General features: G+C 45.2%; 6 protein-coding genes across 13 annotated transcripts in view; 5 read left to right on the top strand and 1 right to left on the bottom strand.

The window, feature by feature from the left end:
* The first annotated feature begins 2904 nt into the window (after positions 1–2904).
* LOC114869155 (beta-2 adrenergic receptor-like) lies at positions 2905–10221 on the top strand. Of its 4 annotated transcripts, none has more exons than XM_055514594.1 (4): positions 2905–2973; positions 4795–4957; positions 5032–5323; positions 5698–10221. In XM_055514594.1, the coding sequence occupies exons 2-4, from the start codon at positions 4798–4800 to the stop codon at positions 6677–6679; spliced, it is 1434 nt and encodes a 477-aa protein (XP_055370569.1). In that variant the 5' UTR covers positions 2905–2973; positions 4795–4797; the 3' UTR covers positions 6680–10221. The 4 variants fall into 4 exon arrangements, with proteins under 4 accessions (XP_055370569.1, XP_029028916.1, XP_029028915.1 ...); XM_029173083.3 differs by having other exon boundaries at positions 2961–4541; XM_029173082.3 differs by having other exon boundaries at positions 2961–3157.
* A 7861-nt stretch (positions 10222–18082) lies between these two features.
* ubtd2 (ubiquitin domain containing 2) lies at positions 18083–24900 on the top strand. The gene is made up of 3 exons (XM_029174124.3): positions 18083–18375; positions 19910–20146; positions 23520–24900. The coding sequence occupies exons 1-3, from the start codon at positions 18306–18308 to the stop codon at positions 24014–24016; spliced, it is 804 nt and encodes a 267-aa protein (XP_029029957.1). The 5' UTR covers positions 18083–18305; the 3' UTR covers positions 24017–24900.
* Positions 24901–26748: 1848 nt separating this feature from the next.
* On the top strand, positions 26749–30108 carry il12bb (interleukin 12B, b). Its single transcript, XM_029173555.2, has 9 exons — positions 26749–26884; positions 27696–27789; positions 27878–27979; positions 28093–28275; positions 28833–28938; positions 29024–29193; positions 29368–29528; positions 29611–29729; positions 29872–30108. Exons 1-9 carry the CDS (start codon positions 26756–26758, stop codon positions 29897–29899), a joined length of 1092 nt encoding a protein of 363 aa, XP_029029388.2. The 5' UTR covers positions 26749–26755; the 3' UTR covers positions 29900–30108.
* A 976-nt stretch (positions 30109–31084) lies between these two features.
* Positions 31085–33969, bottom strand: ublcp1 (ubiquitin-like domain containing CTD phosphatase 1). The gene is made up of 11 exons (XM_029173556.3): positions 33810–33969; positions 33234–33509; positions 32836–32927; positions 32607–32692; positions 32416–32531; positions 32166–32264; positions 31983–32020; positions 31759–31857; positions 31484–31600; positions 31276–31403; positions 31085–31153 (listed from the first exon to the last, which is right to left on the bottom strand). Exons 2-11 carry the CDS (start codon positions 33385–33387, stop codon positions 31126–31128), a joined length of 957 nt encoding a protein of 318 aa, XP_029029389.1. The 5' UTR covers positions 33388–33509; positions 33810–33969; the 3' UTR covers positions 31085–31125.
* A 977-nt stretch (positions 33970–34946) lies between these two features.
* On the top strand, positions 34947–46589 carry LOC114869363 (RING finger protein 145-like). Its single transcript, XM_029173554.3, has 12 exons — positions 34947–35132; positions 37966–38217; positions 39572–39680; positions 39911–40002; positions 40368–40603; positions 40760–40935; positions 41075–41215; positions 41295–41477; positions 41742–41889; positions 41995–42117; positions 42254–42487; positions 42646–46589. The coding sequence occupies exons 2-12, from the start codon at positions 38034–38036 to the stop codon at positions 43300–43302; spliced, it is 2283 nt and encodes a 760-aa protein (XP_029029387.1). The 5' UTR covers positions 34947–35132; positions 37966–38033; the 3' UTR covers positions 43303–46589.
* Positions 46590–48959: 2370 nt separating this feature from the next.
* Positions 48960–69852, top strand: part of LOC114869295 (transcription factor COE1-A-like) — a 70405-nt gene continuing 49512 nt past the window's right edge. For 2 of the 5 annotated variants that reach the window (XM_055514593.1, XM_055514591.1), the window contains exons 1-6: positions 48960–49631; positions 50182–50338; positions 50948–51011; positions 51831–51886; positions 55488–55561; positions 57787–57855. In XM_055514593.1, the coding sequence (XP_055370568.1) occupies positions 49501–49631; positions 50182–50338; positions 50948–51011; positions 51831–51886; positions 55488–55561; positions 57787–57855 (551 nt within the window). In that variant the 5' untranslated portion in view covers positions 48960–49500. The remainder of the gene's footprint in view (positions 49632–50181; positions 50339–50947; positions 51012–51830; positions 51887–55487; positions 55562–57786; positions 57856–69852) is intronic. The other 3 variants (XM_029173407.3, XM_029173409.3, XM_055514590.1) reach the window with 2 other exon arrangements.

Genomic DNA, 69852 nt, shown 5'->3' on the forward strand with positions numbered 1-69852 from the left:
TTTTTAACGTCACCTTAAAAACAGAAAATGCAGGGAATCACGTTACAGAGAGACGAGCCTGTTCTCAGCAGGGAGGAATGTTATCAGCTGTGCAGCAGCCCACGCTCCTGGGCTCTGAGGTCTGAATGGGGGACGTGCAGCGTGTGTGATTCAAAGCCTGGGGCTCACGCTGACGTTACAGTGATTCATGTTATGGCGAAAAAAGAGCAAACTTGGGTTTTTTACATTGAGATTTTAAAAAACAGTGATTGATCTTGTTGCAACTTTAAGGCATCGCTAACAGGAAAAGAGGGTTAACGTTAACATAGCGTTGAGGGTTGAGGCTCCTGAGGGCCCTCCCTCCTGCACATAACAACCAGGAAAAGACGCAAAAACAGTGTAAGTGTAAACATGGAAATGCGTGACCATTGCACCATGTGGACCCAGAGACGTGCCCACCCGTCTGGTATGTCAGGGTGGACGGTGCAGTGGGTCAGAGAGCGGCGTCAGCTGTCAGGAAGTGCAGCAGATTCATGACAGGTCGTCTGTAAGACTCGCTCTAATCACAGCTTCTTGTTTGAATTAGTCAGTCGCAACGAGCTGTGCATTAACTGTAGGAGGCGGCGTGCGACCAGGAAGCAGCACAGGGTGGTCCAGTTACACACACAGGATATAGCGAAGACGGCGGCTCATGGAAGAACAAACAGGCTGCACAAAGCGTCCAGCGGAGGCCCGAACGGCGTGTTTCTCACAGTAAATTACTGCCGACTCTCTGCACAGCAAAGTCGCAGTATCGTCAGCGAAAGTGGTGAAAAATTGGTCAGTTAAAGCACCTGGGGCCTTGTGTTCGTGCTGCTGCGCCGTTTGTTTTGCAATATTTCAGTGGTGTGAAACTGCTGCTGCTCTCGTCTGGCTAAATGTTTGTGTTACACACACTAAGACATTGCCATTATTTGTCTGTACTATTTTTCTTGGTGTCACTGTTCAGACATGTGTACTATATAAATAAATAAAGCAGAGTGACTGGTGATGGAGGGAGATGAGGAGGTCCTGACAGAATGAAGGAGCGCGACGCGTTCACTGATCCCAGGGCAGTTAGGAGATGATGTATGGAGCCGAGGATGTGTGTGGGGGGTGGGGGGTGGGGGCAGGGGTCGGACAGGGACAGGAAGAGGTGTGGAGAGGAATGTGTGACAGACAGGAGGACATGTCTTGGTCTTTTTGTTCCCCACGCGTGCAGAAGCTATGACGAGAACAGGAGTAACAGAGGAAAAGGCTGTAAACAGATACAGGTGAACGGGTGTCTCTCGCTAACACGGCTTCGTTAGCGTAGACGACGCGCGGAGATGCAGAACTCAGCACAGTTATCTCCAATCACACATGCTCCTGAAGCACAAACGCTAATCGAGTCGTGGAAAGGAAAGAGGTCATAAAAAAAGGTGTGTGCGTTTGTGTGTGTGTGTGGGGGGGGGGGGGGGGGGCTCAGAGAAAGAGGAAATAGACATGGTGTGAAGTTTTTGCTGCAGCTGACATGTTTCCTGTTTCCACTAACAAAACAAAGAACAAATTATGACTCAGTTGACAAACAAACAAATCCTATTTTTAAAAAATATATAGATAATAATTTATCTAACAGACATGTGTCTTGCATTGTTAAAACCAAAGGTGCCCTTTGATGGTTATGCTGGAGGTTTAGTTGCTGCACATTTGCTGCTCTCATTTAGGTGCTGGTGTTTGAACTGCGGCTGAACTGTAGGTGAAGGAGCAGTATGTCAACGGCTTCTCATGTCGGGTGTCGTCAGCATAACGGCAGAGAACGCTGTGTTCCGCCGGAGAGCCTTCGCTGAGAACGTCGCCTGGTGCATTTTGTGGTTTAACACGTCCCCGCGTGCTTTCGTTGTTTCTGATAACGCCTTTAGGTTATGATCTATGCTGGTTGGTAGACACTGCATGAAATGAGTCATGATGAGTGCAGGGAACCACGTCAGGAAGAAGGTCAGGCCACCACTGGTTCTGTAACATGCTGTAACATGGTGGTCAACTGTCCTGTACAGTGCAATGGCCGGGTGTTGGGTCAAACATTGTCTTGGTGGTAGAGGAGCAATCATTTACTGTCCTCAACACCAGGGACGAGAACTGATGGGTGTCAGCCACTGATCCCTGTGGAACCCCTGCAGCTGCGTCGATCACAGCAGCGGTGAGAGAACACGAGAAAGGAAGTTAAATCTAGCGGTGTCAAAAGCTGCACAAGGGGAGTTTCCATGTACCACTGGGAAGATCACAGTGTTGTTATTATAAATAGAGTAGTAAGCAGTTTTTAGAATATTTAAAGTTGCACCATCCAAATTAGATTAACATGTAATATATATACTGCACACACAATATAAAAATAAAAAAGCTCTTATTAATATTTTCTGCTAATAATGAAAACAGCATATTTTTCAGTGAGAGCATTTACCACGTCAGGATGCAGCAGGTTTTGCAGAACAAAGTGTTCTTGTGTGGTTTCTTTGCTGTGGTTTCCATATAGTCCTCCCTGATGTAACCTCTGCTGAACTGTAGCTCAACATCCCAGTAGAATATAAATAAACAAGCTGAAAAACAGTACACTAGGGTAGGTAACAAATATAATAGGTGCAGTATGGTCAAAGATCCAGCTTAGACTGTTTTTGTTATGACTGGAACAGCAACAGGTAACGGGAAGCCAAGAGCAGGAGTCTGGTTTTTATTTGGCATCTTCAAAATGTACCTGAGGTTGAAAAAAATAAAAAGCTTTAAATAAAAACAGGTTAAAAAATAAAGCGTCCCAGAAAGAACAGGGTGCTGCCGAGCTGTCACTACGCTGCAGACATGCGATATACGCTGAAAAACATTCTTCGTCCTCTGATTGGCTACCGTGCTGTGACGTCACCAGGCGTGCCAATAGAAAGGGTGATGGGCTGAGTCCCTTCAAAAGGACAAGGGTGTCCGACGGCTCCGAGAGCGAGTTTATACGTGAGTGAGTGCGAGGAGAGAGTGAGCGTGTGCGTGTGTGCGCGTGCAGAATCAGACGCGCATGTCTCAGAGAAACTCAGAGAGTCTGCAGACAAGCACATTATAATGATTCTCTGTGTTGTGGATTTAAAAGCTTCTGGATTATCAAAGTACTTGATTTTAGAGCTCATAACGGAGTCCGGAGGTAGGAAAATACACCGTATATGAACATGGTGCCTGCATAGTGTGTTTGAATTAATGCATGTGTGTTATGACTGTAGCTATTCTAAGGCTATATTGGCACAAAACCGTTGTTTTTTTCTGAAAATGTACAGGATTTTGTCCTTTAATTAATCCTTTAAATAAAATAAATCCTAATCCTTTAAATAAAATATCAATAACCTTTTTTAAATATGTTATTGTAATAAAAAAGTGGGAAGAAGTTTTAACTTCTTCAACAAATTAAAACTCTTTTTAAGTTTTTTTTTTATTTCCAAAGAATTAATTACTTTTACATGAACTGCAGTTTGAAGGTTTATCCTAATATAATAGTATAGTATATAACGGCTCAGATGAATCCAAACTTGCATTATTTTCTGAGAAATGTTACTAACATCTTTCTGCTTTTCACCATCTCTCCCAAAGTGTCTTTGTCTCAGTTTTGTCTCCTGTTACTAGTTTATTCTTTGAATCGTGGCTCAGCGAAGCGTCTATTCATAGGTTTACACGTGCACGTCTCTGTGTTTATGTTTGAGCATGTACTATTGTATGTGTTTAAGGAAAACCGGCAGCAGCTTCCTCTGTCCAAATATTAGAGTTTTTACGTGTCAGTCCTTTTTTTTGTGTTTGCTTACTGGTCACACTGAAACGGCCGAGTGTCTTTGTTTGTGTGTACTGTTCAAACAGCTCGGACAAGGAGAAAAGCAGAACCTCTTGCACAATATTGACTGTATATTCGTGCAGACAGACGTCCAGATTACTGATTGATGAGTGTGGCCAAGCCACCGTTAAGGTCCTTTACAGCGAAGGGGCACGTTCAGGCTTTTGGGGGAAAGCAGTGAGTGTAGTCTAGCCATTCATTTATTTATATTAAATCTACTTTCTAAGCATAAAAATTATTGACTGTTTTTTAAAATGAACCCACAGGTGATTTTTCAGGTATAATGAGCTTCTCTAAGAAGGACTGACAGGACACTAAGACGCATTATTTGTGGTTGCCTTCAACACAGAGGCTTGTTGTGAGATGACAGACACTGTGGTCATGGTAAAAACCATGGTGTTTTTTTAAGAGCTTCCCAAATTCAGCCACAGAAGAGCTGGGTAAATAGCACAGAATCAATGCGCCTCTTTACAGCTGGCATCGATTTGGGTGCGAGCACAAGACTCCGAGTGTGTGAGCACAGGAGGTGCAGTTGAGCTGAACAACCTCTGGAGGGAAAAACGCGCCGCTTCCTGGCGAAAGGCCGTCCAGACGTCGCCCGCTGCGTCCTGACGCGCTGCTGAGTTTGCAGGTTTATGCCCTGATTCCACAGGACGGACGCTCAGAGTCAGACAGGAATCGCCAGGCGGCTCCTGCTGTAAAACGCTCCGTGGGTGTTTTTCCAACACACACAGACATATGTGCTGTTGCATGACTTTAAATTAAAGAATACAACTTGTTCATTGTTTAACCTAAACAGGAGCCACAGATATTTAGGATTCCTGCTCTGGCTTCCACATTCATGCATTTATACAATGCAGACGTCTCACACCATAAAGTCTAAAAACTCCCACACCCACTGGTTGTGATGTGTGTGTGTGTGTGTGTGTGTGTGTTTGACGCTGTGTGTGCTGTGAATGCAGATCATGGCCTCGGTCGGCGCTGCGCTAACGCTGGCTAACCTGTCGCCGCCCGTCAACGCCTCGCCGGCCTCCCATCCGCCGCCCAGCCCGTCGGAGTACAGCCCCGCGGAGCTGCTGCTGCTGGGCGTGGCCATGGCCGCCCTGGTGCTGGTCGTCGTCCTCGGTGAGCCCACGGGCGTTTTGCACGCGCCGCTTTGCGCCTCGCGCCCGCCGCTCACTGCCCTGTCGCCCGTCCAGGCAACGTGCTGGTCATCGCCGCCATCCTGCGCTTCCCGCGGCTGCAGACGGTCACCAACCTCTTCATCGCCTCGCTGGCGGCGGCCGACCTCATCATGGGCGTGGTGGTGGTGCCCTTCGGCTCCAGCTACATCCTGCTGGAGCGCTGGCACTTCGGGAGCTTCATGTGCGAGTTGTGGACGGCCACGGACGTGCTGTGCGTGACGGCCAGCATCGAGACGCTGTGCGTGATCGCCCTGGACCGCTACCTGGCCATCACGCTGCCGCTCCGCTACCCGGTGCTGCTCACCAGGTACCACACACTCGCCCGTTCCATCAGATACATGCAGATAGCTCTGCTCTGCTGGATGTGGCAGCAGGCGTCTTCTATCTGCTGTGAGGGCGAACCTCTTCGTCATATCACTTATGGGATGTTGCCAGAGGTGCAACATGCTGGAAAAACCCCATTAAGCAGCGTAACGGCAACAATCTGTCTCCGCTGGAGCAAAGCACCTCACACTGCATTGCTTACACTGACTGTGGCGTCTCAACATATGTGGGGATGTTTCTGGTTCTGCTGCATTAGGAAGGTTGAAGCATTAATTGAAGGTTTTGGAGTTTCACAGGTTTCGTGATTGGTCACTCACGTGTTCCTCATCCTCTCCCCTGTTTCCTGCCGCCGACCAGGACGCGGGCCTTTGTGGTGGTCCTCGGGGTCTGGGCCGTGGCTTCCCTCATCTCCTTCCTGCCCATCCATCTGAAGCTGTGGGTGGCACGCCATGAGGCGGCGCAGCGGTGCTTGGCCGACGCCACGTGCTGCGAGTTCAACACCAACCCGGAGTACGCGGTGTCGTCCTCCATCGTGTCCTTCTACCTGCCGCTGGGGGTCATGGTCTTCCTGTACTCGCGCGTTTTCCAGGAGGCCCAGAAGCAGCTGGAGAAGATCCGCGGACAGGAGCGGCACCTCTGTAACTCGCACTACACCGGACAGCTGGCTTATCCCGACGAAAGCCCCGCCGTGAATAAGACGGAGGTGGGAGGAAAGGCGAAGGAGGAGGAGACGGAAAAGACAGGAGAGAACAGAGCGAGGCTGGAAAAAGCAGGGAAACACTCTGCAACAAAGCGCCTGAAGTTCTGTCTGAAGGAGCACAAGGCTGTGAAGACTCTGGGCATCATCATGGGCACCTTCACACTTTGTTGGCTCCCTTTCTTCATCCTCAACATCATCACCAGCTTCCTGGACTTAGGCGACGATAAACTGCTCTTCAGGCTCCTCAACTGGCTCGGCTACTGCAACTCGGCCTTCAACCCGTTCATCTACTGCCGCAGCCCCGACTTCCGGCACGCCTTCCAGGAGATACTGTGTCTGAGGGGCAGCGGGCGCGGCAGGGAGAGGAGGGGGGCGTGGGGATGGTGCCGGGACAGGGAGCGGTACTCCAAAGCGCCGGGCAGGACGAGCGGCGGCCCGGTTCTGAGCGCCGGCCCGGCTCTGAGCGGCGCCGTGGCGTGGACCTGCAGCGCGGACGTCCAGGACCCGCCGCACCCGGCTCCGCCCCCGGCCTCCTGCTGTGAGCAGGCGTTGGAGGTGGCTCCGGGTTCCCTGGCGCAGTGGGCGGCGAGCGGCGCCGCTAACGGGGGCCGTGAGGAGAGCCTGGCTTCTGTGGCGTGACGTCAGGACTGGAGGCGGCGCCGGGCCGATGGCACCGAGGGGCAGCTGCCGCGCGATGCAGCCGCTGCGCTGCACTGTGCGAACGTTTCACAACATATCACAGCTCAGCAAAGCGCATCCGCAGGCGCGTCGGAGTTCAAAGTGTAGAACCGCAAAAGCGGTGAAAGTCACGCAAACATTACTCGCTTCATCGGACGAGTGCAACAGAGCGAGGTTCACGCTGTCATGTCCATGTTTACACGAACTGTGATGTTATGACTGACTGCACGGGAGTGATGATGCCGTACAGTTCTTACTCATCCATTCCAAGGTGTTTGTTCGTTCAAACCAGAGGCCATTAAATACTCGGTCCCTGTGACACCATTACACCGACTTCTTCAGTGGCAGAAGATACAGAATGTAGCAAAAACAGGTGTAGCTGAAGCAGATGTGAAAGTAGAAGCTGAATAGGATAAAACTCACTCGAGCTGCAACAGTGTGTGTGCGTGTGTGTGTGTGTGTGTGTGTATGTGCGTGTATGCACGCGTGTGTGTGTGCGTGTGTGTGCGTGTGTGTGTGTGTGTGTGCATGCGTGTGTGCGTGTTTGTGTATATGTGTGTGCGTGTGTTCGTGTGTGTATGTGCGTGCGTGCATGCGTGTGTGCGTGCCTGCATGCGTGTGTGTGTGTGTGTGTGTGTGTGTGTGTGTCCATCTCGCCCCTGCTGTAGCATCAGATGGAGAGCTTGCTTCTCAGCTGCCACGTTGCTGCAGTCTGACTGCACTGACGTCTCAGGACCCGCTCGTTTATTACTGTGGAGCCCACGTTGCAGCGCTGAGCACCTCCTGTGGATCAACGACACCCTCAGACGTTGGAACGCTCATTCTTCCTGCCCTGCGGCGGCTTCACAATGGCCTCCTCACATTATGAGAACTGGTGTGTTTCTCATTCCTGATGAAGCTCTCAGCGGTGCATATTTGCATGAATGTGTGCTGAGCCTCCGACTTGTGGTCACGTTCTTTCTGCCTGTGAGCGCACACTTTGTGTCGTCTTTCTACGATCGTTGTCGTCCACCCGCTGCAGCTCAGTGTGCGATCACTGTGATGCGTCACACGGAGATCGTTCTCACGACGTGGGCTCTGCTTTTACAACGAGTGCTTTCCTGTTGCATGACTCACAAACTAAAAGAGACCATGACAGATCTCACTAAGATCAAACATTGGGCTCTAAGTGGACAAACACTCCCCAGCTTTGCTTTTATGTGTATGTGTGTTCAAAGGAATGAATGATGGCTGATAGTGTACTGTAAATATTATCTACATTTCTGTGTGATTATTATGATTTGTGCCTTTTTAAGCTTGAAGAACCTTTGGATATTTGTAATTTACTGTATTGTGAATGAAAGATGAGGCGAGTTTATGTTTTAAATGCCTCCTGTCAGATTTACAGACTGCCTGCTTTGTTTCACACGGTAAATCTACGTGTTTAAATGTATCACGTGTGTTAATACGCTTCAAGCAGCCCTGACACACACTCAAGGTTTGTGATTGTAACGTTGTGCTCATTATGTATGTGTGACCCGAGGCTCACGCTTTGTTGAAACTGAAAGACACTTGTAGCATTTAAGGCGAAAAAAGGTTTCTATTTTCTACCTCCATCAGAGTCATCTCTGTAAATATTTATTCATGGTGCTGGTGCAAATGTGTGTGAGTAAAAGGCTGCAGCCGAAGCCGAATCCTTTGCTTCTCTGGTCCTTTGAGACACAAATGAGATTCTGGTTTCAGCCTCCTTCTTTCTATATTGCATGAAATGCCTTGTTTTGGAATTCACTGCACAAACAAGTGTGACAGGAACTGAACTATTAAGAGAGGAGCTCGCATTGGCGTCTGAGATTTGCTTCCGTCCTGCATCCTGTGACTCCACATTCACAGGGCTTCATTCCCCAGAACGCGCTGTCCATGAGTCACGGTGTCTGTGGTGAAGTTGACTCCACCGTCGCTGATTATCTGCTCCAGAGCAGAGCAGGGTCTCAGAGGTGACGCTCGTCTTACCTTTTTATTCTCATAATGACCGAATAGAGGCTGAATTTGCATTCCAATCTGGCCTCACAAACATTACACCAACAAGCTTGAAGCAGCAAAGTTTTACTGCTGGTGATCATGGGAGACAAGCTGCCAGAAGGAGAAACGAAAACACAGTGATGCGTTTAACAGAGCGATCGCTGGGAAAACGAGCTTTAAGTGCTATTTAAAGCCTGCTTTCCAACAACAACCTGGGGAAATCGAGGTTTATTTGACCAAACAACGAGGCTCATTTAGGTTTTTTATTGCTTTTTTTCCAGTTGAATTTACTTCTGACTGTAGATTTATGTATTTTTCATGTTATTTACCAAAGTCTCTTGTGGAAAACAAGCATTTGTCTGACTGCATTCATTTCAAATGGCTTAAATGGTGCTAGCTCGGTTGTAACACTTAGCGGACATGGTCATTTGTCAAAGATCCAGCTGTCTGAAATCTGACATCTAGTCCACAAAGAAGAAACATTATGCTGTTGTGGAAATAGACGGATCATCAAAACGATCCAATTACGAAACCAGACATAGTTTTTGCATAACACAAAAGGCTCCATGTCGACAAATGAAATGATGGAGACATGTGATTCCTCACTGAGCCTCACCTTTAACCTTCACCCGGCCCAAAGGGACAGAGTGTTGTTGTGTTTATGCACTCATCCAAGTGATTCATGGAGACGGGACTTGTCTCTTCGCATGAAGTGAAGTGTACGTGTGTGTATCAGTGAGTTGGCATAATGCGTCTTCATGGAGTTGTGTTGACACATTTTAGCTCGACACCACACGCAAAGAGCTCGTAGGACTTCACCTCTCACAGGTTTGGACTTTTGCTGCCTAAGGTTGCGTGAAGGAGACGGCATCATGTCAATGACGACGGAGAGTTGAGTGTGTGTGTGTGTGTGTGTGTGTGTGTGTGTGTGTGTGTGTGTGTGTGTGTGTGTGTGTGTGTGTTGTGACGCACAGCGACAGGTGCAGGGGGTCAGTAGCTACAGTATCAGCTGCTGCAGAGGAAATACAATCAGACACACTGCCTTAGCATGCACACACACACACACACACACACACACACACACACACACACACACACACACACACACACACACACACACACACACACAGACTGTGTTGTACGTACATGATACGTCTGTATCTTGGATTCAAAAAGCTGCAGTCATTCAATAAACACTGCACCAAATCTTTCCATTCCCTTCTTCTCACATTATGTTTACATTTTGCCTCCACACACACACACACACACACACACACACACACACACACACACACACACACACACACACACACACACACACATGCATGCGTCTGTGAAGCGTGACCTGTTTCTATAGAACCTGTTTCCACTCCAAGGTTGTTAAGGTCATTGTGCTTAACATGCATGACTTCACGTTGTGTCACACTTTGCATGTATATATTTTTGTCCTGGACCCTGTTGCTGTTTACTCTGTTTACTGTAAGCATTAAAAAATGTGCAATGCCTTTGTTCCCTGGACGTTTCCTTTAGTTAACTCCACACTGTTCAAGCCTCAGTCTGTCCATGCAGTGAAGTGGTCATCAACAAGTCTGCATGTAGAAATGGAAAAGATCTTAGGATCTGCTCAATCTCACTTAAGACAGTGGGTGGATGGGAAACCAACTTTAGAGTGGCATTTAATGTGAGGACTCGTTTCCTCAATAGGATCCTCAGTTTATCATCATCTTATCAGAACCACGCTGTGAATCTCCGCTGTGCCAATGTAGAACTCAGTCAGTCTCCAAAAACTCCACAAAATGTGCACATGTCTGTAAATGCACAGTGTCCAGACTGTGTGTTTCGGCGACGCCGCCTTTAACTGACGGTGGGTTCACAGACGTGAGCTTGTGCTGCTGCCTGAACAAGAGCTGAGCAGACGTCACACATTCACACATAAATTAGGCCTTTTATATGGAACACAGAGTGCATAAAACAACGCATCTGGACTTCACCAAATGGCCTTTAAAGAACCGTGAGAGCGCGGGAAGAGGATTCTCGTGTCTTTGTTCTGGAAACAGTGTAAAACGTGAAAGCGCCTGCGTCGCTGAGCTTGTCCAAATATTAGTTTTCAGTTCTTCAGCTTTCAGGCAGAAACAAACAGGCCGAGGAATCTGATGTTTGGGCTGATGTGACGACGAATCTTCACACAGCACTAGGGTTTCATTGACACTAAATATAGTAAGGTATGAACAATCCTTAGGTGGCTCTGCCTTTTTCTCCGTTTGCAGGAATGTGCGTCTGCCTGAGTGTTTACACGCGCCCGTCCGTACGTGTGTTACTGCTCCATTAGGCACAGACACACAAGTTACATAATGTTTGTCTGTCCTTGGGCGCGTGGGTGAAGGCATCTGAGAGTCATCCGATCGGCAGGCGCACACACACACACACACACACACACACACACACACACACACACACACACACACACACACACACACACACACACACACACACACACACACACACACACACACACACACACAAATGTAAGTAGTTTTGCCTGCAACCTCTGGTTTTATCTGAGGGTTGATCGCTTCCATCATACTTGACACACATATTTGGCAGAGGCTTTGGTATTTAGGTCAAGTGTCTGTTATAAAAATGAATGAAGGGCAGGAGAATGTAACTGTCCTGTAGGTTTAACCAGCCAAACCCCAGAGGATGAGGTGAACAGCCACAGTCCCTCTGAGGGACCCGACCATGAGACGTCACCATAATAATGGATGGATTGGGTTCGTCACTGCCTGGAACTCGCCAACCCATTCTCCATCTAGTCGCTCCTCCTTCACGGCCACCAAGGAGGGACCGACCTTGTTCCAGCATGAATCCCCGAACGCACTCACTGTTAATACGATCACCTACTGCGCGTTCACAGGGGTATTATTTCATTGTTTTTCAGTTACACGCTCAAATCCTGTTTCAGCATCTGTAAATCCATAAACATATTAACCCACTGTAATACAATCCCCACAATGAATTGACTGTCTGTTGATCTCAACAGTGAAACTCATCAAACCCCTCCTCGTTCTGTTGCTCAGCCGTGGGAGGGGAGGTGGTGGGAGCCTCATAACCACACACTCAATAAGGCCGCGACAGGACTGGCTCGACTCTGATCACTCGTGGTGGCGTGGTTCTATAAATACGGCCTCACACACCATTCTGCACAAGCACACACTGACCCCACCATTAACTGTAAATGAGACCGGGAGCAGCTCCGACTCCCAGCCTGGAGCAACCCAGGGTTGGATGACGCTGCCCTGTAGCTGAAGCTGAAGCCTGTTAGTTGATCTAAAGAGAGAGGTTCACATGGGGAGTTTCAACTTTTTAATTTATGTGCAAATTAAACCAACAGGAGATAAGTTTTTAATTAGCGAGCTTGAGAGCTGCTGTGGCTGTGTGTACAGTTCCTTATCTAGTGCCTATAAACAAAGCACACGAGCAGATTACATGTTGCTTTTATTCTGGGAGGACGGGCTCAGTCTTCTTCTCCCTCTGTGCGGATGAAGACGCTGAGTGTAAAATGACGCATAGGTCACATTGCGTCTATCGGTGTTGATCAGGAGCATGAAACACTAGAGGAAACATGACGCGTGTCTGCAGTCGCTGTTGTTGGAACGGGACCAGGGTATTTCCCTCAGCGTGCTGTTGCTTCCAACGGGCCTGCAGCTCCCCAACTACACACTGTGGTGGTGCCAATGCTGCGACATATGGCGACCTGGGTGGGCAGTCCTGGCATCGGGCCCAATGCATGTACCCCACATACATGTGTGTGCGCGTCTGAGTGGCCTGCTAGCCTGTGTGCTAACCCTGCTAGCCCGTTTGGGGCCGGTGCACATCCGTGGTACGGTTCCAGGGAAGCACAGGAAGTTAAATATTGCTGATTGTCCCGCTGCGCGTCCGCATCCCGTTTGGCAGGAGCCGCTGGCCGCGAGTGTCGACCACAGGCCAACAGGGCTCTGACCCGCAACCACAGCGTGCTAACAAACTCTGTGCTCCCAATCACCGCACGGCGTCCGCCGCTTGACTGCGACTTTCACCCGTCTGCCCGGAGGCGAGCCGGCGGTGACGTGTAAAGTATGAGCGCAATGTAAACAGCGAAACCACGAGAAATAAGCCAGATATGAAAGTGAGGAGGACGCGCTCGGATCTGAGTCATTTCCCTGAAAACCTACAGGACAGTGCAGGCGTTTCGCGCACGCTGGTAAAATACCTGTTTGATCCCAGTCCTGTCAAACAGGAGATTCCACTGGTGTTAATTGTCCTTAAGCTCTGCCAAAGGCCGCTGGGTTTTCCACATCCAAACAGTGTCACTTGTGGGAACAGGCTAAAAGCTATACTGAAAATGTTGGACCCAGGGAAAACAACCGCAGCACATTGGCTGCCTCTATCTATCTCTATACCAATTAGAATAAACACTAATAAACATCGTCGTGCTGTTCTCCTCTGTACATCCAGCGTTCCGTCTTTTCAAGCGGTTTATTGCAGAACAGAACATTTACTGCAGCACAGAACATGAATTAGCCGAGGCCCCTTAAAAGCATGCATGCACTCATTTGAATGATAACGAACTGTACAACTCTTGTAGCTGGAGGAGCCTGAGGCCTGGTTGATCATGGGGCCATCTGCGATCAAAGGCTGAACAACCACAAGAAGAAATTACTAAGTAAATGTTGATTAATGGCAGTGAATGCCTAAAACCTTGGTTACCAGAGTCCTTGTACAACCCAAATGACTCACCACAGTGTTTTCATCTCCAACAGGAGCTTCTGGCTCCACTCGTATTGTTTTGTAGTGTTTGTAGTGAATCTTTTTAGACAAAGACCACACTGTAATAAATAAATGTTTTTCATGCTAAAATATGAGGAAAACAGTGGCTTAAAATTCTAGAGTAAGTCAAAAGCACAATTTGTTCCCTATCAATAGCTAAGAAGAAACAGAATCATCTAGATTCTGAACTTATCATCCTTATTTATTGTACTGTGTGTTGAGTAAAGATCTGTGCGTATATTCATTTATAGTGTGTCCTGTTGTGCTCTGTTCTGAGTCTTTTCCTCATGAGTCATTTCAGGGCTTCGGACGTGGGAGTCCCTTGTTTGGTTCTGGATGAAGACATGAATCAAACATGTGTCACAGCTGAGTTCAGCAGGTCTCCTGACACTGGCCGTTGGACCATGATGCTGATGTGACATGTACCATAGTGTAATGTACTGTTTAAAGGTTTACATCAAGCAGGCGGACGAATCTCTGTATGAAACTCTACCATAACAAGTCAGGTATGTGTGTGGGCTTGGACAAAAAAAGCGAGTGAGTGGCTAAATGTAGGAAGCTACGGCTGCACTTATGCCCAAAATTAGTCCTGTATGAGGAAGTCGCTCGAGTCCTGCTGCTCACAACGTCGTTGTTCGTCTGTTGTGAAAATGGGTCAAAAGCAATTCTTTTAACTGCAATTATTGTGCTTTAAAGATGAACTGTTTCCATGTTGAGCAGCTGTTACATTATAAGGCCTGTTGGGTGTGAGATTAGATCAACCACAGACTTGACTGTTATTGACAGTGCTGCACAGATTACTGATCTGTGGTCTATAGGTCATCACTCTCCTCTCGTTAGGGTCATTCCCCTCCACTCAGTCTCAGGTTTTGTTTTTCCTCTGTAATGATCCAAAACATTCTATGTTCTAGCAACAGCTTCTGCTAAAATCAACACTGTGACTTAATGAATCTGTGCACAGATGCTGGAAATTACCCAGAGTCCTTTGCACAGCAGGCGAATTAGGCTCTGTCACTTTCTGCAGTTTTTTCCCGCATCGCACTGCTGTTGAAACACTTCTTGTATATGTGAGAATTCTCTAATGAATCAAATGAATGTGATACATACTGTCATACTGAAATACTTGTTGTTTCTATAGAAACATAATCAATTTTAGGTTTCGCCAGACCTCTAACTCCCTGTGTGGGAGTACCTGGAGCTTTAAAGCGATACTTTACCGCTGAAAAGCAAGTGGTCTTATATATATTTTACATTTTATCAGCAAAAATGTGCAACAATATTTAACGTTTATATTTAACATGGTCCATGTCCAGAGAAAACAGGAAAAACTTAAATAATATGTGTTGTGACAGAAAATGGTCATATCCTAGAACATCTAGAATGCATTGTGCTCTGACTAATCACCTGAGCTGTAGAAATTGGACCTACCTGTCGTTTAGCTCCGCCCCCTCTCAGCCTGATCATTGCTGGGGCAGGTACAGAAAAAAAAAACAGGAAGCACTAGTTGTAGTCTGTGAGCACATTGCAATCAATCCCCTGAGATGTCTCAGGGGAATAAATGATTATTTGTCTGCATAGAAAATATGGAGGAATTTGAGTGTCCCTTCATTCTTAAATACTACCCACCATCGTTTGAGTCAACTCCCATTCCATTGAAAATATGTGAAATTTCCTTTAATAAGACATTTGTGCACCCCATTAAAAGACAAATATACAGTCCATTGCATAATGCTAGATCTAAGTGTCCTAGTATATTAAATTTGTGTGAAATTAAGTTTAAGTATATGCAAACGAGAGCTAAATGCAAATCAATGACAGACAATAAAGTGTGAGCCTGCTTCTCACCCAGCTGGATGTGATTGAATTTAAAAGCTGCCCAGTCTCTTCAGGCATCAAATACATTCTGTGGTTAGAGGTCTGAGCTCCCGGCGAGTACTTGACAGATAACAGAAAATCAATGGATCCACTAGCAGGCCTTGTCTTCAACACAGATGGGACAGTTGAACATCTTCAATGACCAGACAATTGGCCGTTTGGAAGCGGAGCATCACACAGATAATGGGCCGATCTGGGGCTGTAGATTTTGAGCCAGTGCAAAAACGAGGCAGTTAAGAATAAATCAATGACGAAGCTATTAGCCCCTTGTCAGATGTTCTATTGGTTAGATGAAGGAGATAAAGGGAGGCTGCCCGAAAGAACGGTGGACGAAAAGGTGCAGGCAGAAAAAAGCGCTTGATGAAGCAGAGTCTGACGCAAAGCAAAGAGAGCTGGACAAATTCTGAAAAAGTCATTGCTCTTGGTGTACGTTTTTTTATTTGCAGCCTGAAAATGATGCCCTGCCGTCGGCTGTTTGCCTGCGGAGAACATTTGCTGCTTCACTGGCTAAAGTGAACAACCAGCGGGCAATTTTCTACTCTCCCGTTCTCAGACATCCAGTGCTTTTCGCTGCATCCATCATGGCTTTCTGGTGCTGAGATGGAACTGAGTGGTGCAAAATCGGAAGAATGCGTCACATTAGACATGACGAACATCAAACTGTACCTGTGCCGACACAGACTGTGTTGTACGTACATGATACGTCTGTATCTTGGATTCAAAAAGGTGCAGTCATTCAATAAACACTGCACGCCAAATCTTTCCATTCCCTTCGTCTCACATTATGTTTGTTTACATTTCGCCTCCACACACACACACACACACACACACACACACACACACACACACACACACACACACACACACACACACACACACACACACACACACACACACACACACACACACAGAGGCTTTGCATTGTCACCTCACTCTGCACTTCAACCTCTCCAACGCCATCTACTGTCTCTGTGAAGTAAATAAGACTTGAAGGAATAGTTGTATTATTTTGTATGAGGCTAAATTTTAATCAATGAAGGACTTGTCATGTCGAAGATGCATAAACAGAAACTGGTATTAATGGATGATGAATGTTAGAGGGACAAAGACTGTAATGAAAAACAATTAATGACAATTAAACTGTACATGTGACCAATTAGTGTAAAAGTCAAACATTTCATGGAACACACATATTGAGCCTTATAATAAAGATCATTTATATTTCACACTGTCATTTTTCTGTCCGCATAAACTGTTTTACTTATGAAATACAGTCTTGTAGTCTCTACAGTCTCTGGTAGTTGAAGTCTCTCTTTAGACAAAGACACTAGAGGACACCAGAGTTCAAATCTGTCCACACACAACCAATTATTTGTTTAGCCATCACAGTGTGTGTGGGTGATGTCACTTGCCTCAGGCCATGACCCCCCCCCCCCCAAAAGCCAGCATTCAGTTATTTCCATGTTGAAGGTCTCCCTGCTGTGGCCTTCATCACAGTAGCATCATGTTTAAATTATTCTTACACCACATTTCGTCATGTGGCAATCACAACAGGATTTCTGTCTCCTGCATAATAAACATGTGTTGCTGCCAATAGGAAATAACTGTGATCCTGACAGTTTTGTTGTAAAATAACCCTCGCTATCCTATGCCTACAGTGCGTGTCTATGGATACGAATGGCTGTGAGTGAGTGCAAGTGTGTCAAATTACACTGAAGTCTCTTTAGGACAGTCCTAAAGATAGTTGCCAGACAAGATGGTAGATTCATGGTGTAACAGCAGAAAGACTGAGGAACAGACCAGAGCACGGACCATTAGAGAGTTTTCCTTTGCTTCTATAGGTTCTCAGATAGAACATTATTAATAAGATAAATAAAATACTGCATAGAATGAGTTTATAGTATTGTATAGCGCCATCACACCTCCTCATCATAGCAGCAGGAACCACATTTGCACAGCAGCTCCAAGCAGAATTCTCAGATTTTAACTAACCAAACCCAAAAACAGATCGGTCTCACGTCCTCTACTTGGGCTTCTCCTCAAAGGCAGTTATTATGCCTTTACTCGCCTCCATCTGCGGTGGATTATATGTAGCGATTGCTAATTGCAAAGTTAATTAACTGAGGTCTGATTCACACAACCTCCAAATTTTATCTCCTAATTGAACAGTTGGAAAATACTGATGTTGGTTCTAATCTGAGGAGCATTTCACGGGTGATTAATGAGGCTGGAAAGTCTAAGTCCTTGAGAGCCAGGTCAAAGTGCTTGAGATTTTCCACACTGGCTGACTTCACCAAAGTAAAGTTAGGTAGTTTTTTTTATTGACATGAGCTTCAAAATAATAGTAATAATTTAAATATTGCATTAGACGTGTTTCATTGAGCCAATGAACTACTGATATTGTAAAGAGGAACTTTCTGTTTGAATAAAGGAACTATATTTAATTATAGAGAACTTAGAAATATAACATTAATGTATAACAATAGCCATAACAAGTCGGAACAGACCGTAGTTTCTATGAACAACAAAATGAGTAGTCATCATCACAGTGTAAAGTCTGCAGCAACCATTTCCTGCCCAAAGAGAAGATGGCATCCTTTTAATGCGGCGGGCACTTCTCCTTTGTTCTCTCTCCCTCCTTTCTCCCCCTTTCTCCCCTTCTTTCCTCCCCCGTGTCACCTTGTAACGACGCGACGGAGACGCAGCCCGCTGCCGCCCGCCGGCGCTGAGCGCGAGAGGGGCGGGAGCGAGGGCCGAGGAGAGGAGACGAGGAGACAGGGAAGGGAAGGAGGGAAGGGCAGAAGTGAAGGAGGGAAGAGAGCGAAACGAGAGGGGGGCTGTCGGATGTAGCTCTAGCTGTGGGCCGGGGGGAGAGCTACCGAGCCCGGGCTGCTCTGCTGAAACATCCATGGGTGGCTGTGTGGGGAGCCACCACGACTCCTCGGGCAGCTTAAACGAGAACTCGGACGGCACCGGAGGTAACTTGTCGGCGTCTTCGCGCGCCTTCGTCTCGGGGGGTTCGGGGGCTTCTTCTGGGCTTTCTGCCGTGCTGCCCTGGCTGGAGGGCTCCTTCCCCTTCCCCTCACACCCGAGCCAGACAACCGGGGAGCGCCGCGGCGGCCCCCCCGGGTGCCCGCCTGTGCGCGGCGGGCCCGGCGGCGCCAACCGTCGCCTCGTCGCGTGGCCACTTCACAAACTGAGAAACATTTAGTGCGCGACGCTGCCTCCCTTTGTTCTGTGACTGAGCTAGCCGGCTAAAGCGCGGCTAGCCGCGCTAGCTTGCCTCCGCTAGCCTCTCTGCATAACAAATATGGGTCACAGGCGGCGGCGGCGGCGGCGTGCGGCGCGGAGACGCGCTGCTCTCGGCCGTGTGTGTCCCGACTCGCACGCTGCCTCCGAGTTTATCGCCAACTTTGTGGTGACGGTTCGCGCCCGTTGGTGTTTTATTGAGCGTGTTTGCGACGTTCGAGCTGTCGGGAGAAGCGTCGGAGGCGTGAGCGCTGCAGCCTTCGGGGCAGAGGGGAAGGAAGCGGTTCGTGATTCAGCTGCGGTCAAGTTTTGTGAAGCGAGCGAGACATGATTAGAAACATGTTTACTGTCTTTACTGAGCTCTACTGTGATGCACGCAGCGGCACGTCCAACGCGCGTCTGCGGATTCCTCTGTAATAAAGCGTTATTAACAGTCTATCAGTTCTGTACAGGGGGTGACTTGCTGAAGTTTTCCGCTGTTTTGATTTTGATGTCTAATTTACATAATGACTTTTTTGCATCCCAGCAACCTGATTGTTTATACTCCAGTCTTCTATATGTTGGCTTTAGAGACCCGCTGATGTGTGTTGAAGTTGCTGTACTCCCATCTATCTAGTTCACGTGGAATAATTTTCTGCAAAAACATTCTGACCCACATTTATTCCTAATGAGATCTGTGAATAATTGAAAGACAGCCAACTAGGCTAGCGTACAATAGTACATTATACAGTACAAAGAGTAAATAATTAAGCTGTGGAAAGTACGCTGATGTAGAGGTTTTGGAATAGAAATAATAGAAATAAGGGTCTGAGCAGGTGTGTCAGGCAGAGCAGTGTGCCGTTAGTATGTGGGCCTGTCACTGTCCTTATTTACTATCAACAGCCAGTGTGGAGGTTGGTTTCATCAGACCGGTCCACGTGACTGTCAGGGTGCATGTGCATCAGCAGCAGGTGTAACTCAACACCTCCACCCGTCATCCTCTCCTCCGCCTCTGTGTCGCACACACTGTTCTCTACCTGCCGTCCCCTTCGGTGGTGATCCAGATGGTGTTGTTCATCAGCCGCTCGGCTGCAGATGGAGCGCTGCTATGACCCCTCGCCTTTTCGTAACAAAACCCTTCTGTCTTAGGACTTGGTTAAATCTGACCATTTACCCCATCCTACTCCTAAATTGTGTTTTTCTCTCCCCCCCTGCTTCATCTACCCTCCCACCCTCTTGCCTTCCTTGCGCCATCATTTCTTTCCCCTCTCTCTTCTCCTCCAGTGGCTCTAGGGCGTAACCAGCCCCTGAAGAGAGAGAGGCCTAAATGGAAAAGCGACTACCCAATGACTGAAGGCCAGCTGCGTAGCAAGAGAGATGAGTTCTGGGATACGGCGCCAGCATTCGAGGGCCGGAAGGAGATCTGGGATGCGCTGCGGGCTGCGGCCAGTGCATTTGAAAGCAACGACCACCTGCTGGCTCAAGCCATCCTTGACGGGGCCAGCATCACACTGCCGCATGGTAACACACATTTCCACTGTAAAAGACACAAGGCATGTTTGTGTTACTCACCATGAAAAGCAACCCGGGTGGACTTTATACAGAACTTTAACTGACAATCCGTTTTTTTATAGTAGAGGAATAGGCAAGAATGTGCTGTGAGGGAGGGATAGAACCTAAGACATGGGTGTGCTCACGCTGTAAACCCAAATTCAGTATACTCAAAATACTGCCTGCGAACTAAACATTGTTATTCCAAAATACATTCCACAAAAGAACTGAAGGACCAGCTTGCTGCTGGAAAACAAAGCATCCTGTGGTGTGATGGTGACAAAACAGCTCCAGGAACGACTCAAAGCAAAACTTTGTAATGGAATTCTTGGAAAACCATTTTCTGTTCATAAGGAAAGAGTCACAGCCAGAAGCTGAAGTTTTGTACATACAGCTAGACCCACGTTTCTTTTTATATAGTAACATTAGACACAATCCATATATAGTGGGGCACGTTAAGAATGACTATTACTCACATATTCTACAGTTCGGTGTTGCAGCTGGAAAAAGAAGCAAAAGAGAAGTTCATGCTGCAAATTTGGTCACGGGCTGTTTACCTGAGAAGATTCAAAACAACCTACATTTTCATTTAGCGGTAACAGGCCTCCTGATAAAACGACTCAGGCCTTTGAAGGAAGATCTCATTGGTCACAAAAGCATTTATCTCCAGCTAATCCATCCGTGGCCCTAAAAGGTCACGGTGAGAAAAGCAGAAATTCTTTTGTGTTTTTCTCAGGTCATGACATAAATTCCTGCCATCAGATAGCAGCCGTTATCAATGACGTGCACTGAATACGTCTCTCAGTTTCCAGTAGGTCATATGGAGAGTTGAGAGGATACGTGCTGCAGTCAGCCTTCCCCAGGAAGTGTCTTATATGTTCTCTCTAGTATCAAGTGTCATCTGATGTGGAAGTCCCATAACCAGGAAGTAAACGTTGCCACACATTACTATTCATTTTTGTTTGGGTGAGTGGATTCTGTGCTCTCTGAAACGATGGTCACAGGGTTTTAGTTAATGGGCATCTACCATCTTCAGGCTGCTGGAAAAAGAACTAGTAAGTGTAGCAACTGAATTTTGAAGTTTGAAACTTTGGCCATTAAAAGCTATGTAATGGAGGAGTCCTCAATAAAACATGAGGAGGGTTTTGTCCTCGGTGTTCTGAAAGTAGGGTTTACTGAAGTAATCACTCGCTGAAATGTACTAAAGAACGTCTTCAAAGATGCACTTAGGAGCATTAAAATAGAATAAATCAATAATCTGACACCGGTCCATTGCAGGAAGTTCTGCAGCTCAGACCAAGGACTGTCAGGCGCGTACAGTGGCATCTTTTCTTTCTGACATCATCACTGTTATTACATACTGCACTGGCACAGAGGGTTCTGTATCTTCTAGTTACTAGTTAACAGTTATATCCTGGGATTATCACTTTGTAAACACATTTTCATTTTCATGCACGTATGTCGTCCCAGTAGTTGGGCCGGGTCAGATCCGATCCCACTGGGCTGCAGCTGTAGATTCCCCGGACCTGATGTTACTAGTGCTCTGGTCCAGCACAGGGAGCAGCTAGATCACTTTCACATGACACATGACTTTATGCTTAAGAGCAGGGTTAAGGTAATGTGTTTTTCCGCCTTGATTGATTGCTATCATTGTTTTGTACGAAATGTGATTTAATCAGTAGTTGTATTTATAGTATGTGGAGTGAGCATTTTTGGGTCAGAGTCATCATAGTGTGTGTAACATTTATAAGGATGTTTTTAGGGGAAATATCAAAACCTTTGGTGCAGCGATGTCACTTCTGTATTTGTGATTCACTGGTGAACAAACTCTCAGTTCCTGCATTAAGTGAGACAGAAAAGGATGTAGGTGAATGGCTTGGGCGTGACAGAGCAGAGAGGGAAAGGCCTGGGAGCACGAGAGGGGCTGATGTCATCCAGAGGAAGAACAAACAAATGATAACCATCCCACAAATGAAGACATCGTGTTCGCCTTTCGACATGATTACAACACGTCGAGCTTCTTGTGTCGCAACGGCTCTGCAGCAAGAGAGCATTTTTATAGCGACACAAGTTTTGTTGCCTTCTCTTCAGTTCAGTGCAGGGGTGATTTGGTTTCCAATCTCAACTTGTGCTTTTTAATGAAATCCCACAACCCGAAGCGTTACCACCACCTGGAATCCATTAGCATTCTGAAGCTAAAGCCAATCCAGAGAAAAATACAGATGCAGAGTTTCTTCATCTATTTACTTCATGTCTTCTGAATTATGTAACAGAGAATGATGTGGTCGCATTAGTTAGAGAATGTTAAAGCTGTTTTTTCAGAACATGTAATCAGCGGGGGTTACAGCAATTACTGTTCTTTTGATGTGGATCTCCACTAGATGCGGCGCTGTACATGTGTTACCCACATTACTGCACAGTTGAGCTTCAGCTCCGAAGAGAGAGAGACTAAATGACTGTGTTTCCCTGCTTCCCACACTGTCACTCTCAAATTCACTGTGGCAGCATGCGTCCCGAGGCGCGCGGCGCCCTCAATGTTTTCACCTTGACCACAGCATCTGTCATTTGCAACAACATGTGGGCGTTTGCTCGCTCATCTTGGTCGCACTTGCCTTGAAGCTCCTCGTCCCGCCGAAGCAGCCCGAGCCTCGCTATGAAACGGCCATAGGTCTACAGCCATGTATTGACCTTTAATGCACCGCTCCGAAATATGTCTGCGGTGAAGTGGACTTTCTCCCCTGGTCTGAAATTAGTTAATTATAGTTTTAAGAATTTCCAAAGGGAAATGTCACAACTGTTGTGTTATAAAGGGTCAAAAAAGCATCTATTACCACTACCACATGATTTGGTGCTGCTGGGTATTGTGTGTGGGTTCTGGGGGATATGTGTGAAATCCCCTTGAGGACCACTGAGCCCCCCCTGCAATCATAGATGTATGACGCTTCTGTGTGCTGATAATGACCTTTTGCCCAGACCTTATTTCCCCTCTTTCCTCTCTCTTCCAGAGTTTTACTTTCTGTGTGTAATCTGTCTTTGTGTTTTCTACCAAGCCTGAATCTCGTTTCTCCATTTTTACTGAAGTGAAATGAGTTGTGATTTTTTGTTTTTCCCTCTAACCACACTAACATATCCTCACTGGCAGTTAATGGCTTTAAATAAAAGCATTTGAATAATACAGATGTCAATATTTCTACAAAACCAAACTGTGACTGATTGCAGCTGTAGTAACATGTCAGTGTTTCACTTCCTTTTTACTGTCTCACTTTTAAGTTTTTGGGTGATAACATTTTTTTGGTTGATAATTTAATCTATACACGTGCTAAGACTTCTGCTCTGCTTCCAGGGGCTCTGACAGAATGTTACGATGAGCTGGGGAATCGATACCAGCTGCCAGTCTACTGCCTCTCTCCTCCTGTCAACATGATTGAAGAGCGCTCCGATGAGCCCGACGGTTCTGATCCAGACTCCGGCGCGGCAGACCCGTCCACGGGCAGCGCCAGTGACCCCAGCTCAGGAGGGGAGTGCCAGCTACGGCTGCGGCTCTCCACAGGCCGTGACCTGCAGCTGGTGGTTCGCTCCACGGACACAGTGGGCATGATGAAGCGTCGCCTACAAAGCCAGGAGGGTGTGTCAGCCACAAGCCAGCGCTGGTTTTTCTCAGGTCGGCCACTAACAGACAGGCTGCGTTTGGACCAGCTCAACATCTCCAGGGACTATGTAGTGCAGGTCATCCTGAGCCAGCCGCCAGCACCAGAGCCAGTCACCACGGTGGGACACGCACCAGAGGTGGTGGAAGGAGTGGCTGCGCAGCCACAAGAGCCCACGCCGGTGGAGAATTAACCCCCCCAGCTTCAGGTTCAGGTTGGCGCTCCAGTGGGCTGCAGAATAAGGACAGAGAAAGAAAATCAAAGTTCGCTCTTTTGGTTTGCACTCTTCTCTTCTCCTCTACTCTTCTCTGCTTTCACTCGTTTCTACTGAGAAGGGCTTTGATTGGGCAGAAGATGGCTGCTGGTCTGCTGGAGCAAAAGGACTCCTCAATTGAGAAAAGACTCCCCACCTTTGTTATTACACGTTGACATTTTGACCTTTTTTGAAGTCTTTTTAACTGTTCCTATGGAAACCAAACAACTAAAACAGAACTTTGTCAGGTGGAGAAAAAGGTTTCTTAGTAACACTGATGTTAAAATGTTTCTGTGTTCCAGTTTCCATTTAGTATCTGCTCCCTGGCAAAGCTGGGGCATCAGATTCTGTTTATGAGACTACAGGGTTCTACGTACATTTTAATTACAGACATTTTATATTCAGACAATTCAGAAAGAGATAGTTTAACAATCATAACATTTATTCAGGCAACTACTCTTAATTATATATGAAATAAATTGCCTGGGAAATACGTCAGTCTGCTGACAGCTGTAAAGAAAGATATTGTACTTCTAGTTAGCGAATAGCTGCGTCCTGCGTGTTGATGGCAGGGAGCACGACTGGATGTTTTCCAAGCTGCTGCTGGATTAGATGTTTTATTTCACTCTACTTCACAGAGCTTTCCACGTAATCATTACAGTACACAGAAAATAGTCCGCGAGTGCGTTTGAGTGGGCGAATGTTCATATCCGGTCCGAACACAATCACACTTATTCATGTGGGAAAAAGAATGGATCAGAAACACAGTTGCATATTTTGATTAAAAATAGAATGTTTTTAATTAAAATTGATCATTGTTTCTATTCTGCGACCTCTGCTTTTTGCTTTGACTAGTTTAATGTTTGAAATCAAGGTGTTCATTAGATCACAAGATTATATTTAATCTAAAAAGACACTTAAGCCATTGAAACTATTATAGTCTATGGTTTGTTATTTCTCTTTAAAGATTTAATTTAGGGGATTATATTGAATTACACAATAATTGAAATAATAACTGGATATTAGTTATCTTCCAAAACACAGGTGAAAAACACTAAATATAAAGTGAGAAATGACCCTCTACAGATGAGGACTTTCAAACAAACAGACAACCTTGATATAGAGAAACAAGAAAGAAATGGAAACAAGAAAAGTCTAGAGATGAAATAATTGACAACATAAAAGGGAATCATCAACAAAAATCAAATATTTCATGGCCAAAATAAGTGAACTTTGACTTCTGTGACCCCCTTATCTCAAAAGCTTTATTGCTGTAAATAAGAACAGTGTAACTTTGATTTCCCTGTCTTTATTTACACATCCTTTAAATGTCTTTGGCATGGAAAAAACATGATGCAAAGAGGCTTTCTAAAGAAAAGAAGACACTTCAAGCATTGTGTTTGAAGTAGGTGGCGCCAGCTGGCAATCCCAGTTCAATGACAAAGAATTCCATTATGATGGAATGAGGAAGGAACTACGACCAACCTGCCTCGCAGAAACTTCTGTAAACTACACACGTGTACAGTATTAATTCAGAGGAAGGAGGGTTATTGACCCAATTGACTGGTATCACATTAAAAAGGTCACGAGAGAGGGAAGTGAATATGTTCCCTTTGCCATTATGTCTCCAGTCCAATCAGCGTGTAATCTGAGACTGATCATTCCTCTGACTGAGACTTTTATTAGGTTACGTTCTGAACATTCTGACATGCACCTAACACGGAAAAGCACATACGTTTGCAAAGCGGGTGCCACAAGCCCATGAAATACCACTTGCATTCTGAGCAAGGCACTGGTGCAAATATGATTCGCTATATCGCCATGCGCAACCACAAAGCGCTCCTGCCTTGTGCAAGAGTCATCTAGTCACATTTTTTCAAACTACGCAAACCTCCTAACTATAAATAAATTAGAGGTGCACTTACAGGAATTTGTGTACTGGCTCAGTTGACCCATGGACTCGTCATAAAATTATAATAATTTAAAGTTACTTGCTAAATATTTTTGTACACACGGTTCTACATGAACATTGTGTTAACATGTATCTGTAAATACTGGGCAGGTGTTTTAATATCTTGACCACCCAACTTTTAAACGAGTCAACACATTATCACATTATCCAACACATCAAGCAGGACTCCACCACAACTTTAAACTATAATAAATACACATTTATAAATATGAGATATCAGCCAGAGTTTATAACACAGCTAGTTGTGGTTTTTCATTCATGAAACCAAATTTTCTTTTCTGTGGAAGTGTGATCATCACTTTTGCTTTCTTGTTCTTGTTCCTGAGAATTCTCACAGACTTTTTCCAGACTACCTGTTTACAGTGACACAGAATTATAATATCACACAGTCATGTGCAATTACTTTTCCAGTTCCCTCTTCCAGAGGTTTCTGTCTCTTCTGTCCCATCCTGGATTCCCCCACGTTGTGGCTGAAGAATTACACTTTATTTCATAATAATAATATGTATATAATTGTACTTTTGTCATCCTCCACATGAGTGAGTAAATTAAAAAAGAACAAAAGATGATTAAGAGTCATATGAATGAAGAAATCCTGCATTCTGTATCCATTGGTTTTTCCACCTGATGGACGAGATCATGATCTCATATCATCCGCCTTAGCAGGTAATAATTACACACATTCACTACCCCCCAGACACACAACAATGCACGTGGCAGTTCCTCTTTGTCTTGGGGGTTTTTCACCTTCTGCTTCTGTTGTATATAACTTCAGTCGGCACGAGAACAAGCAGACAAACTGCTCAACAACAGCGCCACTCTGGCCATTTATCAAGGTAAGGTCCATTATAGAACGCTCACTCTGATTCACTGTTTTAGTGTGTGATTGTCCTGTTTTTTCCTCCAGTAGGTATTTATACTTATATAGTGAGAAACATTTTCAGTAATCGCATCTGACTAGAACTTCATCAGCGAATCCACAAATCCATAATAATTGATGACGAAAATTGATCGATAATAATTTGCCTTTATCAATTAATCGAATGCTCATTTTAATAACAGCAGCTGTGTCCCGGATGTAGCAGCAACAAACGCTGTTTATCCATCACGTGAAGACTCTTCATTAAGTGCTGCTGTGTTGAAAGTGACTTTGTTACTTAATCTGTTCTGCCGCTACATAGTGATGAACGGCGCCACCACAGAACAGCGCAACTTAAACGGTGCAGACACAAAATGTAACAGCAGCATGAAAATATGACGACATGGTTTTCAGTGGTCGTCATTGTTGCCTCAGAGCCAGAAGGAGCTGTGGAGTTTACATGTTCTCCCGTGTCTTTCTAATAAGCAAAACGTGAAGTAATACATTTTTTTATCAGATTAATTGAAAAAATAATCAAACAGATCGCTTATCAAAAAATCGTTAGTTGCAGCCCTACATCTGAATTATATTCATTTTTTTCATTCAGTATCTTAGCATCATATTATATTATGAGTGCTCTAGTCATGTGTGAAACTAAAATCAACACAGTCAAGCTGTAAAGCAGTTCTCTGTTTATGGACGAGCCCTGAATTTAATTAAGGCTTGGTTGTAACCCAGTTACACGCGCGCTGTTCCATTCCCTGTTCAGTTGTTTCCCTTTCGTCCAGATGCGTGCATTGCTCCTCGTGGCCCTTCATGCTGCACTGTGCTGTCCCTCCTCTGGCAGCCATGGCGAGAACATACAGACACTGATGGACCATGGTTAGTGACTCTTCTCTTCCCTGCTCAATATTTTTGCGTCTCCCATTGTTGTTTACCTCGACTGAATTAAACGTGTGTGTTTTACTAGTTCTGGTTCTGAGGGTGCCCTACGGTGTGGGCAGCCGTGTTCATGTCTCTCTGACCTGTGGAGAAGCTTATGAAAACCAGCCTGTGTTTTGGAAGAAGGATGGTAATAGAGCCAATTATTAATACTGCTGCAGATGCTTTTTCCTCTGTTTGTACTTCTTTTAGTGCTTTTATGAAGCCTCATCATCTCTGCTTTGACCCTTTTCATTCTATCAGGTATGGCCCTTAGTCCTCCATTGCAGGGAAACCAGGTCATGGTTCTGGTGGAAGAGATGGTTGGAGGAAACTACACCTGTCACCTTGGTCCAGATGGAGAATACCTCAACCACACGATGATCCTCATCCAACTCGACCCGGACAACAGAACTGTCATACTGGAAGAAAAATCCCCTGAAGAAGGTAAGAAAAGACAGACGGAGGGAGCAAGTCGGGAGAGAGATTACAGAAGGCACACACTGAGAGAGAAGACAAACACGAGATAAAGATTTGTTGCATTAGTGGACCTAGACCCAGAGTAAATGTCAGTGACTGGCTAAGATAAGAGCGATGGTGGGAGAGGCAGATAAGACAAACAGATGCAGGGATTCAGGCCAGAGGAGAGCACCTTTTGACAGATACAGTGAACAATGGGGCACGTGAGGAGAAAGTGTAAGAGAATGGAAGATGATTTAAATAATAATGGAGGGTGTATGTTTATGTCACATCCTGCATTATATTGTCAGTGCTAAACTCCACACCTGTTGGTTCAAATTCCCAGAATGCTTTTGTTCACTAGGTCAAAGCCATTTTTTCCTCTTAAAAAGCTTTCTGCTTTTATTTCAAATACGGCGTCATCCTGTGAAGGCGCTGAAAGCCGTCACTCTTTGAACCTTGACTGTGACTGCCTGTCTCTACACCGTAGCTTGTCTTTCTGTGAAACCTAAATTATTGAGGATTTGGTGTTTTTGTTCCTCCAGGTCACATCCATTGTTCAGCACCAAACTATAAAGGCTCCTTCCACTGCACCTGGAGAAGGACACAGTCTAGAGCCAATGCAGCTGTGCTGCTGGTGAAGGCAGAGCGGTGAGGACCAAGACACATCCTCCTGAATCTGTAGCATCTCACTGTGAGTTTGAGCTCCGTACCAACGTCTTTGTCTTTGACGCAGGCACATGGAACAGATCCCATGTGTGCTGGATGCTGACAGCTCAGGCCTTCGCTGTGAGGACGTCAACTGCCCGTATAACGAGGAGAAACACCGCATCTCCCTCACACTTTACATCTACAGCGCCTCTCGCCTGGAGGTCTACACGAAGACGTTCTACCTGAGAGAGATCGGTAAGTCACTGTACTGCACCGCTGTCTGTGTCCACACGGGCTCGGCTTCAGGCACCAGTCCGTGGATGTGCACATCTAAATTAAAGGTGCACTAGTCAACGTATAGAGCGGCTCCACCTTACTGTAATAAATCTGTCTATTTTACCTTTTCTGCGTTATTCATTCTTTATTCAGTGAGGCCAGCAAGACTACCAAACCTGAACGTCAGTGACGGAAGGGTGTTCATGTGGAGGTACCCGGATTCCTGGGAGAAGCCTTGCACCTACTTTGGTCTGCACTTCCATGTCAAGGTTGTTCCCAGTGGCCATTTGTGTAACAGTGAAGAATACATAGTGGTAAGTGTTGCCGACATGATGTCGATCAGCACTAATCTTTGCTATGTGAAAATATATTTATCCTTCATGTGTCACCTTACAGAACGGTACCACTGAGGACACCAAGTATGACGTCAGCTTGAAGACCAAGAAGTACGTTTTCTGCGTTCGAGCTCAGGATAAGTTCACCAGAGGGCCGTGGAGCCCCTGGAGCCAGTGCATGTGAGTACGGTAGTGCTTGGACTATGAAATGTTTGGACTGCGACATGAATGGAAATTTATTATTTATCCAAAAAATGCCAAATCATTCCACCCAAGTTGGATCTGATTCTTATTGTATAATTCCCACCTGTCCTGTCTCCAGAGTCAACAAACAACATGTGCACTGCTAACGCTGTCACTGGACTGCAGACATAACGGAAAGGAAGACATTTCAGCAAACTACAACATGAGGCATTGTGAATGTATACGTGTACAGTATTTATTGATCCTGCCTTCTAAGTATATTTTTTTAATTGATTCCTAAAATTTAGTTTTTTTATAACTCTCTAAGTTATTCCTTAGGTATCTCAGCATTTCATAATAAACTAATGAACATTCATTTAGTGGGTGCATTTTATATGTAACATCAAACATTCACTCATTTGCAATGTCAATGCAACTACACACAATGAACGTACAAAAAAGGTTTATTGTCATATTATTTACATCAGGATGTCAGGAATAAGGTAAACACAACACAGATCTGTGAACCAGACAAAATCTAAAAAAAAAACAAAAAAACAAGTCATTCCTGATGTTAGAAGAACTTCAGGTGCCACTTACTGCACAATACTTCACTTTCCTCATCCCTAACTTGAAATTCTGACAAATCATGAAGATGCATTATGTTTCGAGGCTACAACACTAAATGCACAGTTTATGCTCATGTTTATTCTGCTCATTGATACTTGTGTTACAAAACTGTTTTAAAAAAGCACTAAACAAAATAGCAGGTAATGAAAAAAAGAACCCAAAGAGCTGAACCTTTCAGTCTCCAGAGATAAGTGTCATTTCTGAGCAATGTGCACACATATATCCACGCATCCATAGAAAGCTGACCTTATGTACATTATACACAGATATGACAAACTTAAACCTCTACAACAGAAAAACTGATGTTTTTCTTCAAACATGCTCAGTTGTTCTCATCTTAGCTACAACTTGCACTGCTCAGTGACTTTAGCTTGATCTTTTTTCTTTTTTGTTACAATTAAAGCCTCATTTCATGCTGCCTGTATATTGTAGTTTTATGTCTTCCGTCCTATTGAGTAATAATGTTAACAATGCTAAAATGTATTCTTATAATTATAATACTCTTGGCCTCATGAAGTATTTCATTTTCACTCAGTTATACTTTACAATAATAACACAGTACCCGGCCATTGTTAATGTAGTCAGTGCAAAAATATATAAAAAATACCAGGATTGGGAAAAGACAGAGAACATGCTAGCATATAAATTAGGAAGCCCATCGCAGTCCTGAGCTTTTGAGTGTTCGCATCTGAATGGGTAGTGTAGGACCGGTAGTAAGGTTTGAACTTCATGATATGATGGTGGCATCAGATGCACTCCCTTCTCAGTGGTGCTGCCTTTTAGATAGGTACCTACATATGCACAATGCACACACATTTTCATTGTTGGAGTATTTTTCTCCTATATGGCAACATGTATCATGTCAAACTATTATGCAATTAAACTAATCATTGCTTAATTTCTGCGGTCCTACCTTTCCCAGTGTTTGTGGTTGAGTCCACTGAAGTCGTCAAGCTTGGCTATTTCTTTCAGGTACTGAGCCAGTTTATACAGCTCCCTGTCCTTCTCCCTGTTGAGGTGGGCTTTCATGAAGGGTCGAATCTGATGTATTGCACAAAATTAGCAAGTCATGTCAATGATGAAGAGGAGGACCGGGTAAAACTGTGAATCATGCTGAATACCTTTAGTCCATTCTGTGGGTTCATGAGGAAATTTCGTCCTATGTCGTCAAACATAATGGTGTTTTTTTTGTTGTAAACTTCTCCGTACTTCCCCCATATCACACCCAGAGGCTTCACCTGGAGACGGGTACGCCATCAAACATGTTAAAGCAGCGCTGCTACAATTCTACAAAGCAACAGTGGGCACCTAATATAGACATTTTATTTCTACCAGTACTATGTATAACTCAAGCAGTAATAATGTATTGTTTGTGTGTGTGTGTGTGTGTACCAACCTCTACAACCCCTCTCTTAGGGGTGTGTACTGTGATCATGGCTGCACTGTCCAACATGAATGTTATCTTGTAGTTACGGTTGTCTGTCACTCCCAGCTCCTACACACACACACACACAAATTGTTTTTGTTGTTTCTCTCAACACTCATAAGGTTAAATAGATTAACACTGCCACCTTTTGGCAAAAAACAGCATCAATGGAAAGGATTTACAGTAACACTTACTTTCATTTTGGCATCAATCCACTTCATACTTGTAGCAGCTAATGTAACAAAACACATAAAGGAATCAACATATTGTTAGCCACAAGATATTTACTAAGAAAATCTGAAAAAAAGTAAATAAGACTAATCACATGCAATTTAGAACACTGAACGTTAGTGAGGAAGAGACGACAAGAAACATACACCAGATGACAATGTCGTAATCCTCGTAGGCTGATGTCAGAAACTCGTGAAGGTATGGTCTCATCAGCTCCTGACCCGTTTCTGCACATGACTTGTGATCTAGGACAGACAGGATGTGGACATTAATGCACAATCTTGAACATTTGATGCAGGATATTTTTATCTGAGAAGCACTGTGTACAATTCTGTATTGAGCCATTATCGCAATACAATTAATGAAAAGGCACATGTTGGTGCCACGGTAACTCACCAAACAGAGTGTAGTCTACGTCCAATACCAGGAGCCGCTTGCCTTCCCTGGGAGGGTTCAGCTCCTCCACCTTATAGTCTTTCACTCTGCGGGCGATTTTTGCCAGGTTCTCCTCTCTAAAGATACAGTTTTCTTTCACACTGCACATTTATTTTTTCTTTGTACAGTCAAAGACAAAGAAAATGTCTGACCTGTTTTCCACTTCAATGACCTCCTCCTCGATGTCAAAATCATTGACCACATCATCATTTTCTGGGGGAGGAGCTAACACCTCTTCCTTCACAAAAACAAGACACATGCAGCGATTTCCCATCAGCCACAAAAAAATCAATAAATTGGACACATAATCAGTTAACCTCAACTGTGGTCCCAGTAGGGATATCTGGAGTCAATTAATTTCTCTGTCACCCAACCACCTACCAGACTCTCCTCTCTCGTACCCATCATCATAATCTTGGTATTTGGCTTCAGCTTCAAAGAGCCCAGCTTCACCTCATCCTCTGCTGGCTTACCTGGTGGCAAGAATTAAAAGTGAGGAGAAGAAAAACATTTAACGGCTACATCATCTTAAACAAATTTAAATGCTTTAGAAACGATAGGGATGAAGAGATAAAAAATGAATATGAACTGGGTAACATATTGTAGCATTTGACTATAAAGCATTAGGATAAAGTGGAGATGGATTAACATAGACAAAGACTGTGTTAATGCAGAGGTGTTTTTACATATACTACCATTTCTTTTCCACCTAGTTTGGACATGTTGAAGGATCATTGCTATTTACACACACATGCTCACCTGGTTTGACAGCCTCTCACCTTTGACTTTGAGTCCAAGCAGTTTCTGTCTCTCTGGCAGCACCCCAGTCAAGGTCTTTATGGACTGCTTCAGGTCCATCACTGTGTCCTCCTCAGACAGAGAACTGATGGAGTACTCCTGACCTCCCCACTTTATGATCACTGACACTGACATGACTCGAGCTCTCGGCGCACATGCACACTCCCACGCGGTCGTCTGCAGCTGGACTTGGGTATGCACACGCACAGACCAGCGCAGACGCTTCCAGCTGCAGTAACAACTATGCGCACGTACACCTTGCAAAGAGATGAGGAGAGATGTCAGGGTAAGTTGGTGAAGCTAGAGCAAAACGCAGAAAGCAGCTCGTAACGGAACACAGAGAGCATCGCTACTATGAGGCATGGGTTATTTTCACCAGCTAATTCCGAGACACACGGGTCACATGCCAGCTAATCGTAGCAGGCACTTTGTTAGTCCCTGCTGTTGATATTTTTAGCATAAGATGGCTAACACTGCCTAGCAGCAATGTAAACACACGCGGTATCTAGCTAACTAGCTAACATTTGCTCATGAGGCTACACGGTCTACGTTCTTACCTGGGACAGTGAGGAACCGTCTACAGCTTCGCTAACGCTATCAAATGTTTTGGTAAAGTTGAATGAATGAAAGAAGTTTGCCGTTCGGCTTCATTCATCCAGCGGCGCACACTCTGGACTTCCTGGCGTCCCAAATTCTGCCGGTAGTGACGTCGCCCTGGAGTTTTGTTGCCATAGTGACGATATCTTAATAAATGGTATTTAATTAACTCCTAGCTAAATGTCGTATAACACAGAAAATAACTCAGTTACATCACTGAATTGATATGTAATAAATTAAACTTAAAGGAAGGTTTATATGATATAAACCTTTCTTCTGATTATTTACAAACCTGACGAATAGTATATTTTTTTGTTTTTGCACGGTACGTTAATATGACTGACTCACATGATCTGTAATATGATGGTTTAACTTAATATTTAAGTATATATTTGATGGTACTTCACCTGCTGTATCTATGTCTGTTCACTACTTTTCTAGTAGTACTCTAGTACTACTTTAGTAAACCAAGTTACACCTACTTATCACTAATTAATAGTAATGTAGGTACTTCAAAATATTTACCATGTTTTTATATAACAGCAGAAATTCCCTAACTAAAAGAGCCCAGTTCGCTGTATTAATCACTAGTCCCTTACGTTTCATTCGTTTTTAACCTAAGCAATAACTATTTATCAGCAAATAATCCAAATAACACTAAATACAAAAACATGTTTACAGAACTTTTTTTGTTTTTCAAGTTGTTTCGAAAAGAAAACTATTGTAATCATTTACATTCTGATCTCTCCCAGGATAGAGATTTTGTCTAAATAACAATGATGAACTAATACAACTCTCCATTCCTACTTTCGTTAAACTTATGGACCCTTATATTTATTATTTGTATGTTACAACCATATAGAGATGTCTACCATATTGGCTTGAATTATCTGAAATGGCAAAAACATGTGACCAATGACAGATATTAATAACATATAAGCTGAGCTTCTTTTATTGTTTAGACTTTAAGCGTATTGTTCTGATATATATATTTTGCAATAGAGTTTTAATGAGCAGGGATCAGACAGTCCACACTTCAGTTGTGACTTAACAAGTGAGTGCCTGTAACGGGCAGACTACATTGCGCATGCCCAGTACATCCTCCTTGGTAGTTGGGATAATGGCTGGTAGATGAGATGAGCGGAGGGGCCACATCTTTTGAGTGTGAGGCGCCTTCGTCGAAAGGGCCGTTAACTCGGGTGGTGCCAAGTTAAAATGGTCACTATCCGACCCGAAAAGCACCCCGAAATTGTTGTATATACTGCGAACATCGTCCGTAAAGTGTAAGTAGTATTTTTCCTTGTTAGTTTTGGCTTGTCGCCACAGTCTGCTTCGCTAGCTAGGCTACAGTTGGACTCAGTAGCTGGTTGGGGGCGGGGGGGGCGTCTGTGTCAACTCTAAAATAACGTTTAAGCTATGTAGCTGTAATATGAACACATGTGTGCATAGTATAAGCGGTAGAAACTATCTAATACGTCGGGTTTTTGTTCCCCGTCATGTTATAGTTGACGCGCTTGGTTGTTGACAGTCGCTAAAGCGATGCTAGCTCACTCCGTTAGCTTGAAGCGCTGGCACCGTGCCTGCTGCCTGCTCGATGCAGCTCGGACGCGTCTTTACGCGTATTTCCAGTCTGACATATGACACCCAGACAAAGTCTCGGTATTCATTTATCGTGCACGCCCATTGTTCTATTGCCATATACCAACCAGCCGAGTTAGCAAAGTGTTGCGGCGTAACGTTAGCTGTGAGCCTTTTTCTTCCGCCGGGACAGGGGGGTTACTAGAGTTCATGGCGTAGCACAGCCGATGCAAAGCACACTTATCTGAACCGGCAATAGCAGCCGTCCTTTAGTAAATAAAACAATGACATCTATAATTGTTTGGTCAAATCCATGCACAACATAGGCTGTAACCTAACCATTAAGGAGAATAAAAATACCGCGGATGACAGCCGCGTTATATAATCTCGGATTCGGCGAAGTGATGTCTTTCTGGCCAGTGATAGTCGTGGTGATTTCACAGTTATGTAAGTTAGGGAATTGTGTGTCGGGCGGCAGGATTAACGAAGGAAGGAGACTCTAGAGGAGCCCAGGAAATTATGAACGCGTTGGGAACTTCTCATTTAGGCGTCTGAGCAAGAGCATGGAGTAAAAAGTCAAATATATTTACCATTATTTTATAGGTAGGAAGAACCTTCTTGATTTGCTTGATGGTCGTTTGCTTAGTTAACGTGCAAATTAGTTATTTGCAATAGATTAAGCGCTTGGTTAATGATTTATTTTCCTGGAGGTTAGTTAATATTGCATAATAAACAAATAATGCTTATCATGTAATTGAAGAGCCAGACGGTTCAGTTAATCCTGCTTTAGAGAAATTGGTAAAGAGAACAGTTATTTTTATTTGCTGATTTACTTGGAAACAATGCTTGAATTATGTTTGAGTATGTAATGCAAATATTGCTTCACTATTACGTTTTATAAATTTGTATATTTGTTAAAATTGTAATTAGTCTGTGAATATAGACATTGTCTGAAGGTATAGATAAAGTACTAATTGCATGTGACATGCAGTGCCTGAAAGTTCTGCTTTTTTCTTCCTCATACACATGACTAGTTCAATGCTAACACAGAATTGAAATGTCATTCCTGGTGAATTACAGTGCATATATAAAACAGACAGTCCATTGTGGGGCTAAAACTGTAAAGATGTATAAAAAAATAATATATTTTGAAATTATTGACTGGTTAAACACTAACTATTGACATGGACCCTGGTCTTATCCCATTTTATAGCAGACTTGATATATAGTGTTTAACATGCATGATTGAAGTCACCAGTAGAGATGAAAAATCTGTTGGGTTGTATTGTTTATTGATTGATGCTGTTGTTGTACAGCGACGCCTCTGTGTTTGTGGGATTTTGTTAGCAGAAAGTGTGCTCTGTTAACAACAGTATCTAAGTCTGTGGATAGTATACAGTGTTTACCAAGATCTTAACAACATAGACGTTTTCAGTGCTCTGTTTCTTTTTGATAAAAAACTACTGTGACTCCACTTGTGATGGTTCTGTTGGCTCAGAATTAGGGCTGTTGAGCCAGCTGTGCAGCCCACCCAACGTCTGGGTTGTTGCTAAACACACATGGTTTACAGGAATGTGGCACTGTACAAGATGTTGGAGAAAAAAACGATAAAGCATTGTGTTTTATTAAGCAGTTCATTTGTCACACCTGGAGTTGGGTTGTGCTTGCTTGAGATCGCCTCTGATTGTTACCACGTTGTGTATTTTTAGAGTTGCCTGTGTAGCTGCTTGCTTAGCAGAACTAAATAGAATGGCCTGGATTCATTTGGATGTAGCGAAGTCTAGTTTCAGTCGCTGTATTTTATTGCAGTGTAATTTATCTCATTGCTTTTGCTGTGCTGGACTATGTGATGATACTCCGTAACCAGATTATTAGTTACACGTGTACAGTCTTATTTAAGCAATACAGCAACTCAACAATAATAAACGTGCTGACCAAACAATTAGAACAGGTTTGTCTAAAATAGAAATAGAATTAGTTGCAGAGTTCAATACAAGATTGAATAAAACTATTAAAGTTTTAGAGAAAAACAAGCTTTTTCATTTGTGTGCAGTTTCAATTCATGTCACATGTAAGGTCACTTGATTTTGTGGTCTGCTGCTTTGCAAGCCTAAAAACATGATCAGTTTTCTTTTTCATAGCAAATAATAATTTGTTACAATGTATCTTCGTATTATATACATTTTTTCCTCATGTAAAGCGCTATGTCATTACAAGTATGCAAAATTAAAAAAGTATATTTTATACATTTTCTATATCTTCATTTGTATGTATACAGTGTATACAAGTGTATTTTCTGTTTTTGAAAAAAGCAGCATTCATTTAGATAAGACTTTTTCTAGACTATTCATCCCACAACGGGGAAATTCTTTTCGTCTACAGCAGCAAGGAGACATTAAACAGTACAGCAGTTTGGAAGAACAGTGAATAGTACAGACGAAAGTTTAGTTTCTCACTCTCATTCTCTAGAATGTTATTCAATTTACATTTACATTACATTGCGTTACATGACTTTTTTTCCCCTCTGTTTCTCCACAGTGCACCCACTGTAAACATCCTGTCCTAGTGGTCAGTTCTGTCTGCGGATCAGAGTTACAGCTGAGGCCATGGCAGTGAAGGACCGTGTAGAGGCAGTACTCAATGTGGGTCTGCGAGTTCCCAGCATCATGCTTTTGGACGTCTTGTACCGTTGGGACGTCAGCTCCTTCTTCCAGAAGATCCAGCGCTCCAGCCTCTCCAACAATCCCCTCTTTCAATACAAATACTTGGCACTTTACCTGCACTACGTAGGTCAGTGTCCCATTGCTCCTCTACAAACATGTTACATTTCTTGGGCTGTTAATCTGAAGCAGGCACACTACACATGTGTTTTGTTGTATGTGTGATACCTTGGGTATTTCATATTCATGTTTCACAATGATATGGGGATGTGGCCGTTGGTGCGTCAGCTTTATCGGTAAATGTATATAACTCTGTTATCTGGATAATTTGACTGGCTTATCTTTGAAATTGGCCCCTGTTTTACAATTCATCTGCTTTTCCATTCACATTTCTGTCTTTGAAGATATGCGTTGTTTGTTTTGCAGTTTTTTCTATATACTGCAACTGTAATCTTCTAGTGATATTCAAAATGCCAACACAGGGTCATAGACTGGAAGCCAGAAGGCTATGATGATTAAAAAAAAGTGAAAGTCATTGTTTGGCATGATGACAAAAACAATTTAATTTACTGTATAAATATTTGATGAAATGCAATACTTTCGTATATCTAGCTGACCATTGATAGACAAGTTAGGAAAAACAAAAATGTAGTGTAGCAAGTTCCCCAAATGTAGTGAAGCATGGCTTGTAAAACATTCCTAAAGTTTTCTTCAATTGAACTTTCTGGGCACTTTTATTATAAATCATTTTAATTTTAATGTTCATAATTCAGGTTATCACAATGCTGTCCATTAAAAAAAATTAAATAAAACAAGGTCCATGTGGCACATGATATCAGTGTATTTCCAGGAACCTCTAATACACATGTGAGGGGTTGACACAGCAAATGTGACGTTCATTTGAGCCAGCTGATTGAAAACAGACAATCAACCTTTGAGCGTGTGTTTATTGCCTCTGTGTGCATATGTGCTCTCAGACTTGGCTGAAGTTAGGTAATGAGCCAATATGGTTGGTATGTGGCGAGTGCTCTGTGGGCAAAATAAGTAGGGAAAGACCCTGTAAACCCAAAGGAACATATTTTGGGCTGTATCGCAGCTTGTTTGCAAAATTAGTGCAATTACATCTGTTGTACTCCCATATCTAGTATGTGCCTACACAGTCCTTTAATAGAAAATGGACAGCTGTGTTCTGGTGTCTCCACCACCAAAGGCAACAACAATGCTGGTAATGTATTCCCATACATTGCTGCTCTTTATATCCCATTAACTCATTAAGAACCCATTATAGAGAATCTTGGCGATGGGAACTGTCATGATCAGCATTTCCACTGTTCCGTTAGATGTTGTGATAAGCGGGATTTTTCAGCAGCCAGGTTGTTTGTCTTGTTCCACTGTTGGAGATGGCTTTCATACTAGATTATGTATTATGTAACTGGTTTACTAATTGTCCTATATTTAAGAATGCATATCTGCATGTTTTCCAGGTTACATTCTGAGCTTGGTTCTTTTGACTCTGCCTCGTCAGCACCTGGTTAAGCTCTACCTGTATGTCCTCACGGCCTTACTGTTGTATGCTGGTCACCAAGTTTCAAGGTATTCAATAATTTCACCTGATAACCCTAAAAAATTAGACACAATTGATGCGATAGACTTTATGGCTACAACAGTGTGAGTTATTGTTTCTTTTCTTGCGTCAGCCAGTAGTAGCAAGTATCCCAAAGATTCTGAGATTTTGAGGTTAAGCTATACTATAGCTTGGTGGAATGTAATGATTCACAATAGATTTCCCTGTAAGTTGAGTATTTTGACCTTTTCTTTTTCAGGGATTATGTTCGCAGTGAATTGGAGTCTGGCCATGAAGGACCTGTCTACCTGGAACCCCTTTCAATGAACAGATTCACCACTGCACTCATAGGTATAAAGTTACACATGAATGCATAAAGATGCACTTAAACCGTACACATTAGGAAGCGAAGTGTGCTGTGTACAAAGCCGGGCGTAATCAGGAACATGCACCGGTAGTTCCATTATTAATTTACCTCTTCCTCTTCACTCTGACTTCTCTTTCCTCTTGTTCACGGATATCTATTGCATCTGGAAAGTCTTTAAAAAGTATAAAAATGTATTCCATAGCGCTTGCAGCAAAAACTTGTAGCCAAACTCCTAAAGCTAGTTTTTGTAAACATTATTCTTTCAGTTCTAATAACACTTTGTCATCATTTGTGTGCATCCTTTTATGCGTCCTCATCTGTGTATGTGTTTATGTGCGGCTTGTTTCAGGTCAGCTGGTGGTGTGTACGCTGTGTTCCTGTGTGATGCAGACTAAGAGGATTTGGCTTTTCTCTGCTCACCTCCTCCCTCTGGTGGCCAGACTGTGTCTCGTCCCACTGGAGACTATTGTCTTTATTAATAAGTTCTCCATGATCTTCACTGGCCTAGAGGTCATTTACTTCCTGGCTTCTAACTTACTGGTTCCATATAACCTGGCTAAGACTGCATACAGGGAGCTAGCTCAGGTAATAAAATATGAATGTTCTGTAATGTGGCCAGCTTGTGTAGGATTATAGAAATACCTAGTTGATACTGAGTAGAAACTCTGGGGCTACCCAGAGAGATTTCCTGCTGTGTAATATTAATGGTGGTCCATCTTTGTTACCTCTCTCTGCCCCCAGGTGGTTGAAGTTTACGGCCTTCTAGCTTTAGGTATGTCTCTGTGGAACCAGCTGGTCCTACCAGTCCTTTTTATGTGTTTCTGGCTGCTGCTGTTCGCGCTGCAGATCTACTCATACTTCAGCACCAGAGACCAGCCTACCTCAAGGGAGAGACTCCTTTTCCTCTTTCTTACCAGGTAATCCCATAGCACCACTTGTTAGTGAGATACATCACTGTCACCATATTGCTTTATTACTGGCCTCGAACTTTGACTTGCCAATTTACTTTGACCGAATTATTCACTTAGTCTCTTCCCCCTCTCCCCCTGTGCTCAGTATTGCAGAATGTTGTAGTACACCCTACTCCCTATTAGGTCTGGTTTTCACAGTCTCATTCATCGCTTTGGGAGTCCTTACACTCTGCAAGTTCTATCTGCAAGGCTATAGGGCCTTTATGAACGACAACACCATGCACAGGTAGGCAGTGTGTAGGTTGGTGCATTACAGGTGTCTGTTGATTTTCTTTGTACGTTAACCTTTGTGTTATTCTGTGCAGGGGAATGACAGAAGGCATCACTCTGCTAATCCTTGCTGTCCAGACTGGCCTCATTGAGCTGCAGGTCATCCACCGAGCCTTCCTGCTTTCTATCATCCTCTTTATTGTTGTTGCTTCTATCCTGCAGTCCATGTTAGAGATAGCAGACCCAATAGTCCTGGCCCTTGGAGCATCTAGAGACAAGTAAGAGATATGCACTATACAGTCTCTGAACAGAACTAAAATGAAATATAGCCTAGTTATGAAATTATATCTACATAACTTATTATTTAAAAAAATTGTCTCATGTGGACAAAGCTATTTTGAAAAAGCAGTTAAAGGTTAAAACTAAAGAACATTTTGTTCTTAACTTGAAAAATAAATATTACCTCATCTGTGCTTGTCATATAACATATTAGTGTTGGAATAAATAAAGCTGATCCTCTTATTTTTCTGTCTGCCCATTAGGAGTTTGTGGAAGCACTTCCGAGCGGTGTCTCTGTGTTTGTTTCTTCTGATCTTTCCAGCCTACATGGCTTATATGATTTGTCAGTTCTTCCACATGGACTTCTGGCTTCTAATCATCATATCTTCATCCATTCTCACCTCGCTACAGGTTAACATATAAACACACAGTAGCTATCAAACAGGGTTTACCAATATATTTGAGTGTTTTAGAAATTCAGTTCCTTGACATTCAGTCTAAAACTTTCACCTCCAGGTTCTTGGAACTCTTCTCATCTACATTCTGTTTATGGTGGAAGAGTTTCGTAAAGCACCCGTTGAGAACATGGACGAAGTTATCTACTGTGTCAATGGGACCTATCGGTTGCTGGAATTCCTGGTAGGTGACACACACACACACACACACACACACACACACACACACACACACACACACACACACACACACACACACACACACACACACACACATACATCAGTGTCTCTCCCTCACTGTCACTGCTTTCCTCTCCCAGGTCGCAGTGTGTGTTGTGTGCTACGGCGTGTCAGAGACTGTGTTTGGGGAGTGGAGTGTGATGGGCAGCACCATCATCCTGGTCCACTCGTACTATAATGTCTGGCTCCGAGCCCAGCTGGGTTGGCAGAGCTTTCTGCTCAGGAGAGATGCTGTAAACAAGATCAAAAGCCTCCCCACAGCAAGCAACACACAGCTGGAACAGTACAACGACATCTGTGCTATCTGCTACCAGGTATGAGCTGCATTTAGGAAAGAGCGTATAACCAAGGGTTCATTTTACAGCAAGACCCATGTAGTTGTTTTTTATATGCAATATGTATTGACCAAAGTGTGAAATACCAAAAAGCATAACAGCCTGTATGTGTGTATATGTTTTTGTTTTTTTTCTAGGATATGAACAATGCTGTAATCACCCCTTGCAGTCACTTTTTCCACGCTGGCTGTCTGAAGAAATGGCTTTATGTGCAGGAGACATGTCCTCTGTGCCACTCACAGCTTAAGAGCCCATCGCCAACCACGGGTGTCCCCAACCAAGACACCCCTCCAGCCAATCAGAGCCCTGCAGGACAGGAAGCAGCCACACCCAGTGAGGAGCAGAAACATGATGGGGGTGAAGATGGAGACGTGAAGCAGCAGAGAGAGAATGCACCTGCCGTGTCAGGAGAAAGCTCTTCTTGCAGTGTATCCACTGCTCCACACCCCCTTGTCAAGACTTCTTCATCGTCACCACCATCACCTCCCTCACTTGAAACTGATTCTCTCCAAATCCAGTCACACACAGATCCTCTCTGCTCTTCAATCTCCACTTCAAGTGACACAATGGACATGCCCCTGTCACCTCCAGCTTTTTCGCACCCCTCCACCTCTTCGGTTTCTCACCAGTCGGCCTCAAAGCAACTTATCAAAGCAGAAACGCCCTCTGTTGGACCTGAGCCTGCTCCAGCCTCCCCACTAGATAGCAAGGAGTCATCTGGGGGTTCACCATCACAGCCTGACCAGGCCACTCCTCCTCCTGAGGAACAGTCTACTCTTCCATGCAACCACTGATTCCCATGAAACCACATCATACATGCATGCACATATAAATACTCTAATCAGCCTATATCCTACTTGTCCAGCAGTTGACTCTCATTAGATTCAATTCCAGACCTACACGTATCCATTTTGTCATAACAAAACGAGAATTTAAATGGATCCCTCATCTGAGGAAAAGGTAGACATTCAGCCTCATGAAGCTTTGCCATTTTTCGGCATTTCTCTTGGAAAGGTTCTATCTGAATATGTCTCACGAGGAGTTCAACTCATGCCAGCAAAAGATTTCATCAGGGTGCGCTTTTTGTTCTTTTTGTTCAACACATAATGGTAAAGCAACCTCATCTCAAAATCAACTGGGGATTTCACATGTCCATGAAATGTGAACTCATGACTGAAACTGATGTCTCTCATCACTCACTTATGCTCTTTGAGATTTTTTTTTACATACGGTGACAGTTCTAAAACTAGCTTTTGTCCTTTCATTTCAGTTCCAGACATTTCAAGTGATAGTTGCTCCCATTCTGCCTTTATTTGTGCAGATTATTGCTGTCATTTGGTGGTGTGTTGCGTTTTCTGAGGTCGTGGATGTGCCATGATCTCATGGCGAGTGGGTTAGAGGCTTGAAGGGTTTTGATAAGTGATTTTTAAACCATGATAAAGTCTTAGCATTTCTTCAAGTGGTCTGGGTGCTTTGGTTTTTATAGGTTGATAGTTATGTGTGTTGGTGAACACGGCGCATTAGCACACAGAATGTTGTTTCGAGGCCATTGCATGACCTGAAGCCTGGTGCTGAGCAGAGAAACATGGTGAGGCCTAGTGAAGTGAGCAAATCATGGATTTCATATGAAATAACTAACTCATTTCATGTGTTAAGCTTTCTCTATTATACTGCTTCAGTGTTTGAATCAATCTTGTTTGGCTGGTCCCAGCAAAAACTGTTGTCCTCCCTATCGCCAAAACTTTTGTATTACTGTTACAGAGATGTTATTTTTAAGGCAATTTTTACATTACTGCTTTATTGGATAATGCCGATGGGCTGTAAACGACGAGGAGAAGGACGCGGGAGGTAAATGTGTATTTGTATTTGAAATGTAAAAATGTGAAGTGTAACTTTGCCCACAGAGCCGGCCGGGAGCCCAAGTTGTGTCGTTGGCTCCACTTTATTCATGGTACTCATCCTCCCACACTGAGCTGATTCACAAATGCAGTGAAACACTTCAGCCCAAAGCTTTGTCGTCAGACGTCTGACTACAGGAGCATTAATCGCCCCCCTTCGTCGCACCACATCAACCCCTCTGTGTTTCCAAGCCCGTCATTATAATCCTGCTGCTCTGTCACTTCACGAAATGTTCCTACCAGCAATCCGAGCTCTTTATAGCTTTGTTCACACGCGCTCGGTCAGTTCGTATACTTAGCAAAAGAACCCGGACTCAGAAGTGTGTGTAAACGTCTGAGCGTTTATTGATTCAAACCTAAGAATGCTTCGTCCTGATGCACGCTTCCCATGTAGAGCTTGCTCGCTGTCACTCGTACCATAGCATTTATTCGTTTACCCTAAGTGTGCTCTAACCTTGCTGCAAATGCTTTTCTTTTACGTTTGCACTAATGCCATTTATATTAGCAATGCTCCAAAGCTGTTCTGTGGCTGTCGGCAACCAAATACCCTCTGATGTGTTTGTGTATGAAGAAACAGCCCAATCTTTGTGTGTAATTTATATAATGTCGCTCTGTATGGCACCTATATTAAACCAGAGGAGTGTGGATATATGAATAAGATCAGGGTTTGGGTTCTCTAAAGCTTCTCAGTGGTTCAATGTTCTTTGCTCCTCGTGCCCATGAACAGAGGGGAAGCTTTTGGGAAACGATGCCTTGATCTGAAACCAGCCGGTGTTTATGCGTCTCCAGTCTGTATGACGCGTCCTCAAGCTGGTGTGATCGCTCCCATGCGCTGTACTGTTAGGAGTGGGATCAGCGTGACGCAGACGGACAGGAGACGCGCTCTCAACAGTATTACTTACGACCACTATTACGAAAGGTGTTATTGCTATGAATGACTTTGTTCTTGACATTGGACGTTGGCTGCAGGGCTGAAAATGAATACATGAACCATGTAGGATCAAACCTGGCCAACGCCTTGTTTTCTTTTTGTTTGTTTTTTTTTAGACATGAAATGTAGAGTTTGATGTATTTTGCACATGTTCCTCTGAAAGGTGAACATGAGGACTGCCTGTGTTCTCAAATGACTCCTCATTTTATTATCGGTTCCGTTCCCTGAAGCAAAGTGTTACTGTTGTTTCATACACATTAGGGTTTTTTTTTTTGTGTGTAAAGCATTTGAATTGTGTCATGCAAAGGGATCTCCTGCATGATAAAATGTCAAGTGTATCACTGGCAACGTTATGCAACTGGCAGAAACATCAGCTGTTAATTCTACATGTATTTGTATAGTTTATACTTGTTTGTACATGTTAGAGATCTGTAGTTGATGCTGACTCTCACCACTATGAACTGAGGTTTTCTTTTCTGGGAATAATTTAAACTCGATATTTAATATTTTTTAGGCTACAAAAACCATTTTATAGTGTAGCAACTATAGAAAGCAGATAAATGTGTTGTATTTTAAAACTTTAAACAATTTTCATTTAAGTGCACGTCTAGAATTTCAGCCATGGACTTGACTTCATGAAAAACGCATCAGTGACTGAGGACATTTGTCAAATTCTGTGTAAAATATACTAAAGTACATTTTATTCAGTCCATAGACCTGCTCATTTGAGTTAATATCTTATTGGTCTGAGTGACACAAACAAGCCTCTGTTCTGCTCTAGTTTTTCTTTTCTCAATTGAATTTGGCTGAGCTGAAGAAACGTGATGGGACGTTTGAAGTCAGTCTCTTTTCTGAAATCTAGAAGTGTCTGAAACTCGGTTTATCAAAGTCTTTTGCAAAGTGATTACTCTGATGACCATGTGAGCGAATATAGTAATGGAATGAGTAGCTGCCATGGAGCATTCATGTTTACGTTCTGATTTCACTTTAAATCCTCATTTGAGAACAGTTGGCACCGTTGCCTTTGACTGACAGGTGTGTTGGTATTTACCTCAAACTGCCTGATCAGGTTCAGGATATGAAGCGTTCCTTTTGTTCTGCTTAGGTTATTTCACTCTCTGTAGAACCCGACTCTGATGCCAGTTGCTTTCACTTGAACTGCTCCATGGTTGGCTTTGGAATTTATGCTTGTTATTGCCTTGGTTCTTTACAAACATGAATGTCAGAAATAAAAGGAACCATCTGCTCTGGATCTGGGCTTTGCTTTATTTTCATATCTGGATTTACAGTAGATTGAGGGTCCATTTAAGACCACTGTGTGTAGTTGGTATTCACATTTAGACCTGTAGGAACCCAAACTAACTCAAACGTTGTTGATCATTAAACTTTAGCGTTTCATACTGTATCCGTTATCAACTGAAACAGATTTTTACAGATGGGTCTGGATGCTGAAAATAAGGAATAACCGATCATCGCCCTGAGGAAACGATTAGTGGTAAGACACTGGTTCCTTGTAATTACGCACATCAGACACACGATGGCGCCATCGTGTCGCGTTTCCTCAGTGCGCGCTCTGACGCAGGAGACGAACACAGTCAGACGGAGGGACACCTCTGTCAAAGCGCTCAGAACCGTGTGCTTTGTGCGTCAGATGCGCTGTTTTTAATCCCCCCTGTTGTTGCTATTCTTCAAAGACCTACTCTCTGGCGCATTACATCACTATGTTCCCTAATTATATTATGTTATATAAAAATGTATTGTTTATCGTTATAGAATTGACACATTGCTTGGAAATATGTGTATTCTATTTTGAAAACTCTGAAAATCAATATACCTTTAACTTTGAGTATTTTTTTGTGCTTTAATTGTATTAGAACTGACTGTTAGCCCATCTTTGTACTGTAGGTCTCATTTTCAGGGCTCTATTTAAGCTGAATAGTGAAAATTGTTTTTTTTTTAAATATATATATATATATTCTTTAACTTGTGCTGAAGGATTTATAATTTTATGATTCCGATATTTAAACCTCTATTCTTTCAGACACTGTCTTTAATTACATGGACGCTATGGATTTTATTTTATTAATTTGTTCATCTTTGCATCAGCAGGTTAATCTTTTATTTAATATTTTCATTGAAACATCACCCGCTCCGATCGATCTCAACGCGTCACACATTTTTGCTCCTCGCCTGTGAACTCGCTCAAATGCTCCGGACTGATCCGCCACCGTCTCCCGCCTTCTATAAGCAGGAAACTGGAGCATAAAAGACTCTTATTCTCCATAATCAAGGTCAAGAGCGTTTTTCAATCACCTTTGGGAATTAAAGGCTGGAACGGCGCCAGTTCGCGCTGCCAATCATCTCCACAGTCAGCTGAATAATACAAAAAGTTGTTGACCTTTTGCACCCCGGCAGATCAATGCGCTGTAGTTTTATTTTTGAGTAGTTCACAGAATTATCTATTAATATTTGTATTTTGTTTGGATTCCCTCTCTGCGGTGTGATAAGTAGTTTAAAATAACAGATGGTGTTAGAGGCAGAGACAAAGCAGGGAAATCTGGTAGCAATTATCCTCAATTATGCTCATTGTTATTTCGAGCTAATTATTGTTATTGTCACTTTTGTTTGTGTGTCTCGCGGCGCTAGCCTGCAATAAGCAGGCCTACCGAGCACAATGGAGAACACGGATATGTTGTGATATGTGTGACGATGAAAAATGGCTTTTATTACCGAGTCCAATCAATTGGTTTAAATAGAACTTAGATCTGAACGTGCAGCTGAGGTTTCCTGGCAGATTCATAAACCGTCTCCGGCTTAAATGTCTCTGTTAATGGCTCGATTGGTTTTGACACAAAGAACATGTGTCTTTTTACTTCTGTAAATTACAGGTTGTTGGTGACAGTGAAACCGTCAGGTTTGCGCACAAATTAATTTCGTTAATGCAATTAAAGTTTTGCCGTGAGAACACGTTCATTTATGAAAGCTACGAGGGATATTTTCATTCCTCCTTTCTGTTTATATCAAAGGTAACACGCTTCAAATGTCTTTTCCAACTAATTTAATAATTTCGTCAACTATTTTCCGTAGAAGCAGGTGAGTCGTGATTGATCTGCGCCTCTCTGTAAAGAAACTTCCCTCATCGAATTTCGGTGTTTTGCTAAAAAAGTCTTGATTCCACAGTTAGAGAGTCGTCATGTTCTGAACCATTTGCTCCAAGTGCCGTGAACACGGGCCTCGGCCGCTCCGTCCAACGCACCCGACTCCGCTTCTCGCTTTTGTTTGGAGGCGTCTCCCCCTCTCACCCCCCCCCCACTCGTGTCCCCTCCCCTTCTCTCCTCGGCTCCCCTCCTCTCCGTCTCTCCCCATCCCGGCGCCCTCTCTCTCCCCCCGGGGCGGGAGAAGCCCGTGTTTGGTTCTTAGTGAGAAACGGGGAGCGAGAGAGAGAGAGAGAGAGAGAGAGAGAGAGAGAGAGAGAGAGAGAAGAGAAGAGTCAGAGAGAGGAGATAGGAGAGATACAGATAGAGAGAGAGATAGAGAGAGAGAGAGAGAGATAGATAGATAGAGATAGATAGACGAGAGAGAGAGAGAGAGAGAGAGAGAGAGAGAGAGAGAGAGAGAGAGAGAGAGAGAGAGAGAGAGAGAGAGAGAGTCCTTTGGGAAGAGTCACTGCGCGTTTCCCTCAGAGAGCGCGTGGAAGGAGCTCCGCAATCATCCGCAGGAAGCAGCGCGGCTCTGGACCTCAACAAACGTCCCGGACTACTTGAGTGAGGAAAAGAGAAAGCAAAACAGCGAAAACAGGAAGAAAGAAGTGTCAGACAATGATGACATCTGATCTGGGCGCGAGCTGATCCCCGTTCTGTCCGTCAGCATCAGCTGTGGAGCTCCGAGCGCACCGGGAGTGACTTTTAGCCCCTTTTCGCGCTGGTCGGACCTCGTCCCGTCGCAGTTCTGGTGATTAACGTTTTTGCTTCAGGCCGTTTGACATTTTGGATTCTATCACCGCGTCCGGTCCCGCCTCGGTTTCAGCGCAGGACCGGACTCAGAGAAACAAGGAGTCGCTTCACTTGTTTTGTTGCGAAGCGCACGCGGCGGCGAAGTGAGGGATCCGCGGGGGAGCAAGTGCACAGCGAAGCGGGGAGACGCCGAGAAGCGGAGGCTCGTTCATGTTTGGGATCCAGGAGAGCATCCAGAGAAGCGGCAGCAGCCTGAAGGAGGAGCCGCTGGGAGGCATGAACGCTGTCCGGAGCTGGATGCAGGGGGGCGGCGTGCTGGACGCCAACACGGCCGCCCAAAGGTGAGCTGCGGCCGCTCGGAGATAAACCCACGGGCCGCGGAGCGCGAGGCACGAGGCTGTGGTGACGGGGGGACGGACGGAGCCGGTGTCTGAGTCATTTGGGAGATTAATAATAGTTTGCAGGATAATGCCCCAATTCATCTATTAACTTTGGACCACAACCTCCTAATGGCAACGGGGTTTTGGGCGGCAGATGTTACGCACGTGCATCCTGCTCATAATTGGGAAACTTTCATAAGTATGAAGTCAGATAATTTAGACCTGCTTAGAATAAATGATCTTTCTTTTTTAGTCGTTAAATAAAATTTACACTTGTGCTCAAGAAAAATAAAATATTTACATTGTTCTAGTCAGAACTACTCAACAGACTCAACTAAGATACCACTTTTTCATAATTTCAGACAATCTGGAGTTTTACATTTTACACAATCTCCAGTGAAATGTTTTCAGATTGGATTTATTTTAGACGTGAGCTGCTCGTTCTTCACTGCGAGGTTCAACTCCCTGTCGTCCTTCTAACACCGACCCTTCCTCGCCTCTGTGTCCGCAGTGGAGTGGGACTGGCGCGGGCTCACTTTGAGAAACAGCCGCCCTCCAACCTGCGGAAGTCCAACTTCTTCCACTTCGTCCTGGCTCTGTACGACCGTCAGGGTCAGCCGGTGGAGATCGAGAGAACCAACTTCGTGGACTTCATCGAGAAAGAGAAGGTCGGTGTGGATATAATAATAAAAAAAATCTATAATAATATGATAAAATGCCATAAGCCATAATGCCATTTTATATAATGCTATTATTATTATTATTATTATTATTATTATTATTATTATTATTATTATTATTATTATTATTATTATTATTATTATTATTATTATTATTATTATTATTATTATTATTCATAAGTGAGCTGTAACGCAGTCATATTTGTGACTGACTTACAGAAAACCTCTTTCGACGTTTAAATTGCTTTAACTGGATCCAACACAACCACTTCTATGTAAACAGCGGCAATTATGACGCCGTTTAAATTAGCTCAAATGTAATGAGAGAATTTAGTGTTGGATTTATTCGTCCTATAAACATAACCGGTAATTACTGGCGAATTAAAAAAAAGCCACAGAAACATCGTGATTACGCACGGACAAATTACAGAGCTGCCCAGATTTAATATCCCCTGTGAACATAAATCACGCTGGTTCGATGTTACACCGGAGTGAGCAGCTCCGTCAGTTGGACGCGTCTCCACGGGCCCGAATCTGCGGAATTAAAACTGTTCTTAATCTGCAATAAGCAGCTCGATGTGTGTTGTGTGTGTTAAGGAAACGAGCGGAGAGAAGACCAATAACGGGATTCATTACCGGCTGCAGCTCCTTTACAGTAACGGTGAGCGAGCACACGCACGCACACACACACACACACACACACACACACACACACACACACACACACACACACACACACACACACACACCTTACAGTAACGTTTTTATGTTTTTTATGAAATAACTAAATTGTCTTTTTTCTACAGTAATATAATATGATTAATAAACAGGAAGCTGCTGGTGTATTAGGTTTAATATTGGAGCGTGTAGTGGTTCTTTGCTTAATTGTGAAGCTGCAGGTTTGTGAACATCTGGAGCAGCGCCTGCTCTGTGGCTAAATCAGTTTGTGCCGTGTGGTGTGTGTTGTGTGTCAGACTGAGCTGGTTGCAGGTCGTGGGGGACGGTGCTCCGGCCTCTCAGCTCCTCCTGCAGCAGCAGGAACATCCTGCTCCTCTGGGATTAAGTTGGAGCAGATCGGGGATCGTTAGTTTGAATGCGCTCCTTGTGCTTTACATGTTTTAAGTGAAACGGCGCGTGTGATGACTGGATTAGAGTCAGACAGACTCAGATAGAGTCATGATAGACAATAAATAGATGTTTGTCTCCTATATCAACACATTTACTATTATGCAGCTACTCTTAAATAAGCACCAACTTCTCCACTGTTACGATGTGAGAGCAGTTTCTTTATGTGTTGGTTTTATCAGAAAACAGGCAAAACACATGTACACAATATGTTTATTCTCATCACCCTGTGACCCTCGCATGATGCAGCCGCTTCCTTTTAATGAAGGGAAAACATTTCTTCCATCCACTTTAATGAAGTTGTACAGTATGTGTTCAGATCCAGAGTTGATTCCTGCCGTCTTCTCCCCAACAGGCATCCGGACCGAGCAGGACTTTTATGTTCGTCTCATAGACTCCATGACGAAACAGGTAAACACGCTCTCACACAGGCTGTCGCCTCTCCTGTTACCTCTGTGACAATGAGCCTGTGTGTGTGTGTGTGTGTGTGTGTGTGTGTGTGTGTGTGTGTGTGTGTGTGTGTGTGTGTGTGTGTCCTCCGGGTGGGTGCTCCCACAGCGTGCACGTGTGGGTGGGGACTCGCACTCGCGGCCCGCGTGGCTCCGGGCGCTGCTGCCTGCTCCTCCCTCGCTGTGATTAGAGCGGGGAAGGAGCGAGCGAGTGCCGAGGAGCAGGGGAGTCATCCTGGCGCTCGCGGTGGTGAAGTGGGAGGATGTAACGGCACCTCTGGGATTTGGTCTGACGAGTAGAGAGCGATTCCTGATCAGATCCAATTTTTCTGTTAATGTTTGTGTTTTTGTTTGTGTGTGCGTTTACGACATCGAGAGAGAGAGAGAGAGAGAGAGAGACTGAACTACAGGCAAAGTGTTTGTGCTCGATTCTCCGGTAAACAGCTACAGTGGAGGCTGATGTTTCTGTTTGTGCCCCAGATGTGATGCATCCTACGTTTGGTAGCGTTCGTGTCACAGTGTGTGTTTGGTGAAGTGCGAGGAGCCGAGAAGCCGCTCCACTGTTGACTCCAAGCCCTGATGGAGTCGCACACGGCTGCTGCCACACAGCACCACACAGTGAGCGAGTCTGGCAGGCCTCAGGGACCACACTGTTCTCTAATAACACTGTTTAGCTTGAGCGTAATGGGCGACAGCCTGCTACACACACACACACACACACACACACACACACACACACGGAGCGGTTGCACTGAATGTTTTTTTAGGCTACAAATAGAAAGAAAAGTAATTTTTCCTGCTGCAGAGGGAGGTGGAGGCAGGTGGGTGCTGCACCTCAGGGTTTGTGCCTGTGGGAGAACAGGCCTGTGTGATAGCAGGAGCTTAGCATGGGAGAGATGAGAAACAGCACAGGTATGGTGTGTAAGACGAACACTGAGGCCAAACTGCACATGCTCAGTGTGTGTGTGTGTGTGTGTGTGTGTGTGTGTGTGTGTGTGTGTGTGTGTGTGTGTGTGTGTGTGTGTGTGTGAGCCCCAGTGGAAGGGGAATGGAAACCCAACAGGTGGTCAAACCAAAACAGTGGCAGGCTTAGTTGGACGGACACACACACACACACACACACACACACACACACACACACACACACACACACACACACACACACACACAAAATCAACTTTAACGTGAGCTTTGGTCCGAGTCGCGTGGGGCTTCGTCATTTACTCGTCGTGTCTGCGGCCGCATGTTGTTGTTGCTCATATTATCGTTTCTATTTATTTCACACTCCACAGTGATTGTTCTCTCAGAAATCGGCGCCTGCGCCACCGTTTGGCACCAAACGCTGGCTTCTTCCTCTGTTACTCTGCTATTTCGGTCTGTCTGCCTGCGTGTGCGTGAGTGGGACAGCATGTGATTGTGTGAAACGAAGCAGGAAAGTGCTTCCTCGCCGTCAGAAGCCGGTGCCAGTCGATCGTCTGTCACCGCGGCCCGTCGGATCACTGGCCCTGACACCACGCAGCAGTGTGTTCCTGCCCCTTGTTTACACGCCGCTTCAAAGGCGGCGGAGATGCTGCGCGAGAGGCTCGGTGGCGGCGAGCGGGAGGAGGAGACGAGCGGATGAAAGAGGAGAGCGGAGCGACGGAGGAGCGGAGGGAGGTGAACCCGGTGGAGGTCAAAGGGGTCAGAGCAGGGTCCAAACTGAGCCAGAACCAGGACAGAGCTGCTCAGAGGTCCGGGTCATGCACGTGTGCAGGAGCAGATGATCTGTTAGCAGAGGACAGTGTGCACCAAGGATTCCAGTGGATGTGGTTCTTTTGTCTGAGTGCATAAATGAGAGAACGAAGCTGTGAACTCGTGTGATTCTGGAGGAAAGCGAAGTCACACAAGTCCTAGTTCTGTTCCAGAAGACAAATGCACTCACCTGGTCGAGGCGTGTGCGTGTGTGTGTGTGTGTGCGTGTGTGTGTGTGTGTGTGTGTGTGTGTGTGTGTGTGTGTGTGTGTGTGTGTGTGTGTGCGTGTGTGCGTGTGTGTGTGTGAGAGAACAAAGGAGCCAAAGTGCAAAGAGAAGAGGGTTGAGGTGACAGTGATGCATGCTGGTCCATGGTTCGAAGCTCAGAGGATGCTGCTGGGCCCAGTGTCCGCCCACTCACACAGTGAGTGGGAAGTGTGGGCCCAGCAGCACTTCCCCTCCAAATTCTGCCTTTTCCCGCAGTTCCCACACTCGGATCTGCTTTTGTTAAACCATAATCGAGGGAAAATATCACGGTTGAGATGTTGATGAAGAAGGATTAGAAAAGCAGTTTCCAGCGTCTCGGTTTTCAGATCCGTGTCGGCTCAGTCACCGGGAGCCGCTTCGCTTTGGCTCGGCTCATTCCAGTGTTTTCAGTCTGGAAACCTGCTTGTTTTACTTTCTGCATACGTGAATTTGCTTCACGTGTGGATGAAACCTCCACGCTGCCGTTGGGTGATGCTCGCTGCAGCTCCAGGTTCACGCGTCGGAACCTGGATTACGCGCACGTGCATGGAAAATTCTACGTGACAAGGGCCCCGGGTCCTTGAACACATGGGGGTTCCACTCGCCGAGACGCAGAGGGTCCTGGAGACAAGCACCGGCATGAAGTGCTTCAGGCTAGCACACTGTAATGGGGCTTTGAGAGCGCACGGCCATTATTCAACGGAGCTGCCTCCTCAGCGCGGTGGAGGCCTCGTCTCGACAAATGAGGGGCACGGGCTCACGTTGGGGCCCCATATGGAACATGGCCGCCCTGGGGCCCTGCTGGGACACACACAGCCAGGAGTCGCAGGGTTGGGTTCTCTTAAAGACGTCTCTTGTGTCCAACCACGAGACATATTTAATCAGTGTTGATCATATTTTAACTGAGTCCAGAGTCTCTTCTCAGCTGTTCGGTTCTGGTGATGTTCTAATTCTAATCAGTGGAATCTAAGAGCATAAACCCGCTGACCCTGAAGGCAGCAGGGGCTCTGAACCCCAGCTGAAGTCTATTATAAAGGACAGTGAAGCCTCCTCACGCTCTGACAGGAGCGAGCTTGTCACTGGGCGAGCTTCGCCGCCGCGCGGAACCAGTGATCAAACAGACTGGAATAGACCAAAGACAGACAGGACGTGCGCGTTGATTGACAGCTAGCTTAGTGGTGTGTGATTTGTGCTTTCGCTTTATTCCTATTCCTCCACCAGGAGCAGGAATGTTGAATAAGTGGGGCGGGTGAGGCTGCGGCCCGCGTCCGTCGGGTCGGTGACACCGGCCTGGTTCCGTTTAGTGTGAGTGGACCTGTCGAGCTCAGGTGGGAGGGACCACGTCACTGATCGAGCACAGCAGCACAATAAAACTCCTGGCATCAGGTTTATAGAAACGGAACAGGCAGATCCGTTTTCAACCATCCCCTCGTTGCTGCAGAACCAGATCAGAGGCCAGTGCCTGCGTCGTCTTCCCTTCTCTTCAATGTTTTCTTGCTGTTTTGTAGCGGGCGACTATTTCTGCATTTGAGCCATTTGTTTTGTCCTGCCGTCAGCTAACGCAGCCTTTCCTGTCTTTCCTTCCAGCCAATTGTTTATGAAGGCCAAGACAAGAACCCAGAGATGTGTCGAGTGCTGCTGACACACGAGATCATGTGCAGGTGAGGATGACTGCGCCACATCTTCCTCCTCTGCTCTCTTTTTGCCTGAAGCTCACTTTGCTGCTGGTTGTTTCCACCGGTCACATCTCTGCTCCACACATTTCATGTCTTACTTTGTCACCCTCATTACCCCCCCCCCCCCCCCACACACACACATGAAGCCATGTCTGTGGAAGGAGATGAGTTCCAGCCATCAGAGTCATTGCTTTAATTATAATCTAAAGATGAATATCATCAAAAGTAGGTTGGGAGCAGAGTCGTCTATTTATAGACGCGTTTTACCACCAAACCCTATACAAAGAAAGTCCGTGTGTGTGTGTGTGTGTGTGTGTGTGTGTGTGTGTGTATGTGTGTGTGTGTGTGTGTGTGTGAGACGCCTGGTTAATTAGGACACAGAGAAACTCATTAGTCAATCTGAACCCTCCTGTTGTTTCATGGCTAACAAATGGGCCGTCCTCCTTAATCTGACTATAAAATATAGGCACGGCGTCCCTCTGCCGCTTTGTCTCACGCAGACACGCAAACAAACACACGCAGAGACGTGCACACCAGCCCCCGCGCACACGCGGTTATAAAAATTCAAATGTAGCACATGAATTAAGTTGTTCTTATTCCCTGACCTTGTCTCCGAACAACTTTAAGTGTAACAATATGAATCGGGCTTCATCTGTATGCACGAGCAGGGATCACCCTGGAATCACACACTAATATTTTATTCTATAGCTCCCTGAACGATCCTCGGGCAGTTCAGAGCTGGAGCAGGAAGCCTATTGAAATTCTGATGCGGCTCACGAGGAATTTACAAACTACAGTAACTGGATGTGGCCAAAGATTTGGCTGTAAATTCCCCAGTTCGTCGTGTGGGGCGTGAGACGCGTGAATCGCTTCCTCCGAGGCCGAGCTCAGCGTCACGGCTGCTGCTCGTGTTCTGACATGCTGGTTCTGCAGGAGGGGGGGGGGGGGTCCTCCACCCACAGCAGACGCACCAGGGGTCCGGGCGTTCATTAATCAGTGTGGCTCATTGTGATGGTGCTGCCGTTTGCCATATGCTGCCACCACAGCCCAGGTTGGAGCTCTGGCAGGAAACCAGCAAGCGGGCTGATGGTGCAGGCTTTTGTACTGGGAGCTCACGGGCTCGACACCAACCAGCATCAGCACCATCTCCAATGAAATGACGATAAAAAAATGGGCATGATGCCACGTAGGTGAAAGCAGCTGAGGAGGGAGGGGGCAGAAGATGATTAGACCCCCCCCCATTTAACCCCTCCTCACCCTCCTCCCACACGCTTAGCTTCCCCCCCTCACCCCTCGCTCCCCTCCGACGGGGGACGGGGGGTCGAGAAGCGGCCCAGATCACAACGTCAGAGAAAAAATGACGGTGAGGGGACGAGAGGCAGACGATAGCGCAGACGATAGCGCAGACGATAGCGCAGACGATAGCGCAGACGATAGCGCAGACGACGCGGGCGGCGAAACGGATCCGCCTCTTTGTCTTCACCTCAGCCATCTGTGACAGTGGGAAACCTGAGACGTCGCCCCTTCCTCGCCGAACCTCCCCCCCTCCTCCCCCCCTCTTGTTCTAGCTTTCTCTGTTTTCCATCACCTCTGGATTTACCCTCACACCTTTATCCATAATAGATGCACATAAGAAAAGCCTGACAGACGCGTGAGCGCCTGCGTCTCACCTCCGCCCGCTTTTAGCCGTTGGCCTCTTCAGTTTCCATCATTGTCTACATCAAGAGTGTAAACGCACAAAAAACGAGCAGCGCCGTTTTACTCGTTTAGGCTCATATTTCTCACTGTATTCATTTGCTATTGACTCCAGCAGCACGGAGCGGTCAGCTGTGGTCTCCATCTATCTCTGCAGGGGGTCATTGAGTTCACACATCCAGCCTCATCCGTCCGTGTTCTGTCCCCTCTCTCTGTTGAACGGCAGCGCTTTGGAGCTGTTACTAAATGACTCAGCTCTCCGGCTGCTCCCTCCAAACTTCTGTTTCCCTCAGATCGTTCCATACGCTCGCTTTGCCTGTCACATCAGTCTATTTATACCCGCGCCGAGCGCAGACCTGCTCAGCACGGCCTGCTTTGCTCACATCTGATCTGCTGTGAATTTGGTGATCGCTGCTGCAGTCCCACGTCCGCGCGCGGCGTTTCATATGTACTGTATGTTCTTTATGTCTAACGCTGCCTTGTGTCGTCTCCTCCCTCTCTTTCCCCGACCGAAGTCGCTGCTGTGACAAGAAGAGCTGCGGAAACCGTAATGAGACACCCTCAGACCCTGTTATCATCGACAGGTACCGTCTCCCACTTCTCCTTAGCTTTTGCTCTCACCCACACACACACACACACACACACACACACACACACACACACACACACACACGCACACGCACACACACACACACACACACACACACACACACACACACACACACACACACACGCACACACACACACACACACAAACGCACACGCACGCACACACACACACACACACACACACACACACACACACACACACACACACACACACACACACACACACACACACACACGACCTGTTGGACGGCTCTCGTGTTTGCGCCGTCGCTGCTCAGACGGAATCAGCAGGTGAAACAGTTTGTTAGCGTGATCGTTGACCTGCGCGGAGGAAAAGCACAAATGCACATCAGCTGTTCAGATGCCGCCTCGTCTGATAGATGCAGCTCACACACACACACACACACACACACACACACACACACACACACACACACACACACACACACACACACACACACACACACACACACACACACACACACACACACACATTTCTACGGCTTCAAACTTGAGTGAAACAAAGACTGTTGGAATGAGTGTGTGTTTCCTACGTAATGCAGAGCACAAAGCTGCGTGCGGGGGGGGGGGGGGTCTGTCGATTTCCCCGTCAGCTCTGTCTCTCTCCTCCCGTCTGTCTGCGGAGACTGAAGTTATCCCTCCCGTGCCCCCCCCCTCCTCCCGCCTCGCTGTCTCTCCTGCAGCAGCACTGAAAAATGGGTCATGAGCAAAGAAAAAAGACGTGACAGAGAGAAAGTGAAATGAGATCCAACCTCATTTTAATCTGATTTCTTCTTGGCAGTTGTTTTAACCCTCTGTGAGCAGATTTTCTGCGTGTGTTCGTCAGTTTGGGTGAAAATTGTGCTGATTCTCGCGAACAGAGACTGATGGATGTCCATTTAATGTGATGGGAATACAGTAAATATGATCCAGTATGATCCGATGTAAAACAGAGAAGACTATAATAGTTTGGTTTTTGGGTTTTATGACTCTTTTAACACTATATTTAGATTTTAAATGACACAGACAGTAAAGTGTAGGAGGTACAAGGAGATAGAAGAAGTTGTGTTTACTTCTGAGGTCAAACATACATGACGAGTATGATAATTATCTGAGTTAAATCAAATCAAATCAAATCAAATCAAATCAAATCAAATCAAATCAAATCAAATCAAATCAAATCAAATCAAATCAAATGTCACTTTCTCCTTGTACACTATGTTTTCTGTCAGTGTGTGTTTACAAACGCTATCATGTCTCTCGTCACCACGTGAGCATAAATCCTGGTCTGAGTCATGGATGGTGACAGGTAAGCACAGGTTTAAATGGTCCTCTGCTCTGCTCCCTCTTCAGCTTTTAAGGCTTCTGCTCTCCTCTCTCACATGTTTCGGCGTTTAGAGAAATCCTGAGAAGCGAATAAACACTTGTGTCTTTGATGAAGCGATTTCAAACACTGTAAACCTCACTGTGTGTGTGAATGAGCTAAAGATTGCAGGAGGCTTTGTGACTGATACAATGCTGATGACTGCGTGTGTCATATATGCAAACAGGACATTATAGCTTCTTTCCTCCCGGCTCCATTGTTCCTGTTTTTGTCAGATCGTTCTCATTTTCCACTCTACAGGAAGACGTGTAAGTCCGTGTGTGGGGAGGTTGTGATGACTTGGTCCCTGAAAGAGGCATTAAAAGACATTTTCATCCATCTGTATCGAAGGATCGAGAATTGTTAGAATAATATAGATCATAATTTATAAAAGAATAACTGGATTGGACTCAAAATGTGAATGAATGACTTTCACTGCATTATCACATTAATACACATCATAAAAAGCAAACACCAAGATTTTGAGCAGCCAGCTCTGAAAACCAACTGATCCCAGGGCTGTGCAGCATAGCTGAGCTAATAGGTGATGTTATATAAACACTGGTCAGTGTCAAGCTGCTGTCAGAGACATATTATGTTCATAAATGTCAAAATGCAGCAACAAGGTGCTCACAAGCAGCAGATGTCAACACTAAACATCCACACTTCCAGCGTAGACAGGAAGTTAAAGGACAACGTAATGGAGCTGGAGCATTTCCTTGGTCCAAGGTCAATTAGTGTGTGTGTGTGTGTGTGTGTGTGTGTGTGTGTGTGTGTGTGTGTGTGTGTGTGTGTGTGTGTGTGTGTGTGTGTGTGTGTGTGTGTGTGTGTGTGTGTGGAGCCGAGTGAATTGTGGGAGATGTCAGGGAACTTGGTCGGGATGGAATGTCAAGGTTACCGTGGATACCGTGGGATACTTCCTGTACACCCCCTCCACTTTGCAGTGGTTCACAGCCTCTCAGTGAAACATCTGGATCTCTGCTGTCTTACACAAACATGTGGGGAGAGAGAGAGAGGAACGGACCAAGATAAAACGAGATCTATACATCTGAGTGTGTCGATGCTTGTCAGCAGGCAGAGACTGGGAAGCAGCTGGATGCAGAGGTTTGGTTGTTCTGGTAGAAAATGACAGATATTTGTTTTATTGGAAAGCAAAGTGTCTTCAGTTGTTAATTGCAGGCATGGATGCAGATGTTTCTTGTTGGCTTGATCACACACTGGACAGGCTGCCAGACCATCACACGAAAGGCACTTGGTTCTCTCCAAAATTGTCTAATGCAAATTAAACAGTTTTACAGAAATAAACGCAGACTTACTTTAAGCAGTAACCGTACACCTAGGCTATATGAGGACTAAGCCCTGTGTTGCCATGGTAACAGTTGGTGACAAGAAAAAAGCAGTAACAGGCTAGAAAAACTAGAGTTGTTTTTGTTAAAGTCTTGTTAGTAAAAATTTGTTGTAAATGTTCACTTATTGGAGGGTTTCTGTGAAGCAATCTGAGTCACAAAATAGTTTTGATTTACCCAGAATTCATAGCAGAATCTCTTTGGGCAACATTGTGTAACAAATACGTTAGATATCCACCTGATATGTAAGTCACAGATTTAAGCCTGCTTGTTTGTCTTATCTCATGAAAAGTCACTTGCATTAGGATGTTTGCGCATTTCATCAAGCATTAATGTGCAGCGCTGGCTCATAAAACCTCAGGCGCTTCCATGGACGAGGGCTAAAACTCTGGATCGACCATCAGCGTTCGCTTGACCTCATGGGGTTATCATTGCAGCACCTACTGTAAGAGAGCCTGCATTCATGTCAGACCAAGTGTAATAGAGACGTGTCAATACTCTTCTATAAGCTTGTTCTCTGACAAGAAGTAAATCAAATTAACAAAATAAGACAACTTGTTTTCATGTGATTGACAGCTCGCTGCCCGCTGTCAGCGCCGGCCTGTGTGTGTTTGTGTGTGACTGACAGCTTGCTTGTCGCGCCAACATGTGTGTGTAAATAAATGCGAGAGTGCGTGTGTGTGGCCCAGTTAATCCATGTTGTAGCGCAGTGAGTGTCCCGCTGCTTCCCAGGGTTAATATAGGGTTAACGACATGCAACGATATCCTATCACACGCCTGCTTGACTCCTAAAGAGCCACATCCACTCACCTCCTCCGTGTGTGTGTGTGTGTGTGTGTGTGTGTGTGTGTGTGTGTGTGTGTGTGTGCGCGTGTGTGTGTCTTTCTCGTATTTCTTTCTCGTGCATCTTTTCTCAATCACTTAACATCTTCATCGTTTTTGTTGCTCCTTCCTCCATCCTCGCCTGTCGTCCCTCTCTCCCTCCCCCCTCTCTCTTCCTCTCTCTCTCCTTCTCTCTCTCTCTCTCTCTCTCTCTGGCCCTCAGGGATTACTACCTACCTCACTGTTCAGCTCGCTGCCTGTTTAGACTTCTTCGATTGGCTTAATAGGCTCAGGCTGTGTGTGTGTCGGTTTGTGGGCATGTGTAGTTTCGGGGGGTTACAGTCTCAGGCAGTGTGTACTCAGGGCTTAGATCAGTGTCAAGACTTGAGAAAGGCAGTTGGAAAGTGTGTGTGTGATATTGTGTGTGAGTGTGGGGGGGTTATGGATACCAGTGTGGGTCCTCTCAAAGTCTAAAAGGGGCCCACATAAGCCTGAGGGGTTTAAGGGGTCCCCTGTGTGTGTGTGTGTGTGTGTGTGTGTGTGTGTGTGTGTGTGTGTGTGTGTGTGTGTGTGTGTGTGTGTGTGTGTAATCTATAGGGTTAAGAGGGGTCACAGCTTGAGGATGAAGATGATGGGAAAGAGAGGATGGAGGAAGGGATGTAGACGCAAATGGAGAAAGAAGTGGGGATGATAGGAAAGCATTTGCAGGGAGTCAAAGCAAGAAAGGAGGAGTAAGGGGAGGAGGAGGGAGGGAGGTTCGAGGCGTGTGGAGGCAGACACAGGAGAGAAAAGAGGTGAGGAGGAGCAGAGCCGGGTTTGTTTCAGGGGATAAGAGCTTCAGTCTGGGGAGTCCTGTCAATCAAAGAGCGCTGGGTGGGGGGAGGAGGGGGCGCTGTCAATCAGCCGTAGGAGGAGGGAGGGGAGGAGGAGATGGTGAAGAAAGGCGACAGAGGGAAGTCGAGGGGGGAATCTCTAACGATCTCTTCATCTTTTCTGCTTTGGTCTTCCTCTCTATCTCTACCTCTGCACCTCTCTCTCTCTCTCTCTCTCTCGCTCTTCTTCTCTCTCTCTCTCTCTCTCTCTCTCTCTCTCTCTCTCTCTCTCTTGTCCTAGTTACCAAAATATCTCTGCCAACCTGGTATGTCACTGTTCGCTCAACTGTCACTGCCTGATACACACACACACACACACACACACACACACACACACACACACACACACACACACACACACACACACACACACACACACACACACACACACACACATTTAAAATAGACAGTGAGCTATTACGTCTCCTCCATCTTGACCCGTCCTCATCTCTGCCTTTTTCACATCTTCATCCTTTCAAACCTGCAACATATTTTAAATATTTACAACACATGATTCTTAAAGAGCATTTTGCTTATTGATTGGCCTCAATAAAGCGAAGGCATGACGGTCCAGTCTGTCAGGGCCGTTTAGGGATCGTTTATTTGGATGAAGGTACTGGATCGTCTTCAAAAGTTCAAATTGTGTTTCAAAGAAAGTTGCTGTTTTCATGGGCTTTTCTGGTGTTGGTCTCATTTCTCACACTCCGAGTCAAGTTTATTACTTTCATGGAGTTTCTCTTTTTTCTTGCGTAAGCATCACTTCCTGTGTTAAAGGTTATCGGTCGCTCGGCGCTGAGGACTACAGAGAATTATTCATACCATCGATTTAATGTCAACGCCGTGTTTGCGTGTGTGCGCAGGACGCTGCGTGGACGAGTGGGAGAGAGACGGAGGGGGAGGAAATGAAAGGAGCGAGACGGGGGGAGGATGTTTTATTCATTCCGCTCGTTTAGGCTATCGCTCGACACCTGCCCTGGCATTTAGGAGCCCCACATTCGCATTACATGCTGATTTACTTTAACTGCGCATCTAAATGGACGCACACGTGTTTTTTTTGTCGACCGTGAGTGAACTGTGTTTGCGCAGGGTCAGAGTTGGAGCCTGTGAGTCCGTATCAGGCCTTTTTTTTGTCTTTCCCTCATATGTCACAGTCATTTTCTCTTCCCCTCCTCATTTACTTTCTTTTCCAAATGCCTCCAAGCCGACGCTGCAGGCTGGTGGATCACAGAAATGAGGACTTTTATTTTCTTCTTGTTTTTACTAATTTGGGCATTAAAGAGTTTTCACTCATCCATGTTGGGTCCTTCTCTCTGTGTCTGTCTATGTTTTGAGAGTAGGATGGTTAATATTAGGAAGGGCCCACACAGACTCACACCCTCACACACCGCAGGCTTTTCCTCCCTCACCCTCCTCTCCTTAGTCAAGCTCAGTCAGGGATCACGTTACCCTAAAAGCTACAAACGCGGCCCTGGCTTCACACACACACACACACACACACACACACACACACACACACACACACACACATCTGTTCCTATTGAAGCCGTTACGACTCCTCCATTGGTCCGTGAGGCCACTTATTGTCACAAGTACAACCATTATCCAGTTAGTGAAAAGCTGAGTACATTTATGATCAGAATGACACAATGACATGTTTGAAAAAGTTTATTTTAAAATTTAAACAACATGAGAAAAGCCGATGCATCTAAATCAAGCTGATCTAAATACATTAGACTTTTATTAGCAGCCCTTCAGGGATGCTCATGTCGGTGGATCTACTGCTCTGGCCCAGGTTGAAATGTGTGTACAATTATAGGATGGAATGCCATGAAATTTGGTTGCAGATATTTCTGCTCCCCGGGGATGAATTTTAATCACCTTGGTGATCCCTTCACTTTGCTCTACCACAGGACACAGGCAGCTTTTTGTGCTTTAGTCCACGACCAAGTACTTAGAAAAACAGGTCTAGTCCTTTAAACGTCAGACGTAATTTTATTTTTTTTTTAGCAAATTTTAGCATAATAAAATACAAATGCTTAGATTATGGCTGCTTCATTCACCAGAACCGCCTGATGAAGTCAGAACAGTTCTGAGCATGTAACATGTGAGACGGTATCAGAAATTGTTTTCGAGTTTTACAGTTTACTGAATGGAGGGAAAAATCAAGCCCGAATGTCAAATATGTGGAGACACGGAGACATGATTTTACGTCAGAGCAATGATTTCCATTTAGCCGCGGTACTAATTAGCTGCCTGACTAATTAACCCGTCTGACTGATGGCTTCACTGAGGGATTATGCAACCGCTGGACTGAATGACTTCTTCACTGGCCAGAAGATACAGTGTGTGCATGTGTGTGCGTGTCTGTGTGGTGTGTGGACAGCGTCCTGGTGGGCGATGAGACTGTGGTTATAGGCCTCTGGGTACCTGCACACAGAGATCCCTCTTAGCAGACATCCATTAGTCTAACACACACTCTCACACACACATATGGTATTACAGGGAAAAGTACAGAGCGCTTCATTCACGATAGGTGGTTGGCAGCGGTGTGTGCGCACATGTGTGTGAATATCTTAAGCTGTGTCATTAAAAGTCCAACAAATTTAGTTTATCTGGAAACTCCCAGTAGACTACAGACGCATACACATGTTCGCAGACACACTGGTGGAATGGGGAATTTTCCCCTGCACCACAAAGTGACCCGGTGGACGAGGGGCGGGCGAAAGTGTGTTTACTTACTGTATGAGCGATTGTACAAGAGAGGAGGAGAGGAGGGTGTAAATGTGCCAGCCATGCATCATTTCATTATTAATAGCCATGTCGGAATAAAAATGCTAACCTTGTCTGATCTAACGGACGGCTGAGTCTGCAAGCACCACACTCTCCTGTGGTGTGAGTGTGTACGTGGAGTGGGGGACACGGGTCCGCAATGAGGTCTTGTTTCCCTTTGTTGAAGCTGTGTAGGGTGAGCGGGTGAAGTCATTGTAGCCCGTGCAGGTATAAATATCCGTGTGTGTGTGTGTGTGTGTGTGTGTGTGTGTGTGTGTGTGTGTGTGTGTGTGTGTGTGTGTGTGTGTGTGTGTGTGTGTGTGTGTGTGTGTGGTGTTTCCCGTGCAGAGCAGGCCAGGAAGAGAGCGCCAGTGTCCTGCTGAGAGGGGCATTGTTTACCTCTACCGCCACACACACACACACACACACACACACACCACACACACACACACACACACCACAACACACACACACACACACACACACACCACACAACACACACACACACACACACAAACAAATGGATCAACCCTGCCAGGCCGAGCTGCCTGATCCGCACACGGGCCTGTGTCGCCGTGGTAACACTCAGCACACGCCCAAACAACAACAAACAATGTGTCCGTGCTCAGCCGGTTGATGAAAACAACCCCACGTCACACGGCTTCGCTCACAGGAATGAAACATTAGGCTTTGATACATGTGGTGATCAGGAAACGGGGAGTGTGCTGCATCTGAGGGCAAGTGCCACTGTTCCTCAAGGTTTGTGCTGGAAGAAAACACACACACACACACACACACACACACACACACACACACACACACACAGTTCAGCGGCAGGGCGAATGCAGTCCTATGGAACTGCGGAGGTGTAATCTGTCAGACAGGAAGCTAGAAGGGTCAAAGGTCACCAAGCACTAATCGATTAGCCGTCAGTTAGTGCCTCACTCGAGAGGAGAGCACAGCTGAGGCCAGCTCTTCCACTGCATGTGTGTGTGTGTGTGTGTGTGTGTGTGTGGGTGTGTGTGTTGTGTGTGTTGTGTGTGTGTGTGTGTGTGTGTGCGTGTGTGTGTGTGCGTCGCGCTGAAGTCTTAAGGTTTTTGAGCTTGTTCGTGCCCATTAGGAATTGTGCATTTGCGCGCTTCAGCCTGTTTGTGTGTGCTTGCGTGTGTGTGTGTGCACATATGGTGTGTGTGTGTGTGTGTGTGTGTGTGTGTGTGTGTGTGTGTGTACATGCGCTCCATGACAGCACTGTGTGGGTGCGCGTATTTCTTGGACTTATTGATCACAGAGAATTTCTAGTGAATTCCTTGCTCGACCCTCTGAGGTTAACACTCTCTCTCTCCCTCCCTCTCTCTCTCTCTTCTCTTTCCCTTTCTCTCCTCTCCTCTCTTTTCTTTCTTCTCTCTCTCTCTCTTCTCCTCTCTCTCTTCCCTCTCTCCCTCCCTCTCTCTCTCTCTCTCTTCCTCTCTTTGGTCCAGGTCAATTATGTGTTGTGTGGTGTGTGTGTGTGTGTGTGTGTGTGTGGGGGGGTGTGTTTGTGTGGTGTGTGTTGGTGTGTGTGGAGCCGAGTGAATTGTGGAGATGTCCAGGGAACTTGTCGGGATGGAATGTCAAGGTTACCGTGGATACCGTGGATACTTCCTGTACCCCCCTCCACTTTGCAGTGGTTCACAGCCTCTCAGTGAAACATCTGGATCTCTGCTGTCTTACACAACATTTGGGGAGAGAGAGAGAGGAACGGACCAAGATAAAACGAGATCTATACATCTGAGTGTGTCGGATGCTTGTCCAGCAGGCAGAGACTGGGAAGCAGCTGGATGCAGAGGTTTGGGTTGTTCTGGTAGAAAATGACACGATATTTGTTTTATTGGAAAGCAAAGTGTCTTCAGTTGTTAATTTCAGGCATGGATTCCAGATTGTTTCTTGTTGGCTTGATCACACACTGGACAGGCTGCCAGACGCATCACACGAAAGGCACTTGGTTCTCTCGCAAAATTGTCTATTCAAATTAAACAGTTCAGAAATAAACGCAGACTTACTTTAAGCAGTAACCGTACCACCTAGGCTATATGAGGACTTAAGCCCTGTGTTGCCATGGTAACAGTTGTGACAAGAAAATAAGCAGTAACAGGCTAGAAAAACTAGAGTTTTTTTTGTTTAAAGTCTTGTTAGTAAAAATTTGTAATGTTCACTTATTGGAGGGTTTCTGTGAAGCACATCTGAGTCACAAAATAGTTTTGATTACCCAGAATTCATAGCAGAACCTCTTTGGGCAACATTGTTAACAAATACGTTAGTATCCACCTGATATGTAAGTCACAGATTATAGCCTGCTTTGTTTGTCTTATCTCAGAAAAGTCACTTGCCATTAGGAATGTTTTGCGCTTTCATCAAGCATTAATGTGCAGCGCTGTGCTCATAAAACCTCAGGCGCTTCCATGGACGAGGGCTAAAACACTCTGGATCGACCATCAGACGTTCGCTTGACCTCATTGGGGTTATCATTGCCAGCACCTAACTGTAAGAGAGCCTGCATTCATGTCAGACCAAGTGTAATATAGAGACGTGTCATACTCTTCTATAAGCTTGTTCTCTGACAAGAAGTAAATCAAATTAACAAATAAGACAACTTGTTTTCATGTGATTGACAGCTCGCTGCCGCTGTCAGCGCCTGGCCTGTGTGGTGTTTGTGTGTGACTGACAGCTTGCTTGTCGCGCCAACATGTGTGGTGTAAATAATGCAGAGTTGCGTGTGTGTGGCCCATTAATCCATGTTGTAGCGCATGTGAGTGTCCCGCTGCTTCCCAGGTTATATAGGGTTTAACGACATGCAACGATATCCTATCACCACTCCTGCTTGACTCCTAAAGACCCACATCCACTCACCTCCTCCGTGTGTGTGTGTTTGGTGTTGTGTGTGTGTTGTGTGTGTGTGTGTGTTGTGTGTGTGTGCGCGTGTGTGTCTTTTCTCGTATTTCTTCCTCGTGCATCTTTTCTCAATCACTTAACATCTTTCATGTTTTTGTTGCTCCTTTCCTCCATCCCACCGCCTGTCGTCCCTCCCTCTCTCCCCTACCCCCTCTCTCTTTCGCTCTCTCTCTCCTTTCTCCTCTCTCATGTCTCTCTCTCTCTCTCTCTCTCTGGCCTCAGGGTTACTACCCTTACCTCACTTGTTTCAGCTCGCTGCCTGTTTAGACTTCTTCGATTGGCTTAAAATAGGCTCAGGCTGTGTGTGTGTCGGTTTGTGGCATGTGTAGTTTCGGGGGGTTACAGTCTCAGGCAGTGTGGTACTCGAGGCTTAGATCAGTGTCAAGACTTTGAGAAAGCAGTTGGAAAGTTTGTTGTGATATTGTGTGTGAGTGTGGGGGGGTTATGGATACTCAGTGTGGGTCCTCTCAAAGTCTAAAAGGGGCCCACATAAGCCTGAGGGTGTTAAGCCGGGTCCCCTGTGTGTGTGTGTGTGTGTGTGTGTGGGTGTGGTGTGTGTGTGTGTGTGGTGGTGGTGTGTGTGGGGTTTGTGTGTGTGTATCTATAGGTTAATAGTGGGTCACAGCTTGAGGATGAAGATGATGGAACGAGAGAGGATAGGGCAAGGAGAGGGGGGGAGGATGTAGACCAAATGGGAAAAAGTGGGGATATAGGAAATGCATTTGCAGGGTCAAGCAAGAAAAGGAAGGAGTAGGGGAGGAGGAGGGAGGGAGGTCAGGCGTGTGGAGGCGAACACAGGAGATAAAAGAGTGAAGGAGACAGAGCCTGGTTTGTTTCAGGGGATAAAGAAGCTTCAGTCTGGGGAGTCCTGTCAATCAAGAGACGCTGGGTGGGGGGAGGAGGGGACCGCTGTTCCAATCAGCCGCTAGGAAGGAGGGAGGGGAGGAGAGAATGGTGAAAAGAAAGGGCGACAGTGAAGCGAGGGGTGAATCTGCTAACGATCTGCTTCTCTGTTTCTCTGCCTTTGTCTCCTCTCTATCTCTAACTCTTGCACCTCTTCTCTCTCTCTCTCTCTTCTCTTTTCTTTCTCCGCCACTTCTCTCGTCATCTCTCTCTCTCACCTCTCTTGGCCTAGTTACCAAAATATCTCTGCGCAACCTGGTATGTCCACTGGTTCGTCATCTTCACTCACTTCCTGATCAAGCACACACAAACACACACATCACCACTACACACACACACACACAACACACACACACACACACACACACACACCACACACACACACACACCCACACACACACATTTAAAATAGACAGTGAGCTAATTACGTCTCCTCCATCCTTGACCCGTCCTCATCTCTGCTTTTTCACATCTTCATCCTTTCAAAACCTGCAACATATTTTAAATATTTACAACACATGATTCTTAAAAGAGCATTTTGCTTATTGATTGGCCTCATAAAGCGAAGGCATGACGGTCCAGTCTGTCAGGGTCGTTAGGGATCGTTTATTTGGATGAAGGTACTGGATCGTCTTCAAAAGTTCAAATGTGTTTCAAGAAAATGGCTGTTTTTCATGGCTTTCTTTTCTGGTGTTGGTCTCATTTCTCACACTCCGAGTCAAGTTTATTACTTTCAATGGATTTCTCTTTTTTCTCTTGCGTAATCATCCTTCCTGTGTTACAGTTTATCGTCCGCTCGCGTGAGGACTACAGAGAATTATTCATACCATCGATTTAATGTCAACGCCGTGTTTGCGTGTGTGGCGCAGGACGCTGCGTGGAACGAGTGGGAGAGAGACGGAGGGGGGAGGAATGAAAGGAGCGAGACGGGGGGAGGATGTTTTATTCATGTCTTCGCTCGTTTAGCTC

This window comes from Betta splendens, chromosome 14 (genome assembly GCF_900634795.4).
Source record: "Betta splendens chromosome 14, fBetSpl5.4, whole genome shotgun sequence".
Taxonomy (NCBI): Eukaryota; Metazoa; Chordata; class Actinopteri; order Anabantiformes; family Osphronemidae; genus Betta; species Betta splendens.

Coding starts and splice junctions, on each gene's coding strand:
- LOC114869155 (XM_029173081.3), top strand. CDS start 4,789: ATGCAGATCATGGCCTCGGTCGGCGCTGCGCTAACGCTGGCTAACCTG. Junction 4,958..5,031: donor GGTGCTGGTCGTCGTCCTCG/GTGAGCCCACGG, acceptor TCGCCCGTCCAG/GCAACGTGCTGGTCATCGCC. Junction 5,324..5,697: donor TACCCGGTGCTGCTCACCAG/GTACCACACACT, acceptor GCCGCCGACCAG/GACGCGGGCCTTTGTGGTGG.
- ubtd2 (XM_029174124.3), top strand. CDS start 18,306: ATGGGTGGCTGTGTGGGGAGCCACCACGACTCCTCGGGCAGCTTAAAC. Junction 18,376..19,909: donor GAACTCGGACGGCACCGGAG/GTAACTTGTCGG, acceptor CTTCTCCTCCAG/TGGCTCTAGGGCGTAACCAG. Junction 20,147..23,519: donor CAGCATCACACTGCCGCATG/GTAACACACATT, acceptor CTCTGCTTCCAG/GGGCTCTGACAGAATGTTAC.
- il12bb (XM_029173555.2), top strand. CDS start 26,756: ATGCACGTGGCAGTTCCTCTTTGTCTTGGGGGTTTTTCACCTTCTGCT. Junction 26,885..27,695: donor CACTCTGGCCATTTATCAAG/GTAAGGTCCATT, acceptor CCTTTCGTCCAG/ATGCGTGCATTGCTCCTCGT. Junction 27,790..27,877: donor ACAGACACTGATGGACCATG/GTTAGTGACTCT, acceptor GTGTTTTACTAG/TTCTGGTTCTGAGGGTGCCC.
- ublcp1 (XM_029173556.3), bottom strand. CDS start 33,387: ATGTCAGTGTCAGTGATCATAAAGTGGGGAGGTCAGGAGTACTCCATC. Junction 31,601..31,758: donor CTAAGAGAGGGGTTGTAGAG/GTTGGTACACAC, acceptor ACCCGTCTCCAG/GTGAAGCCTCTGGGTGTGAT. Junction 31,154..31,275: donor AACCACAAACACTGGGAAAG/GTAGGACCGCAG, acceptor GTGCATATGTAG/GTACCTATCTAAAAGGCAGC.
- LOC114869363 (XM_029173554.3), top strand. CDS start 38,034: ATGGCAGTGAAGGACCGTGTAGAGGCAGTACTCAATGTGGGTCTGCGA. Junction 40,003..40,367: donor ATTCACCACTGCACTCATAG/GTATAAAGTTAC, acceptor GGCTTGTTTCAG/GTCAGCTGGTGGTGTGTACG. Junction 42,118..42,253: donor ATCGGTTGCTGGAATTCCTG/GTAGGTGACACA, acceptor TTCCTCTCCCAG/GTCGCAGTGTGTGTTGTGTG.